At 46.5% G+C, this 72,089-nt stretch overlaps 1 protein-coding gene and 1 long non-coding RNA gene across 2 annotated transcripts; both read left to right on the top strand.

Annotated features, from left to right (window-relative positions):
• The first annotated feature begins 2,905 nt into the window (after window positions 1–2,905).
• LOC124700554 lies at window positions 2,906–4,891 on the top strand. Its single transcript, XM_047232657.1, has 2 exons — window positions 2,906–3,034; window positions 4,574–4,891. The coding sequence occupies exons 1-2, from the start codon at window positions 2,906–2,908 to the stop codon at window positions 4,802–4,804; spliced, it is 360 nt and encodes a 119-aa protein (XP_047088613.1). The 3' UTR covers window positions 4,805–4,891.
• Window positions 4,892–50,452: 45,561 nt separating this feature from the next.
• On the top strand, window positions 50,453–53,449 carry LOC124700553. Its single transcript, XR_007001770.1, has 3 exons — window positions 50,453–50,525; window positions 50,961–51,065; window positions 53,179–53,449. It is a non-coding gene; the product is annotated as an uncharacterized LOC124700553 (long non-coding RNA).
• The last annotated feature ends 18,640 nt before the right edge of the window (window positions 53,450–72,089 follow it).

Genomic DNA, 72,089 nt, shown 5'->3' with positions numbered 1-72,089 from the left:
GAAGCTCAATATGTGCTCCAAGAATGGAGAAGCATAGCTGGTTCCTATGCCCACGCGTCCCTCGTTGTCACCGGCGCTAGTGCAAGCACCATGTGGAGGGTGGTCGAGTTCATGAGACCGCTTTGGTGGTGCTTATGATACCCAGGGTCGGCACACCATACCACATGTACTGCATGCAAGATGGGGGTGGTGACAGAGGTGGTGGTGACCGGTGGTGACAAAGGTGGTGGAGAAGATGGTGGTGGCAACTCATTGTTGAGGAAGAGGTGGTGATGATCATGATGGAGGAGGTTGGCAAGGCAAAATAAATATAATACCCCTATATATACTAAACATGTTTACTTATTTACATAGCACAACTCCTTTGCTCCACTTCCTAACACGAATAGGGCATCCTTCAACTATATAAAACATAGAAGCAAACAAAGACAACATTGGACAATTAAAAGAAACAATGTATGACATCTAGACGAGAAGACATGAGCTCTTAGGTGATTCTCCTTTGTCTTCCCACTCTCTTGCCTTCATGTAATATTTGCAAGAAAGCCATGGAACTTGTTGATCAACAGCTGTATGATGCCTCACCTATGCGATATTACACTCTCGTTACAGTTCATGCCCACGTTTTGTAGTCATCGAAGAGCTTGAGCTTCAACCAATAGATTCCCCACGGAACCAAACAAAGAACAGTTCATTTTGAAATAGTTATGGAGATTAAGCATTTACATGCTATCGACAAACAGTTATTTTCTAATATTTTCTTACTTAGGGCAATCTCATATCATGAACAAAAACACATATATTTTGAGATAGCGAAAGATCAGGACATAAAGGGGAAATACTTTTGTACTTACACGCATAGATGGGGAAGTTTCCGTCACCATATGTTGTGCTTTGAGATGCGGATAAAAAGATGAAAGAGAAAAAAAAAATCTTTCCATCTACCATGATTAACACGAATCTCGAGAAATAAATGGATGGTGACGGAAACACCCACACCCATGTGTGAAGTAAAAAAATCCACTCTCCACATACAGTGCCAATTTCGGAGTTAGTCTAGTTCAGTTTAGTTCTTTTTTATTTTCATACTTTAATCACTCAAACGGATAAGCAAGCAATGTACACAAAACAACATGTCTACTGCAAATGATCAGGAATAATCTCCTTTGCAGTTTCAAAAATTGTATGTGAACTTAACCAAACAGTACACCATCCCATTTGGCAAGAATACATTATACATGTATGTAAAGTAACCCGCGTTTCTCTACAGAATAGTGATAAACTAAACAATCGGGATTAAACATGCTAGACTTTTCCGGAAAGAAACTGTCAAAAGTAAACTCCGCTGAGTATACCTACTTCCCTGTATAATTCTAGTCATGTGTAAACTAGATGCTCATTTGGAGAATTGGTAAAGATTCAGTTTCACTAGACTTTACATAACATGACGTTCTCCAGTTCAATAAGCAAACAAGTATAGATACAGACCAAGCTACACTAGTTCTAATTTCAGTATAGTCCATTTTCATTTTGAAATAGTTATGGAGATTAAGCATTTACATGCTATTGGGCAAAAAATTATTTTCTAATATTTTCTTACTTAGAGCAATCTCATATCATGGACAAAAACACAACTATTTTGAGTTAGTAAAAGATCAGGACATAAAGGAGTTAGTCTAGTTTAGCTTAGTTCTTTTTTATTTTCATACTTCAATCACTCAAACAGATAAGCAAGCAATGTACACAAAACAGGGCACAGGTCTACTGCAAATGATCAGGGATAAGCTCCTTTGCAGTTCAAAAATTGTATGTGAACTTAACCAAACAGTACACTGTCAACTAAACATTTTGGCAAGAATACATGTATGTAAAGTAACCCGCGTTTCTCTACAGAATAGTGATAAACTAAACAATCAGGATTGAACATGCTACAGACTTTTCTGGGAAGTAATTAATTAAAAGTAAACTCAGCTAAGTATGCCTACTTCCCTGTTTAATTCTAGTCATGTGTAAACTAGATGCTCATTTGGAGAATTGGTGAAGATTCAGTTTCACTAGACTTTGCATAACATGACGTTCTCCAGTTCAATAAGCAAACACGTATAGATACAGACCAAGCTACACTAGTTCTAATTTCAGTATAGTCCATTTTCAGAGATGAACAAATACCTTTCTCAGGCGTGAAGCATACTACTGCTCGAACAAGTACCGAATCCATCGGTAGGTCCTACCTGGTCCCAGCTATCACGGAGCAATCGAGAGAACCAGCAGGTGACAAAAAAAATCTACTGCATCCAATGTCGGTAAAAGAAAGAAATGGCCGAAAATGCCTTTGGCACGTGAGCACCAATGTTCCCGATTTAAAAGAAGTGCTATATTTATATGATTCCAAAAAATCCGAGCTTAAACATGCACAACAATAAAAATCTTCTGAAGGTACAATAGAAATTTTGGAGAAAAATTGTTGTACTCCCTCCATCTAAAAGTATGTGTCGCACTTTTGTCTAGATATAGATATGTCTAGATGCATTTTAGTTAGAGATGCATCTGTATATAAATAAAATTGAGACACATATTTTTATACGGAGTGAGTATTATGAACTATATAAAAAAACTATTTTTATACATAGCCAAAATTTTGTTTTTTCCTGTAGCTCAAAATAAAACACAACTTCTACCGAAATTTGAGCACACATATTCAGGACACACGTATATATTCATAGAATAAAGTTATATATTTTTAAAACATCAAACTATATTTTTAAAATATTTTCAGATGGATTTGCCCCTGGTCTTGGCTGGCCGTGTTGGGCAGAGCCCTTTTCTAGGGAAAAATTGCCTGCGCGTAGGACTAGACTAGGGCGATCACAGGCGGCGGCGGCGGAGCAAAATCCTCAGTTGTTCGATGGCAGCGAAACCGGCGAGCACCGAGGAGCAATCCAAGCCGATCTCCCTCCTGGAGAAAGGCGTGGCGACGGAGGAGGTGCAGATCATCAAGAACTACCTCCTGGCGGCACTCATCAAGCATGCCTTCGTAAGACCATTCTCCTCCCCTCGTTTTCGAATTCGTGTCACCCAGATTTGGGATTGTTTTCGCATCACAGTTTTGATTCCGAGAGATGCTCGAACATACCGAACAAACCTCCAGCCTCGTTCGAATTCGAGAAACCCTAAGAATTGATTACAGCCCCGATTTGCCCTAGAAATTGGGGAAACATATGGTGATGATGATTAGTTTCTTTCGGCTTCGTTGTAGTATTCCTTACTCCTCGTTGGTATAGTTCGGCGCTGGTATAGCGCGAGATTGACTGCACTGTATTCAGTTTGATGCTGAAACCACCCATATCTGGTGAAGAAACCCTAAGCTCGAGTTCAAGGAACCCTAATCACCTAAACATTGCCATAAAGAATTTCGGGCTGATGCTTACTCATGCCGTCTAAATCTAGCCTGGTTACCGTCCCAATTTGTCATGAACCTAGAAATTGCCTGGTCAAGTAGTGGTAGTGGCCGGCGTGGTGTGTGTAGGTGAGTGCACAACTAGTGGAATTAGTGGGTGATGGAGCGTGGCTCATGGCCGGCCTATATAAGGCATGTAATCAGTACTATTTCAGTTTGAGCACAAGGAGAATAGAGAGAAAGAAAAGTCAGGCTGCGTGAGGCAGTTGACGCCCAAAAAAAACTTGTGTCTCAATTGTTCTTGTTTTTTTTAGGAACACAGTACAAACGCAGACGCTCACATACACACGCATACAGTCACCCCTATGAGCACCTCCGGAAGACTGAGCCGGCGGATTGGATCTTGAAATTGACGAAGTCACCACAGGCGCCTCGCTGTCGACGGGAACGTCGCCTCCCACTGAATGAATATTCCGCCTTTATGAGACACACAGATGTCAAACCTGGGATTTGAACTCTGGTGGGCTGGGGATACAACCATCCTCCTAACCACCCAACCTCAGGTTGGTTCTCGTCTCCATTGTTCTTGTGTGAGTACAGAGATTGAAGAAAGGGGCTGAGAGATTCAGCCCCAACAGAAACATATGATGATTAGTTTCCTTCTGGTCCTTCTATTCTCCATTCCCTGTTGGTATAATTCGGCTTTTATGCCAGCATACTGACGGACATTGACCACAAGTGTTCCTCATCTTCAGTTATCGGATGGTTCCCACAACAAGGCTTCAGCGGCTGCAATACAAAGATACCATTTCGCTGTTTAATTTCGTTTTTTAGCATTTTACTGTTTACTATCTGGGAAAGTTACTGTTCCAACTCAGCAACAGTTTCTGTACTGATCGGTGTAAGTCCATCTGGGTCTGGCATATTTGCTATCTCCCTCACTTATTGACTGTGAGCAAATACACAATGAATATACTCTAAACCTAAACTCTAATTCAGAGTATCTGAAGGAGGCGATCTCATGCCTAGATCTGAATCCCCTTGTGTTCTTGTGTTCTGTATGATATCTATGATGTTTGTGATGACGGCGAGACATGGCAATATGGCATGTTATATGCCATGAATTGATTACTGTATCAGTTCACATGTTGATTCACCAATTCGTTTCTAATGCAGAACTTCTTCTCCCTGGCGACTGTTGCTGGTTATATCTTCCTCTTTTGGGGGACCCTCAAGTTTTACCCACTATTTTACGCGGTGCTGTTGATCCTTCTCATGACGCCCTATTTCTGGTTGATGCTCAAGGCGCTACCCATTCTCAAGATATTCTACACCGAGAAGTATGCCATGGTATCCGTCGATGCTCATGATATCACCTGCGATGCGCCGCTTGTTGACAAGATGTAAAGCCTTGCATGAATAAGGTTGTTCTGTCTCATGGATGCATTTCCCAAATGTCTTGGAACCAGTCTAGTACCTTTTTTTTCTAGTACCTTGAGCTATTAACAACTTTGTAATTCTACTCTTGGATGCTTTGTTGGACCAGTAAGCTTGTGTATGTATATATATCTCTGCTTCTCCGTTAATTCTCCCTTAGCTCTTTTTCCACGTTGTTTGTTGGCATTCTTTTTGTTTCTTCCTGAATGATGCTTGAGTTTTAAGCAAAGAAACTTCCCATTTTGCTTGGCTTTGCTCTCTGATACTACTGTTTGCTCTTTTCAGTTAGTTTAGTCTATTTTTCTTTGAGTATTAGGCTATGCCTGGTTGAATTTCTAGTATAGCTAAGCTTGTAAGTTAACTGGAATAGTAGCGGAGCCGTCCCTAATGATAGCACACGTTCCATTGATTCTGGGATGCAAGGTAGCTGCAGGTTGATTCTGTTGTGTGTTTGAGGGCCTCTTTGCATAGCTCCTGACAAATCTTCTGATTGTTCTGGTCGAATTCATGGATTGCTGATGTCAAGGCCATGCAGGTAATTATTTGCTCTACATATTAGATGGTTTTGATGTTTTGGTTTGTCAATTTTAATCAGCTGGAGGTTGTGGTGTGTGTTTTCAGGCCAAATATGAGTTTTAATTGAGCGTCTATTTTATCGGAGAAACCATGTTGTAGGAAAAGTCAGGTGCCGGTGCCTCTTTTTGTGGCCTGTTTTGCATAGTGCCCACACCTTTTAGAGTGTGTATTTTGTAATCTACTAAAAGATATACTCTCTCTGTCTAAAAATAGGTGTCTCAACTTTATAAGGATATATCTCAAACTAAATATCTAGATAAAAGGGAGACATCTATTTTTAAATGGAGGGAAAAGGGTGACTGTTTCTCCTTTTTTTTAGTTATTATATATACATGGTGCGGGTGGATGCATGTGGTCGTTTACTGATGTGTCTATGCTATTTTTTTTTGCCAGTGTTTAGTTTAATTTATTTTTTCATAGCAACGGCGGTTGATGAAATGATTTTTATCGGTCAATAACTATGACCATGTAAAGCCCATGTCACGCGCAACCTGATTTCGTCGACAGGCAAACATCTTCACGGTAGATATGGAAAAAAGAAAATCTATCTATTTGTTCTTTATTTTTATTACCATGCTGTTTTTTGTGTGTGTTGGTTCAAATATTTCTTTCTTAGGACCTGAACTATCCAATGAGAATCAAGGCCTTAGAGCAACTCTAACAGAGCCCGTAAATCAAGCCGGAAGCGGATTTACGGGTTCGGGCTGAAACTGGCGCAGATCAGAGCCCGAAAAAGTGGGCCGGCCCGAACTGGAAGTTCAGGGGCCCGAGAAACTCACCGCGCGGCCCCTATTAAAAGGGTTCAAGGAGGGGAGTTCGGTTTGGAAACCCTACTCCCCTCCCGCCGCTCCCCTCCCGCCGTCGTAGCCCGCCTGACATAGGCATCCCCAATGGGCCTGCCAAAGATGGTACCCGGGGTTTATTGAAGGCCCAAGACTCGAAGAATAAGAAGATTCGGAAGCCTATTTAGTGTTAAGGAAAGATAGATTGTATTAGGAAATATAGAGACTTGTAATCTTACGGGTTGGGTACGAAACCCTCCCGAACTCTGTAACTTGTGTATTACGAAACCCTCGGCTCCACCCTCTATATAAGGGGGAGTCGGGGGACGAAGAAAGCATCGAATCTATTGTCAACAGAACCCTAGTTTTCACAATCAGCGAGTACTTTTCGGCTGAAACCTTCGAGATCTACTTGCCCTCTACTTCCAGCAAAACCCTAGTCTACAATCGGTAGGCATTGACAAATTAATCCTTTGTCAATTGGCGTCGTCTGTGGGAATTAGAGGTTGCAAGGAACTGATCTCGATGGCACGTCCAGAATCGTCGACTTCGTCGGTGGCTAGCAATGCGATGGATCGAGGTAAACGGGAAAAAACTGATCTAGTCGATTTTATTCCTCACCCACCCTCCCGTATGGATGCATGTGCCTATCTGGAGGAGCCCATCATCATGACGTTCGGAGAATTCCGATTTGGCGTCAACAAAGAAGGATCCTATCGTCTTGAAGTTCCGATCTCATCGGAATTTTCAGCGATCGATTCTGGCTTTTCATCGAGTGACGAGAAGTTTTCGTCGCCACGCTTCATCGACACCAAGGCAAGCGGAAAGCTCGCCAAGATCTTCAGCGACACATCTTTCGAGTCGTCTGCGGACTCCTTTATAAGCAGCGATTTCGACAGCTTCAACTTCATTGACAAATCTGCTGCCATCGGAAAGGTCTTCACCAATCTCTATATTGGTGTCACCCATCCCGACAAAAATCAATACTCAAAATATCATCAAATCTGTGCAATTTAAGAGGCGGGCCGAGCAGAACCAGAGACGTCAGAGGCTTTCGATGATTTGGGAAATCCATACGTCGATCCCGCTGATCTTAGGAGAGGCTTAGGCACTAAATATGTTGGGTCTTCATCTCGCGTAAGAGTTCAACTCCCGCAAGCAGCATGGGATAGGGCCGCAAGAGCCATGGATGCTTCAGAACCAATGACCACCACTGCTACCGCAGAAGAATTACAAGCCTATCAATATAAACTTGCTCGGGTGAGTAGGGAGCTGGAAAAACAGACAACATCCCTTAATAGAAGAAAAGAGGCAGCCTCCGCATCAAGCAGGCGTCGAGCAGAGCTCAGTCGACAATCAGAAACTTCGGGAGATAGCCATAGAGACGCTCGGAGAAGAGCAAGATCTCGGCTGCAAAATATACCTGAAGAAGAGAGAGGAAACATAATTCAAAATCTCGACATGTCCTTCATATCGATTGATACAAGGGGAAATATCATCCCGAAAACGCCAGAAGCAGGATACATGGCAACGCAAGCTTACATCCTCGCGTCCAGACCACCCCCTGGGGACCCGAGAGAAGCATTGTTTAATATGGCAATGGCTGGAGTTGGAGTTATGGGAACAGCGTTCGCAGCCACGCCTCCCGAAGAAAATCCTAGGCAAAATAGTCCACGACCCACCGCAGCGGTGCAAGATCCACCAAGAACAAGTGGAGCAAGAGACACAGCAGCTCAAGTAAGGGTGGATAGAGCGCGACAAGAAAGAAGAGAACGTCGGCATTCACCAGAAGTTGCCGACGAAGATATGTGTGGGCTCCCGTGCTTTACGAAACGAGTTCGAAAGACTCGCGTCCCGAAAGGGTTTAAGTTGCCCGAAAATTTCAAGAAATTCGGCGGCCTGCAGGATCCCGAGGATTGGCTCGTTGATTATATCGAGATGGTAAAGCTAGTAGGAGGAACCAGAGCAACAGCCATGCAAAGTATCCAAGTTCATTTGAGTGGTGCCGCGAGATCTTGGATAAAGAAACTTCCCCCAGGCTCCATCGACAGCTGGGATAGTTTTGAGGACATCTTCGTAAGGAACTTCCGATCCACCTGCAAGAAACCCGCGTCATTGGAAGAGTTGAGGGCGTGTCGACAGAAACACGACGAGTCGATGAGAAAATATATACAGAGATGGAACATTATTAAAAACTCGGCAGAGGATATATCTGACGAGAGAGCAATAGACGCGTTCGTGGCAGGAATTCGACGGGGAGATTTCGTCGAAGACTTGGGAAGAACTAATCCTAAGACAATATCAGCACTGATGGAGATAGCAAACAAGTGGGCAGATGGAGAAGATGCGATATACAACAAGCGACATAGGTCGCCAAAAGAGGATCGCGGTCGAAATTTTCAAAATAGAAGGCGATTTTCTCGCCAGTTCTACAATAATGATGCTCCTGGCCACATATCGGCTGGTTTCCGTGGAAACCCTGGAGGGAATAGTCGAGATGATTACCAAAGGAGTAATGAGCAACAAGGCGACAATAGAGGTGATTTCCGTGGTAACAGGCAAAATACTGGACCAAGGTTTCAAATACCTTATGTGTCTCCCGAGGAGATGATGAACGGACCGTGTCAGATGCACTTTTATCTCGACAGCAACGGAAAAAGGCAGTCAGGGCATCTCCGGAAAAGACTGCGCGAGTTTTCAAGCAATGTTGCGAGCCGCAGGAATTGCAAATGCCCAAGCAATGAACAGAAACCCCCAGGGGCCAAGGAGTGAGATCCACCTCCCACCTCCTCCCGCAATTACGGATGAAAATTGGCACCAGCTCAGAATAGCGGCAGCACCACACCCACCTCCATATGTTGACCCCAACTCCAACGGTGCGGTCTCGATGATTCAGAAAGCTAGTCCATCTAACAGGGCGCAGAAGGTAATCTCACGGCAAGTGTTCATGGCAGAGAAGATGCCTCCACCAACAGTTGAATACCTAAATTGGTCGGGGCAAGACATTGGCTTCACAATTGCGGATCATCCACAACAAGTTCCTCGACCAGGACAATCGGCACTCATCTTACCCGCAGTAATTGCTGGCTTTGACGTGTCGAGAGTTTTTATAGATGGTGGCAGCAGTTTAAACCTTATGTATGCGAGATACATTGAGGAAGATGAACATATCCCCGGCAAACCTGAAACCAAGCGATACACGTTTCCATGGGATCACACCGGAGAAGCCAAGTTACCCGTTGGGCAAGATCAATCTCGACGTTCGGTTTGGGACCCGAGAAAACTACGGGATAGAGAATGCGGAGTTTGAAGTTGTGGATTTCCCGTCGCAATATCACGCTTTGTTGGGTCGACCAGCATATGCCAGGTTTATGGCGGTACCTCATTATACGTACCTATTGTGGAGCTTGCCTGGACCCAAGGGACCTATCACAATTAAGGGAAGTTTCGCGTTGTCTGATAAGTGCGACAAGGATTTTCATCGACTGTCAGAAACTTTCGGGATGCAAGCAGAATATATGGCGCCAAGGCTCACTGATTATGATGTGCTGCCAGATGCAGGGAGGTCACTCAAGGAACCAACCTTCAATACTTCCAAGGATTCAAAAGAGGTGCAGATCCACCCGACAGACCCAAAGAAAACGGCATCCATTGCAACAAACATGGATCTCGCATAGGAAAGCGCGCTCGTCGAGTTCCTCCGTGAGCACTGGAAAATCTTCGCATGGTGTCCAGCTGACATGCCAGGAGTACCCAGGGAACTTGCCGAGCACCACCTCAACTTGGATCCCCTCGCGAGACCAATCAAACAACCTTTGCGGCGTTTTTCGGAACCAAACCGCAAAGCTATGTTATCAGAAATAGATCGACTCAAAGATGTTGGTTTTATCAAAGAGATATCTACAGAAGCCACGTGGGTAGCTAACCCAGTGATGGTGCCGAAGAAACACACGAAAGTCCTTCGCATGTGTGTCGAGTTTACGTGTCTCAATAAACACTGTCCTAAGGATCACTTTCCCCTCCCAAGGATCGATCAAATTATCGACTCCACGGCAGGATGTGAACGTCTTTCCTTCTTGGACGCATACTCTGGTTATAACCAGATCAGATTAAAAGAAGATGATGAAGCCAAGACAGCGTTCATCACACCTTACGGCGTGTTCTGCTACAAAACAATGCCCTTTGGTTTGAAAAATGCGGGAGCAACATATCAGCGGATGATGCAGAAGTGCCTTGCAACACAGATTGGAAAAAATGTACAAGTCTACATTGACGATGTCGTGATAACATCAAAGAAGGGGACAACTCTGATCGAAGATTTGAAGGAAACCTTCGACAACCTCGACAAGTTCTGCCTTAAGCTAAACCCGACAAAGTGCTCTTTTGGCGTTCCTGCGGGAGAACTTCTCGGGTTCTTAGTATCAGCAAGAGGGATTGAAGCTAATCCCGAAAAAATACAGGCCATCGTAACTATGAGGAAGCCAACAAAGTTGAAAGAAATACAACAGCTGACGGGGCGAGTCGCAGCTTTAAGCAGATTCGTCGCCAGGCTGGGAGAAAAAGCGCTGCCGTTCTATGGATTGATCAAACAAGGGGAGAAATTTCAATGGAACGAGGAAGCAGACAGAGCTTTCGAAAATCTCAAGCGCACAATTTCGACACCACCAATCTTGGTGGCGCCTAAAGAGAAGGAACCTCTCCTCCTATACATTGCAGCCACACCTCAGGTGGTCAGCACGGCTCTAGTAGTTGAAAGAGAGGAAGAAGGAAAGCTCCATGGAGTACAGAGGCCAGTATATTTCATCAGCGAAGTACTGTCGCCCTCAAAACAACGGTACCCCCAATACCAGAAGTTGGCGTACGGAGTGTTCACGACAGCAAGAAAACTGCGACATTATTTTTCGGTGCACCCGATAATAGTGGTCAATGAAGCTCCTCTATCAAATATATTGAATAACCCAGAAGCTACGGGTCGTGTCTCCCTTTGGGGAATAAAGCTCTCCCCTCGGGACGTCATGTATGAAAAAAGAAAATCAATAAAATCACAGGTCTTACCAGATTTCATTGCAGAGTGGATGGAGCTACAAAACACAGGGCCTCCAGATTTATCGAGAACCTGGACTATGAACTTTGACGGGTCCAAGAGGTTAGAAGGCGCCGGAGCAGGCGTGTGATACGTCTCCAACGTATCGATAATTTCTTATGTTCCATGCTACTTTATTGATGATACCTACATGTTTTATGCACATTATATGTCATATTTATGCATTTTCTGGAACTAACCTATTAACAAGATGCCGAAGAGCCGATTCTTGTTTCTCGCTGTTTTTGGTTTCAGAAATCCTAGTAAAGAAATATTCTCGGAATTGGACGAAACTTTCGCCCGGGGTCCTATTTTTGCACGAAGCTTCCGGAAGACCGAAGAGATAACGAAGTGGGGCCACGAGGCAGCCGGGGGGTGGCCGGCGCGGCCCAAGCCACGGCCGCGCCGACCTATCCCCCGGGCCCCTCGTGTGGCCCCCGCGTTGACCCTCCGCCTACTTAAAGCTTCCGTCGCGAAACCCCCGATGCCGAGAGCCACGATACGGAAAACCTTACGGAGACGCCGCCGCCGCGAATCCCATCTCGGGGGATTACGGAGATCGCCTCCGGCACCCTGCCGGAGAGGGGATTCATCTCCCGGAGGACTCTACACCGCCATGGTCGCCTCCGGAGTGATGAGTGAGTAGTCCACCCCTGGACCATGGGTCCATAGCAGTAGCTAGATGGTCGTCTTCTCCTTGTTGTGCTTCATTGTTGGATCTTGTGAGCTGCCTAACATGATCAAGATCATCTATCTGTAATACTATATGTTGTGTTTGTCGGGATCCGATGGATAGAGAGTACTATGATTATGGTGATTATCAATCTATTGTTTATGTGTTGTTTATGATCTTGCATGCTCTCCGTTATTAGTAGAGGCTCGGCCAAGTTTTTGCTCTTAACTCCAAGAGGGGGTATTTATGCTCGATAGTGGGTTCATGCCTTCATTGAATGCGGGATCGTGACGGTAGGTTCTAAGGTTGTGATGTCTTGTTGCCACTAGGGATAAAACATTGATGCTATGTCTAAGGATGTAGTTGTTGATTACATTACGCACCATACTTAATGCAATTGTCCGTTGCTTTGCAACTTAATACCGGAGGGGTTCGGATGATAACTCGAAGGTGGACTTTTTAGGCATAGATGCGGTTGGATGGCGGTCTATGTACTTTGTCGTAATGCCCTGATTAAATCTCACTATATTTATCATATCATGTATATGCATTGTTATGCCTTTCTCTATTTGTCAATTGCCCGACTGTAATTTGTTCACCCAACATGCTTTATCTTATGGGAGAGACACCTCTAGTGAACTGTGGACCCCGGTCCTATTCTTTACATAGTATACAATCTACTGCAATTGTGTTTTACTGTTTTCTTTGCAAACATCTTCCACTCGATATGTTTAATCCTTTGTTACAGCAAGCCAGGTGAGATTGACAACCTCACTTGTTTCGTTGGGGCAAAGTACTTGGGTTGTGTTGTGCGGGTTCCGCGTTGGCGCCGGAATCCCCGGTGTTGCGCCGCATCACATTTCGCGACCATCAACCTTCAACGTGCTTCTTGGCTCCTCCTGGTTCGATTAAACCTTGGTTTCTTTCTGAGGGAAAACTTGCTACTGTGCGCATCATACCTTCCTCTTGGGGTTCCCAACGAACGTGTGAGTTACACGCCATCAGCGTGATACTAGTATCACCTGAAGGCGACAACTTGAAGTACGTCTTACGGATGACGTTCCCAAACGCGTCTAACAATGAAGCAGAATATGAAGCTCTCATACATGGAATGAATATGGCGAAAGCTTGCGGTGCAACCCGACTGAAAATCTTCGGCGACTCCCAGTTGGTGGCACAGCAAGTTATGAATCAATGTGATGCAGTCAACGAGAGTATGATAGCATACAAGGAGATGTATAATTAATGAGCTAGAAAAGTTGTTTGATGGATGCGAGGTAAACCACATCAGCAGGTTGAGCAATGATGAAGCCGATGTTCTTGCAAACATCGGGTCACAATGCCTCGCGATCCCTCGAGGCGTGTTTTGGAAAGAAATAAGCGAGAGATCAACAAAGCCAATGAAACTAAAGAAGAAGGAGAAGGGCGAAAAACCCTCGAGTACTACAAAAGAAGCATTGGAAGAAGAAGAAGAGGAACAGGAGCTAGTCATGATGGTGCAAATTCCATGGATGCAGGCGTACATATCATATATCCTAAGAAAAACAATACCCGACGACCCAGTTGAAGCAAGGCGAATAATTAGACGATCTAAAGCTTTTACTGTGGTGAAAGGGGAATTGTACAAACGAAGTATTTCGGGTGTGCTACAGAGGTGCGTTACACCCGAAGAAGGAAGGATAATCCTGAAAGATGTACACGAAGGAATATGTGGGCATCACGCAAGCAGTCGAGCTATTGCGGCCAAAGTTTTCAGGGCAAGATTCTATTGGTTAACAGCAATTGAGGACGCGAAGGAAATAGTGCACACTTGCGACGCGTGCCAAAGATTCGCCGCAAAACCTCACTCTCCGGCGGCAGAACTGATGCCAATCCCATTATCCTAGCCCTTTGCTCAATGGGGTCTCGATATGGTGGGAAAACTACACAAAGCTTTGCCAGGAGGATACGAGTATATGCTCGTGGCTGTCGACAAATTCACCAAGTGGATAGAAGCAAAGCCGATAAATTCACCGAACGGCGCGTCGGCAATCAAGTTTGTGAAAAGCATCGTCTTCGATTTGGAGTTCCTCACAGCATTGTCACAGACAACGGCAGTAACTTTACGTCCAAGGAGTTCAAAGCATATTGTGCAGAAGTAGGCATCAAATTGTGTTTTGCGTCTGTCGCACATCCACAGACCAACGGTCAAGTCGAGAAAGCCAATGGCATCATCTGCAATGGTATCAAGAAGCGCCTGTTGGGACCATTGAAAAAAGCTTGGCATACTTGGCCAGAGGAGCTGCCAAGCGTGTTGTGGAGTATTCGAGCAACACCAAACACGGCGACACAGGAGACGCCGTTTTTCCTGGTACATGGAGCCGAAGCAGTACTGCCGATAGAAATAGAACATGATTCTCCAGGAGTTATAGAATATGATGAAGAAACTTCGAGAAGAGCTTTGGAGGATGATGTCGATGCACTTGATGAGGCTCGAGATGAAGTCCTATCACGAGTCGCCAAATATCAACAGGACCTGAAAAACTACCACAGTCGACGATTGCGACCAAGATCTTTTCAAGTTGGCGACTTGGTTTTACGACTTAATCAAAAAAGTCATGAAAAACTCGAGTCACCGTGGTTTGGACCTTACATCGTCACAGAAGTAATCGAAGGAGGAGCATACAGAATTAAGGACAAGAAGACGGGGATTGCCGAGTCAAACCCTTGGAACGTGGCGCAGCTCAGACGTTTCTATGCTTAGATGCTGAAATATAGTCTCCTCTGTAAACATACAATGTACTGAAACGTCCGCGAGTTTTCAGACGCACTCTTTTCCTTTTTCGGGGCACCGAGTGGGGCCGGGAAAGGTTTTTAATGAGGCGGGCTCGCGGTGCTGCAATATAATAAAGATAGTGGAATTATATATCTTTTCGACAGGCTCGGGGGCTTCTGCCTAGAAGATACAATATATATATACACAACGTCGACAAATACAATCTGCAAAAAAATTCGCCTTGGTACAAAATACCTCGCCAAACAAAAATACGTCGCCAAATAATGATCAAGGTAAAGCTCGGAGTTTTCATACCCGCAAAAATAGTGCACAAATATAATTTATCTTGCCTTGGGACAACCTCGCATTTTAAATAAAGAAAACATTGCCATCAACACGCCTGGGGGCTTGTCATTGAAAAACAGAAATATAGTGACTTTACAATACAAGTCATACACAAGATACAATCCTTGGAGCAACAAACCTTCAAGGATTACCTAGTATATTATCTATCGTCAGACGTTCATTATTTATTGCGCGAGTGCTATGTTCAGCATAGCTGCCCTTCACGAAGAATTCGGCGTCCATCCGAAGAAGTTCATCCATCATATCTTCGGCAACAGGGGTCACAATGTCGTCATATTTGCCGAAGTTCTTCTTCCTCTTCGCCATCTTGGTCAGGCACTTTGGAACAATCTGACCCACGTCTAACTTCGGGTAGCAGATTTTTATCATGATCATAGCAAACCTCGCGCCAGCAGCTAATTGAGCCCGCACAAAGCCGTGAATTCGAGGAGCATCCTGAAATTTGTCCATTAAGGCAGGAAGAGTCTCTGGCATCTTATTGCGAGGAAACATGGTGCCGTAGACCAGAGACAATGTCCTCGTACAAAAGTCGAGATAATCGCGAACCTGAAGCGCGCGATCCTGAAACCTGACGATCTGGCGAGTCCGTTCAGGCGTGCCCCAAAAATTTGAACCATGATCATGTGCAAGCCGGAGAAGTGCATTGGATCGAGCCTCAACACGCTCATCTTCGGCAGCAGCGTCCAAGAAAGAACCTATTTTGAAAGAGTCAGCAGAAAAGTAGGAGATAGGAAAAAGTATGACTAAGTTAAGGAAGCACACCTGCCATATCCAAGCTAGCATCTGTCAGCAGCTGTAGCATGAAATTTTCTCGAGCAAGAGCTGCAGCACCTTCAGCAACCGCAGTCTCCTTTTCAGCTATGGCATCTCGAGCTTGCCGAAGTGCAATTTTTTCCCTCTTGGAAGATTTACGAGATTGCTCCATTAGTACAAGTGATTGCTTCTTCGTGGATTGGAGTTCTTGGCGAAGTTCCTTTAAATCTGGTGCTGAAACCTTTCTCGGCGAATTTTCAATAACTTCGATAGCAACAGGCATTTTCTTCGAGTGAGAGGAAGTGGGTAAAACATCGGAAGGACGAGGAGTTGCAGAATAGTTGTCAAAAATCAACTGAAAATAAAGATTTTCGACATCAATCATCCAGCAAATATAGATTTCGATTAAACATTAAAGTATGTACATCGCTATTACAAAAGAAAGGTCACTACTGAAGTACTGAAGTAGTTGTCGCCAAAACTACTAAGGCGACAGCATCAAAAGATAGAACTAAGAAAAAAAAAGAGGACACGGTGGTCTACTTGACCTCCGGCTTGGATGCGCTTGGAGCAGGTGCCGGTTTAACACCAAGGAAAGAAAGGACCGGTCTTGCAGAAGGCTTGGCAGCTCTAATTAGAGATTGCCATTTCTTCGTTTCCATCTCCCCTATGGCGCCAACCTTGGCCCTGTCGATGTTTTGCTGACTATTGGCAATCAGCGCGACGGTGCCCTCAACATCAATCTTCAAACCTTCTTGGCGAAGTTTTAGCCCAAGATCTTCAGGCTCGTTGAAGGCTTTGGCGAGTTCAACAAAAGTATTGGGGACCTCTTTCTTCGGAAAGAAGTAGGGGAAAAGCTTCAACAGGCTAGCTTCAGCGTTTTCAAGGCCGTCGCGTGCTTCATCCCCATGAATCTCAACAAGTGTCAGCGCATCAAGAAGCTCGTCGCCTTCAGGACCTTCAATTTCGTACTCTTGATGAGTTCTCCCTACAAATAAACAAAGAGTCGCATGTAAATAAAGAATGCAGGGAAAACGTGAAGTAACTCGAGAAAATGCAAGGATTCAAGAACTTACTAATAAAACGTCGAGTCTTCGACTCCAAGCGAGCAAGGATTTCTGCCTCTCGAGCTGATTGTTGGGATATGTTATTGCTCAAGGAAGTTTCCGCGTCATGAAGCCTCTTTCGAAGATCTTCGATGGCGGCAGCATCCTTTTCAACTTTCTTGCGAGCTTCTTCGCTCTGCTCCAACTTGACAGCAAGAGCGTCAGCATGCTTGTTGGCTTCCGCAAGATCTCATGGCAAAATACATGGCAGTTAAATATTATGATAAAATCATGGTACACATACAACAGAGGAAAAGAAAAGCAGTACCTTCCAGCTTCTTGGAATAATTACGATACCCGACAAATTGGGTACCAAGACGAATAAACACCTTCATTAGAGGCTGGAGAAACGACCAAGGAAGAAAACAAAGTCAATATAGCCAATATAAATTCGACAACACTTAGCAAAAACAAGGAGAAGATAGAAGTATTGAACGGTTCGGAACTTACATCATCCAATGAAGGTGTCGAGGAGCCACCAGGGAATTGGATAGGTTCCTTGGATGACTCGATCCTCGCTCTCTTTGAAGGAGAGGCTCGGGGGCTGATACGTCTCCAACGTATCGATAATTTCTTATGTTCCATGCTACTTTATTGATGATACCTACATGTTTTATGCGCATTATATGTCATATTTATGCATTTTCTGGAACTAACCTATTAACAAGATGCCGAAGAGCCGATTCTTTGTTTTACGCTGTTTTTGGTTTCAGAAATCCTAGTAAAGAAATATTCTCGGAATTGGACGAAACTTTCGCCCGGGGTCCTATTTTTGCACGAGCATCGGTATATGGATAAAAGGCTGCCTTCCTATCCGAAGGCTCGGCTTCTTCGGCTTTGGAAGTGCCGGAATCTTTAACTTCATCTCTCTTCCTCTTCATCCTTGGAGAAGCGTGAGGAAGAGAGTGTGTCGAAGACGATGGCGTCGACTCAGCGGAAGCCGCGGATTTGTGAGAACCCGCGATTTCAGTGGCAGGGCGCGAGGTGCCTTGGTTGTCATCGTCGACAACGGCACGGTCTTCAACTTCTCCACCTTCAGGAAGAGGAGGAAGAGAAGCAAGGACGAGGTGGTCCTGAGAAAAAGAAAGAGTGTCGATAAAAAGGCGTTAACAAAATAGTAGTCGACAAAAATAATAAAACTTGAGGAGGCAATACAGCTATTAAAAGGAAAATTACCTCGGGAAGGGGTTTGGCGCTACTATATGGCGCAACACGGCCAGAAGTTGGAATTGAATCCTTCTTGTTGAGCGATGAGATTTTGCGGATAAGCTTTTCAAAATCCTTCAAAGGAAGATCTTTTGAGAGCATATCGACATCTTTTTCACCAGCATACTTCCAGAAGGGATTTTTGCGAGCCTGGAGAGGCTGCACTCTAGTCCTAAGGAAATAGGCGGTAATCTCAATACCCGAAAGTTCTTTGCCACGGGTGTTCTGTAGCTCGTGAATGCGAGTCATCAGCGCCTCTGTCGCCAACTTCTCAGCCTCGGTAGCTTCAGCATCCCAGGAATGGCGGCGAAGGATTTTAGCTTCTCCGTCAAAAGGGGCGATGTTTTCTTCCACTGGATTGGAGCGTTCCTCGTGGATGTACAGCCAATTCTCCCGCCAACCTTGGACGGAGTCGGGAAATTTGACGTCGAAATAATCAACATCAGAACGAACACAGATAACAACGCCGCCAATGTTGTAGGCGACGTTGTGAGAACCATTACGGCGGATACAAAAGATGCGTTTCCACAGAGCCCAATTGGGTTGGACCTCGAGAAAGCACTCACACAGTGTGATAAAAATCGAGATATGGAGGATGGAATTGGGCGTCAGATGATGCAACTGAAGCCCATAGACAAAAAGGAGACCACGGAGAAATTCGTGGATTGGGGGAGAAAGTCCTCGGATGAGGTGGTCAACGAAACTAACCCGATAGTCGATTGGAGGTTTCGGGTAGCTCTCCTCCTTGGGGAACTGGAGCGAGTCCTCCTGCTTGCTGAATCCCATCTTCTTCAGCATATTGATGTCTTGGCCAGAGATCTTGGATCTCTCCCACTCAGCGCTTCCCAGATCTGTTGTCGTCATCTTCGACTCCGGTGTGCTATGTCTAGTCAAACGGGCGCGAGGCGGCATCAATGGACTTAGCGGAGAAGGGAGAGAGAGTGGTTGAGCGCTTGGAGTAATGGGAGCAAAGGAGCAGTTGCAGAGGAGAAGCAGAGATGCGGCGCGAGCGAAAGTGCTAAAGGAGGAAGACGATGGCTTTATGTAGTGGTGTGGCGAATCGACGCAACCGTTGGATGGAAAAGTTATGATGCAGATGGAAAACACGTGGACAAGGGGTAAAAATGGATTTTTACTGGGAAGTGAACAGACAGGCGATACAGTATAAGTGCCAGAAAAAGCGGAGGACGTGTGTCCCCCACTTGCACGACGTGTCAATTGGATAGGAAAATTGGACCCACAAGGCAGAGAGAGAAGCGGTTCTCGCAGGTTCCCGATACAGTAATCATGGATGTCGTAAGCAATGATGTCATCTTGACAAGAGAAAATTTCGACAAAGACGGTTGACAAGAATTTCGACAGCAAAAGATTATTGATTATTTCGGGAGCCTTTGATCAAATACAAGTTTTTGCCCAAACGCTCGGGGGCTACTTTGGAAAAATAGAAAACTTCGAATATGACAAGATAGAAATGGCGAGAACCTATGACCAAATGCAAGCATTTGTTCATAGCCTCGGGGTCTACTCCCATCGGGAGCACTGGTCGCGCACCCGATAGATATAAAAATTTCGAGAAGGATCAACAATATAGTGGCAGAGGATATTAATCTGTGGAGCCTACACCCAAGCACAAGTTCTTGGTTGTAGCCTCGGGGGCTACTCCCATCGGGAACGCTGTTCGCGTGCCCGATGAATTTCGATCAAAAGAAAGAAATAGAAGTGAGTATATTTCGAGTTATACAGATAACTCTACATATACTCCCATCGGGAAGACAAAATAAGTCATCAAATATGACTCGATAAAATGTGCTATTTCAACAGCCAAAAAACACTCGACAATATATTCTCAGAGCTCTAGAAGTCGCGAATAATTCTCTGAATGCCGCAAAGCTTTGCGAAGGTAAGACCCCAGATCCGTTCTGAGCGGCGTGGCACCGTCTCTGACGGCGGATTGCTACTTTTTCCGTATCAACAGATACGAAGAAAAATCCTAACGGACGCGTTAGGTACCGGATAAAAATATGGACTGGGACTCGACGAGAATGGTAAGACCTTAAGCGGCACTGTCGAAGTTTACACCGATATCCCGAGATCATCTACAGGGACGTGATCTTGAAGTAGGTTTTTGCGGATTGCCACTAGAGCGGTTAACTAGTACACGATCCGTCGGATGAACTAGCCCCAACTACCGTTATCCACTGTACAAAATAATATTTACATATCGAAAGATTATGTAATGAGTAAAGTTGGAGATTTTCCCTGATTCTTCGATTCAAGAAAAATCTCGGGAGCTGCTGACATAGGCATCCCCAATGGGCACTGCCAAAGATGGTACCCGGGTTTCTGCGAAGGCCCAAGACTCGAAGAATAAGAAGATTCGGAAGCCTATTTAGTGTTAAGGGAAGATAGATCGTATTAGGAAATATAGAGACTTGTAATCTTACGGGTTGGGTACGAAACCCTCCAGAACTCTGTAACTTGTGTATTACGAAACCCTCGACTCCACCCTCTATATAAGGGGGAGTCGAGGGACGAAGAAAGGATCGAATCTATTGTCAACAGAACCCTAGTTTTCATAATCAGCGAGTACTTTTCAGCTGAAACCTTCGAGATCTACTTGCCCTCTACTTCCAGCAAAACCCTAGTCTACAATCTGTAGGCATTGACAAATTAATCCTTTGTCAGTTATCCACAACACGTTCAATAATTTTCATAGGTATTTTATATGGTATTACTTCCTCACCTGGCGCCTCATCCACTACCGTTGCAGTAGTAGTAGATTTCCCAAATAGAAATTCAAGGGAGGATCTCTCCATAATGACTTATAGCAGCAAGCAGAAAGAAAATCAGCACGTACAGTAAAAGTTTCCTTACCAATTCCACTTACCAATAGCGCTTTAATCCCCAGCAACGGCGCCAGAAAATAGTCTTGAGGACCCACAAGTATAGGGGGTGTATCGTAGTACTTTCGATAAATAAGAGTGTCGAACCCAACGAGGAGCAGAAGGTGTTGACAAGCAGTTTCGATGAAGGATTCACTGTAAATGCTCACAGACAAGTATTCGGGGGGTTTTGATATAGCGAGATAAATAAAGTACGAGTAAATAAAATGCGAGAGAAATAATTGCAGCGAGTGGCCCAATCCTTTTTAGCACAAAGGACAAGCCGGTTTGTTTACTTATAATGACCAAACGTTCTCGAGGACACACGGGGATTTTAGTCTAGTGCTTTCGCTTCATACAGCTGATTAATCTTTATTGTTTTGATAAGTGTTGTGTGGGTGAACCTATGCTAATGCACTTCCCTTCCTAGGACTAATACATACTTGTGATTATACCCCTTGCAAGCATCCGCAAATACAAGAAAGTAATTAAGATAAATCTAACCACAGCCTTAAACTCTGAGATCCTGCTATCCCTCCTGCACCGATATACTAACGGGGGTTTAGGTTTCTGTCGCTCCGGCAACCCCACAATTAGCAAACGAATACAAGATGTACTCCCCTAGGCCCATAAAGGTGAAGTATCATGTAGTCGACGTTCACATGATACCACTAGAAGAGTAACACCACAACTTAAGTATCATAACATTGTATATTACTCAACCATAATTCACTACTAACATTTAGACTTCACCCATGTCCTCAACAACTAAACGAACTACTCACGAGACATCATATGGAACATGATCAGAGGTGATATGATGATGAATAACAATCTGAACATAAACCTTGGTTCAATGGTTTCACTCAATAGCATCAATAACAAGTAGAAATCAATACGGGAGAGTTTCCCCTATCAAACAATCAAGATCCAACCCTAATTGTTACAGCGGTGACGAGATGCAGCGGTGGAGATGGCGGTGATGATGATGGAGATGATTGTGATGATGATGGAGATGATGTCCAGCTCGATGATGATGGCGATGGCGTCGATTTCCCCCTCCGGGAGGGAATTTCCCTAGCGGATTCCTGCCCGCCGGAGAGCTCTTTTCTCTTTGGTGTTTCTCCGCCCCGCAGAGGCGGCTCTGTCTATTCTCCGTAACTCTCTGTGGCTTAGGTTTTCTGGGTGAAGAAGTACGCGAAGGAGAGGCGGCCAGAGGGGGCTGTGGGCCCCCTCCCCACATGGCGGCGCGGCCAGGGCAGGGCCTTCGCCGGCCTATGGGGGGGTCCATGGCGGCCCCTCTCGGCCCCTCCTTTTGGCTCCCTTCGTCTTCTGGAAAAATAGGATTTTTAGTATAATTTCCGTCAATTGCTGATCTTCCGAAATATGGTGTCCTGACGGTGCTTTTTCCAGCAGAATCCTGACTCCGGTGAATGTCGTGGTATCGTCACGGCATATGCCATAGGGTGGCTAATCGAAGTGGTTCCTAAGTGGTCTCACGGCGGTATCCGGATGCGGGTATGGGCACGAGCGACACGGTGACGTACCCAGGTTCGAGGCCCTCCGATGGAGGTAACACCTCTACTCCTGCTATGAGTGTATATGGTGAGAACACAGTACAATGGTGCTCCTTGAGCTGTATCCGGCTGCTCCTGGGAGGATAAGGTAGACGAAGGTCTCTCTCTCAGGGCAGCGCTAAGACTAGAGTGAATGGGAAGTGATCGATCGTCCCCCGCACGAGGGGGGTAGCCCGGCTTATATAGGCACCGGCACTTTACATATAAGTCCCTATAGTCTAGTGGCCGGCTTGCCGGCTCCGGCTCCGCTCCTTCGGAGGGCGTTGACGTCGAGGGAGCCGTTGAGCGTAGTGGCACGTCCCATCCGCTCTGCTCGGGTCGGCGGTATGGCGAGGTGGTGTCGGCGCCGCCATCATGCTGCGTGGCCGGTACGGACCGACATACGCCATGATGGTACGTACGGCGCGTGGCTTGCTGCTTGCTCTACGAGTGCCCCGTGCTTTACGGGGAGATGAGGTCAGCGTGGACCTTTGAACCTGGACCACCTACCCAGTTCCTTCCAGTGCAAGACTCACCAGCCTCGAGTCGGTCTGAGACCCAAACCCCAGTCGGATATGGCTTGTAGAAGCCGGCCCAGCTACAGCGTCGAAGGCCGCAGTCAGGCCGACCAGGACTTAGAGCCAGCCGGCTCCCGAGGCAGCCGGCCACGGCTCCAGCCGGCTGCTCCTCAGCCGGCCTTTGCCGCGAGCCGGCCGACCTCAAGCCGGCCGCTCCGCGTCCATTGCCCTACCCGGGGTCTTCCCCCCGACATTAGCCCCCAAGGCGGCAGGTCCTGCGTTAAGAAGGACCTAGGCAGGTTTTCCTGGCTTCTAGAAATCTTTCGGTTGTAACTGGCGGCTCCCGGAGGGGCCGACTGAGAATTTTCGTTCAGCCGGCTGCGCCCTCATCCGGCTCGCTTCGTCCGGCTTCCTTCAGCCGGACATCTTTTTCGCTTCTGTTGCTTTCGCTTTTTTCTCAAGTGCTGATGACGTTTCCGGCTTGCTGCAAGAATTTGGGGCCGGATTAATTTTATCGTCCGGCTCCGGCTTGGGCGCACCGGAGTTTCCGCCGCCTCGAGCTTTGCGCCCGACTCGACCGTTCTGACGGCTGGTCGGCGTGGTCGTTTCGTCTGGTCACATCACTGTCCCCTTGCGGATTCTTTGCGGTTGTGGGCGATGTGGTGCGGCCGTTTCTGGTAACTGCCGCCATCGTGGGGAGGAGTTACTGCGCAGTTAATCCGATCGTGGCTCACGGTCGCCACGTGGCCGCGCAACGGGCGCGCCGGGCGGCTATAAATGCCCCTGGAGCGGTACCGAGGCACTCTTCTTCTTCCTCGCTCCTTCACTCCATTTCTCTCTGCTCGAGCGCTCTCGCACGCCACCACTTCTTGCTTAGCGACCCCCTGGCAAACTCCGGCGACCAGACGCGGCCGGACTCCTCCGCCGCCCGGCAGCCGTCCGCACGCCAAGCCGGCGCCACGGGGCCTCGCGTTTCGACGTTGCGCTCATCGCCGCCGCACTCTCCCCCGGTGAGGAGCGGTTCTTCCTCGCCGTTTGATCTCTCTTGGTCTTCTTCTTCTTCGTCTTCGTCCATGGCCCAGCCGAGCGGCTCGTGGAGGGGGTCGTACATGCGCGAGGATGACATCGCGCGGCTGGTGCGCCTTCGCCGGATTCCCCCGGAGGTGATCACGACGGTGCCCGGCGAGGAGAACGAGCCCGCACCGGAACCCGGCGAACGTGTGGTCTTCGGAGCGCACTTTGATCGAGGGCTGGGCCTGCCGGCTTCGCGCTTCTTCCGCTAGTTCCTCGATTTCTTCGGCCTGCAGCCTCACCACCTGCCGGCCAACGCCTGCGTCCTCCTCAGCTGCTACGTGGCCTTCATGGAGGGCTACGGCGGCTTGTGGCCTCGACGTGGAGTTACGGAGCCGGCTCTTCTACCTCCAAGTCGCGAGATGGTCGAGGGCCGCCTGAGGACCTGCGGCGCCGCCTCGATATACCCCCGCGCAGGTTCGCCCTTCCCGAAGATCCCAACGGTCGACTCGGTGAAGAACTGGCAGATGTCATTCTTCTACGTGAGGAACGCCAACCCGGCCTTCGACTGGATCAACCTGTCGGAGTTCAACCCGGCTCCTCCGACCAGCCGGCCCAACTGGGGCCACAACGCCAAGTCGGCAGACCAGAACGCGGAGGTGAACCTCCTGTGGGACTTCCTGGGGGAGTGTGTCGCTGGGGGCCGGCTGAGCGCGGAGGACCTCCTCTGCACTTACGTCGAGCGCCGGGTGCTGCCGCTCCAGGGCCGTATCCACAAGATCGGGCACATGTCCGGCCGGCTGGATCCGACCCGGACGTCGAAGCTGGTGCTCTCCAAATCCCAGGTGGCCTATCGGGTGAACAGCATCACCAAGGATAATCTGCCGGAGGATTGGAATTGGGGGCTGCCGCCTTACGACCGGTCTTCGCCGCCTGAGCTGGTAAGTTGGTGTTTCGGCTGGCGATTTCCGACTTGCGGCTGCGTGGCCGACTTGTTTATTTATCTGTCTTGCTTTTCAGCTTTTCAGCCGCCAGGGTATTGAGGACGGCGACCTGGCGCAGAAGATCTGGACGCCGGATCATGTTGATCCGGCTGACCAAGCCGGCGACCAAGCTGGCGACGACGATCTGCCGGAGGTGCCGGACCAAGGCGGCCAAGGGGAGCACAACCCGCCACCCTCGCCGGAGCAGCGGGAGGAGGAGGAGCCGGCGACGTCCACCACGGGGCCCATCCCGGCAGTGCCTCTGCGCACGAGGCCGCCTGCCGCCTCGGCGACTTCTGCGCCCCAGAAGAAGAAGCGAGCCGCCGGCGGGTCCACGGCCAAGCTGGAGAGCCGGGCCAAGAAGCAGCGCCAGCTGGGGCCCAAGAAGGTCCCGGAGACGGCCGGGTGAGTCCTTTTTCCTCCGTTGTTTGATTCCTTTTCTTTCCTTTCTTTGCACTTATCTTCTTTTGTTTGTTCGACTAGGGCCGCCATAAAGTTTGCCCAGGGCGGCGGCTCTGGGCCAGCTGCTCGCGCTGCACCGCCGTTCCGGCGGCAGAGGGAGCCGACGCCGCCGCCTTCGATACTTGCGCGCGCGCTGCCGGTTGTCATTGTGCCGCCTGCGACCACGCCGCCTTCCGCGGGGGCATCTTCTTCGGCTGCGCCTCCTTCAGCGCCGGGCCGGGGCGCCCAGGGTGAGTCGGCCCAGGGGCCCACCTTGGATGATCTGTTTCCGCGCCGCGCACCACCGCTGGGGCCGGCAGCTGGAGCCGGCCGGGGTGCGCCACCAGCGGCCGGAGCTGGAGCCGGCGGGGCTGTGCCGCCGCAGACTGGAGCCGGCGGAGCTGTGCCGCCTGAGAGGGCACCGACGCCGGAGAAGGCGACTCCCACCGGGCCAACCGCGCCGCCTCCGGCTTCTGAGCCGCAAAGGGAGGAGCCGGCCGGGGAGGAGCCGTTGAGGGAGGAGCCGGCGCGCTCGAAGGACGCCGACTCCCGGGCGTTGGTGAGGGCGAAGGGCCCGTCGGTGTCGCCCATAGGCCTCCATGTGGCCAAGGGTGCCCGGCTGGTGGCTGTGCCGTCCGCCTCCGACCCCAGTCTTGGCTCGGCTGGCACCATGGAGAAGGCATGGCACCAGGCGGACTCTTGCGAGGTGATCAGCCGGGAGGGGCATCCTGGCACGGCGCCCATGAAGATGCTCTTCTCCGGCTACCGCGCCAGCCTCAAGGCCAAGGCCGCCGAGACTATTGCCCAGCTGGCGACGCTGGAGGATGCTGACAAGGTATGTGTCTTCTCACCTGATTTTTTGCAATTTTATTGTTATCCTGGTAGCCCTCCGAGGCATGGGCCGGCTGCTTGGAGCCGGCCCAGGTTTCGCCTAACAACTGACTTTTTCAGACGGTTGAGGAGCGACGCACCTGCTTGTACAACCAGGTGGTGACCAGCTACCACCGGGCCAAGATTGAGCGGGCCGCCTTGGCTCGCGAGCTGGAGGTCGTCAAGGGTAAGACTTTCTTTCTTTTGCCTTTACTCTTTTTCTCTGATTTCATCCGGCTGATGGTTTTTCTTGCCGTTTTACAGCCGAAGCTGCCCGGGTTCCGCAGGCCGGAGAAGGATCTTCGGATCGCCGCGCCCGGTGCCCGAGAGCGAGGAGGCGAGGCCGTGCTTGCTTGCTGCTAAGCTGAAGGTGGCCGACGGCGGTGACGCCGGCTGCGCAGGCTGGAGGCCAACCACCTCAAGGGCTGGCCGCCCTCGGGAAGGCTGAGGAGGAGAAGGTGGACGACCTGTCCAAGCTGCTGGAGAGGGTGGAGCGGCGGCGGCTCGAGCTTCGAGCGAGAGGTGACCTCCAAATGCGAGGAGTTGTCGGCCACCGCCAAGCGGTGGGTGCGGGGAGATGAGCCGGCTCCCGACCACGGCTTGGCGGGTGAGTCTTTGTACCTTTCCTTCCCCTTTGCCGGCTTTCGGTGTCGGCTGCCAGCTCGGGTTGGCAGCCGGCGGCGGTCGATTTTCCGTTGTCTCCATCTTCGGGTGGGGGCGATTGGTTCTTCGCAGTGCCGCCGGATTTCTTTTAACTTCGAAATCTCCATCTTTAGGTGCAGGGCGGTCGGTTCTTGTCGGCTGCCGCCCGGTCTTCTTTAGAACTTCGGAATCTCCATCTTCGGGCTGGGCGAGTCGGTTCTTGCCGGCTGCGCCGATCTTACTAGGACTTCGAAATCTCCATCTTCGGTGGGGGCGGTCGGTTCTTGCCGGCTGCCGCGGTCTTATCTAGGACTTCAAAATCTCCATCTTCAGGCTGGGGGCAGTCGGTTCTTGCTGGCTGCCGCCAGTTTCTTGCTTTGAAAATTTGCATTTTTCTGTCTTCGACAAGCTTCTAACTTGCTTTTTTCTTGCAGAACGCTTCACTGAGCGCGAGGATGCGGCGCTAGCGGCAGCCGGCAGGGCGCGGGATGCGTGCCGGCGGCTACGGGAGGAGAGCTCCCGCTCGCTTCTCCATGGATGACTATCTGGCGTCCATGGCCGCCCGTGTCGAGCCCATCACGAAACTCGGGCGGGAGCTCCGGAAGGCGGCGGAGGAGCTGATCCGGCTTGTCGTGGCCGGCGGGAGACCGCTGCCGCAGGGACCTCGCCAACCTCATCAAGCGGTTGGAGACGGCGCCGGATCGCTTTGCCGGGCGGAGGGAGTCGGCCGCTCGTCCGCGGCGCAGGACATCGGCCCTCTCCTTCGTGCTCGCCTGGTACGACGAGGTCAACCTGGATCAGCTGGAGAGCCGACGAGCCGGCGTGGAGGAAAATCTTCCGGCGGAGAACAAGACCGCCCGGCTTGCCCGCGCTTGCGCCATCGCCGACTTTGTTGACAAGCGCCTCTTCATCGAGGACCCGAACCCACCGTCTGACGACGAGGAGGAGCTTGAAGACGAAGAGATCCAGATGGAGTCTCCGCCGCCTGCTGTTGATCCGACTGGTCCTCCTCCAGCCGGCGCTTAGGCTTTCCTGTTTATGTAATCTTGCTTTTGCAAAGACAAATTATTAAATCCCCGGGATGCCGGGTGCGCATGTAATGACAATATTATCGTCTTTTTATTATGGTACACTTTAGTGTGTTTGTTATCAATTGTGTGCCGGCTTGCTTTCTTCCGGCTTGCTCGCTTTTTCCCATCTGCCCCACTCTTTGGCGTTGCCCTTGCCGATCGTACGTCCGACTTGCGGTCCGTCGCCGGATCAAGAGCGTGCCGGCCGCAGGTGAGGCCGATAGTGTTTCGATCGAACAAGCCGAGTTCGGACAACTCGAAGCACTTTTATGAAGAGTTGTGTAAATCAATTCGCTTTCACTCTTTCTCTTAGTCGTTTTTCGCGTGCCGGCTCCCTAGGCTCTTACCCCCGCGAGCCGGACAGCCGGGTTGCGGTCTGTAGCTGGTCGGAAGTCGGCTGTCGGAAACCGGATCACGTTACTGAGCCGGCCGCGTGAGAGGGTGTCAGCCAATTGGCAAAAACAAGAGTATGCGAAAAATTTGTCGAAATCGGCGCTCTCAGCACTTGCCTTTTCATAGCTTACAAAAGGAGTACAAGGGATACATACATTCCTGCTCTCAAGTGTAAAATGGTCGAAGCAACTCGACATTCCGGGGACGTTTTGTCTCCTCGTCGGTTTGCTCGCCTTGTTCTTTTGGCCTCTTGGGCATCTATGAGGATAGTAGGAATCATTGCCCTACTTGCCTTGCTCACGATGAAGGGACCCTCCCATGGGGATGCTGGTTTATGATGTCCGGCTGTCCGTTGGATCCGGCAGGAGCACTAGGTCTCCTTCTCGGAATGCTAAGGGCTGCCACCTTCCGGCTGTGATAGCGTCGGAGGCTTTGCCGAGTATATGGCCGATCTGGGCCGAGCCGGCCGGCCAGGCCTCTTCGACCGAGGTCGACTCCATCTTCACGAGCTTCTTTGGCTTCGGCTTCCGTGCTAGAGCTTGATCCTTGGCGCGTCGTGCTCGATGTCAGTCCGGCGGGCGGCTTCGGCCCCGTATACGAGGAAGAATGGCGTGAAGCCGATGGAGGGTTTGGTGTGGTGCGCAGACTCCAAAGCACGAAGGGCAGCTCTTCTATCCAGCAGCCGGCTGAGCGCTCGAGCGGCTCTACCAGCCGGGGACGGATGCCGGCTAGGATCAAGTCGTTTGCCTTCTCCACTTGGCCGTTGGTTTCTGGGTGCGCCACTGATGATAGGTCCATTCGGATCCCCATCTCCCCACAGTAGCGCTTGAATATGCCTTCGGCGAGAGTTGCTGCCGTTGTCGGTGATGATGCTGTGGGGGTAGCCGTATCTCACAATTATCTCCTTGAGGAATGTAACAGCTGTGGAGCCGTCCAGCTTCTTGATTGGCTTGGCTTCAATCCACTTGGTGAATTTTTCAATCATCACCAAGAGGTGGGTCATGCCGCCTCGGGCTGTCTTGAACGGGCCTACCATATCCAGGCCCCACACGGCAAATGGCCAAGTGATGGGGATGGTTTTCAGGGCGGAAGCCGGCGTCTGCCTTTGCTTAGCGAAGTGCTGGCAGCCGTTGCACTTCTTCACCAGATCTTCTGCGTCTCTTAGCGCAGTCGGCCAATAAAAGCCGTGCCGGAAGGCTTTGCCCACTATGGCTCTTGAGGAGGCGTGATGGCCGCACTCTCCCTGATGGATTTCCGGAGGAGTTCAATCCCTTCCAGTCGGTTCGACGCCACTGGCGGAACACCCCACTTACGCTGCGTTTGTACGGCTGGTGGTTGATGATTGTGTAGGCCTTGGCCCTTCTCTCAATCTGCCTTGCTTGAACCCTATCATTGGGCGGCCACACCATCGGTGAGGTAGGAGAGGAATTCTTGTGCCCATGATGGTACGCATTTTATCCGGAATACGCTAACCATCAAGGCCTCCATCTTCGGAGCTTCGGGTTCGGCTGCATGGTCGCCGGGTTCGGTGTTGGCCGGCGCGGATTGGCCGATAAGCACCGACTTGGGCTGATGAGCCCCCGGGTTTTGCTGAAAGCCCCGGGTTCGGCTGAAGACAGGCGGGTTCGGCGAGAAGCCCCGACTTTGGTCGTGCGAAGCCCCGGGTTTGGTGAGAAGCCCCGGGTTTTGGGCTGAGAAGCCCCCGAGTATCAGCGTGACACGAATATGGAATCCGACTCCGGGGAGGGTGTGATGGATGGCTTGCAGCAGGTGCTGCGGAGCCACACCGGGCGGAATTGCACCGCCGGGTTGAGCCTATCTTGGACGAGGGCGTCGGCCGCCTCGTTGTTGGCCCTTGGCACGTGGTAGAGTCGCAGCCCTCGAAGACGGCTCGGCTGGCTGCCGAACATGGAAGCGGTATGATGCCATGCTGGCATCCTTCGCGTCCCGGTCGCCGGACGCCTTTCGTTGTATGACCAAGTCGGAGTCGCCGAAGCCGAGAGGATGCAACGGACGCCTATCTCCTTGGCCGGCTTAGAGCCCATGGATGAGCGCTTCGTACTCCGCCACATTGTTGGATGGCGGCGAAGTGGATCGCGAGGATGTAGTCCGGCTTTGTCCCCCTTAGGAGAGGTGATGACGACTCGGCTCCCAAGCCGGTCCGCATCTTCGAGCCGTCGGAGTGCAGCTTCCGGTGCGTGGTGTCCGGGCACAGAGCGGCGGATATTGCATCTCGGCCCGGTCGACAAAGAAGTCGGCTAGGATATCGCGACTTGATGGCTGTTCTTGGCTCGTACTGGATGGCATGGGCCGCCAGTTCCAGCGCCCACTTGGCGACCCGGCCGTTGGCGTCCTTGCTGCCAGTGATTTCCGCCAAGGGTGCTGTGGCCACCACTTTGATGGGGTGCTCTTGGAAGTAGTGTTTGAGCTTCTTGGCCGCCATGTACACGCCATAGGTGACCTTTTGGTAGTGGGGGTAGTTTTGCTTCGACTGGGAAAGCACTTCACTCAGGTAATAGGCCGGGCGGCTGGACCGGGTGCTCCTTGCGGCCTCTTTGCGCTCCACCACCGGGACAGCGCTAACCACCCGATTGGTGGATGTGATGTGCAACGGCATCGGCTCTCGCGGCCGGCGATGCCAAGACGGGCGCCGATCGAGCATGCGCTTCAAGTCGCGGAAGGCTTCATCCGCCCTGCGGCGTCCACGGCGAAGGAGTTTGTCTTTTTGAGCAAGCGGCACGGGGCGATTGCCTTCTCCCCAGTCGGCCGACGAAGCGGCTCCAAGGAGGCCGTGAGCATCCGGTGAACTTACGGAGCGTCCTTGAGGCCTTCGCGGCAGTTCCATCTTCTCAATGGCAACGATCTTCTCAGGGTTGGCTTCGATTCCCCGTCGAGAGACGAGGTAGCCCGAGAGTGGCCGGACGGCACGCCGAAAGTGCACTTGGCCTGGTTCAACTTCGTCCGGAATCTTCGCAGTTGGTGAAGGTTTCTCTCGAGGTCATCAAGGAGGGTAGGCATCTCCTTGGTTTTACAACGACATCATCCACGTATGCGTGAACGATTTACGCCGATTTGATCCTGCAAACACTTTTGCATGCACCTTTGGTAGGTGGCGCTTCGCATTTTCAAGCCGAATGGCATAGTCGTGTAGCAATAAGTCCCATACGGGGTAATGAACGAAGTCTTTATTTGATCGGCCGGATTCAAAGGAATGCGGTGGTAGCCTCGAGTAAGCATCTAAAAAAGACAACGGTTCCACAGCGCCAGAGCGATCGAGTCTATGACTTGATCTATGCGCGGCAGGGGGAAGAGGTCCTTCGGGCACGCCTTGTTGAGGCTGGTGTAGTCGATACACATGCGCCGGGGAGCCGTTCTTCTTCCAAGACCAGGACCGGGGTTCGCCAACCGGTCCGGGTGCGGTACTTCCATGATGAAGCCGAGCAGCTAGGAGCCGGGCGATTTCTTCACGATGGCCTTCCTTCTTTCTTCGGCAAAGCGCCCGAGGGGCTGCTTCACCGGCTTGGCCTCCGGCACTCGACGTGGAGGTGGTGCTCGGCCAACTCCCTCGGTACACCCGGCATGTCCCTTGGAGACCATGCGAAGATGTCCCGATTCTCACCGGAGGAAGGCCCGGGTGAGCTCGCTTTCCTATTTGCTGCTCAAGCCGGCACCGATGGTGACGAACTTGTCCGGCTGCGCCGGGTCGAGCAGGATCTTCTTGGTGTCGTTGGCCGGCTGGAAGTGAGTCGTCCCAGCCGGGTTGCCCACAGCCGGAATGCCCGACTGCGCGGCCTTGGCCATGGCAACGGCGTCTCTGATGAGCTGCTTCTCGGCAGCTATGACCAGCGTCTGGGCCATCTTCGAGCTCTGGGTGGCACACTCCATAGAGCGACGGTAATCACCAGCTACGGTAATGACCCCCTTTGGGCCCGGCAGCTTCATCTTCGGTGTACCCGTAGTGGGGCACCGCCATAAACTTGGTCGGGGCCGGCCCGCCGAGAGCGCGTGGTAGGGACGACGAGGTCCACCACCTCGAACTCAACGTTCTCCGTGCAGAAGTGGTCCGGCTTGCCGAACATGACCGCCAGCATGATCCGACCGATCGGCTGGCACGAGTGGCCTGGCACGATGCCGTGGAAGACGGTGGGGGTGGGGCGCAGCTCGGCCTCCTGAATGCCTGATACGTCTCCAACGTATCGATAATTTCTTATGTTCCATGCTACTTTATTGATGATACCTACATTTTTTATGCACATTATATGTCATATTTATGCATTTTCTGGAACTAACCTATTAACAAGATGCCGAAGAGCCGATTCTTGTTTTACTGTTGTTTTTGGTTTCAGAAATCCTAGTAAGGAAATATTCTCGGAATTGGACGAAACTTTCGCCCGGGGTCCTATTTTTGCACGAAGCTTCCGGAAGACCGAAGAGATAACGAAGTGGGGCCACGAGGCAGCCGGGAGCTAGGGCGGCGCGGCCCAAGCCCCGGCCGCGCCGACCTACCCCCTGGGCCCCTCGTGTGGCCCCCGCGTTGACCTTCCGCCTACTTAAAGCCTCCGTCGCGAAACCCCCGGTACCGAGAGCCACGATACGGAAAACCTTCCGGAGACGCCGCCGCCGCGAATCCCATCTCGGGGGATTCGGGAGATCGCCTCCGGCACCTGCCGGAGAGGGGATTCATCTCCCGGAGGACTCTACACCGCCATGGTCGCCTCCGGAGTGATGAGTGAGTAGTTCACCCCTGGACCATGGGTCCATAGCGGTAGCTAGATGGTCGTCTTCTCCTTGTTGTGCTTCATTGTTGGATCTTGTGAGCTGCCTAACATGATCAAGATCATCTATCTGTAATACTATATGTTGTGTTTGTCGGGATCCGATGGATAGAGAATACTATGATTATGGTGATTATCAATCTATTGTTTATGTGTTGTTTATGATCTTGCATGCTCTCCGTTATTAGTAGAGGCTGTGGCCAAGTTTTTACTCTTAACTCCAAGAGGGAGTATTTATGCTCGATAGTGGGTTCATGCCTCCATTGACATGCTGGGACGGTGACGAGAAAGTTCTAAGGTTGTGGATGTGCTTGTTGCCACTAGGGATAAAACATTGATTCTATGTCTAAGGATGTAGTTGTTGATTACATTACGCACCATACTTAATGCAATTGTACATGTTGCTTAGCAACTTAATGCTGAATGGGGTTCGGATGATAACTCTGAAGGTGGACTTTTTAGGCATAGATGCGGTTGGATGGCGGTCTATGTACTTTGTCGTAATGCCCAATTAAATCTCACTATATTTATCATATCATGTATATGCATTGTTATGCCTTTCTCTATTTGTCAATTGCCCGATTGTAATTTGTTCACCCAACATGCTTTTATCTTATGGGAGAGACACCTCTAGTGAGCTGTGGACCCCGGTCCTATTCTTTACATAGCATACAATCTACTGCAATTGTGTTTTACTATTTTCTTTGCAAACATCTTCCACTCGATACGCTTAATCCTTTGTTACGGCAAGCCGGTGAGATTGACAACCTCACTTTGTTTCGTTGGGACAAAGTACTTGGGTTGTGTTGTGCGAGGTTCCACGTTGGCGCCGGAATCCCTGGTGTTGCGCCGCATCACATTTCGCGACCATCAACCTTCAACGTGCTTCTTGGCTCCCTACTGGTTCGATTAAACCTTGGTTTCTTTACGAGGGAAAACTTGCTACTGTGCGCATCATACCTTCCTCTTGGGGTTCCCAACGAACGTGTGAGTTACACGCCATCAAGCTCTTTTTACGGCGCCGTTGCAGTGGAGATCAAGACACGCTGCAAGGGGAGTCTCCACTTCTCAATCTCTTTACTTTGTTTTTGTCTTGCTTTATTTTATTTACTACTTTGTTTGCTGCACTAAATCAAAACACAAAAAAATTAGTTGCTAGTTTTACTTTATTGCTCTCTATATCAAAAACACAAAAAAAATTAGTTACTTGCATTTACTTTATCTAGTTTGTTTTATTTACTGTTGCTAAAATGAATACCCCTGAAAATACTAAGTTGTGTGACTTCACAAATGCAAATAATAATGATTTCCTATGCACACCTATTGCTCCACCTGCTACTACGGCGAGAATTCTTTGAAATTAAACACTGCTTTACTAAATCTTGTCATGAGAGATCAATTTTACGGTGTTAGTTCGATGATGCTGCTGCCCATCTCAATAATTTTGTTGAACTTTGTGAAATGCAAAAGTATAAAGATGTAGATGGTGATATTATTAAATTGAAAGTGTTTCCTTTCTCATTAAGAGGAAGAGCTAAAGATTGGTTGCTATCTTTGCCTAAGAATAGTATTGATTCATGGACTAAATGCAAGGATGCTTTTATTGGTAGATATTATCCTCCCGCTAAAATTATATCTTTGAGAAGTAGCATAATGAATTTTAAGCAATTAGATACTGAACATGTTGCTCAAGCATGGGAGAGAATGAAAACTTTGGTAAAGAATTGCCCAACCCATGGAGTCGACTACTTGGATGATCATCCAAACCTTCTATGCGAGGACTAAATTTTTCTTCGCGGAATTTATTGGATTCAGCTGCTTGGAGGTACCTTTATGTCCATCACATTGGGGGCGGCTACAAAACTTCTTGATGATATGATGATAAATTACTACGAATGGCACACGGAAAGAGCTCCACAAGGTAAGAAGGTAAATTCATGTTGAAGAAACCTCTTCCTTGAATGATAAGATTGATGTGATTATGTCTATGCTTGTGAATGGTAGATCTAATGTTGATCCTAATAATGTTCCTTTAGCTTCATTGGTTGCTCAAGAAGAAAATGTTGATGTGAATTTCATTAAAAATAATAATTTCAACAACAATGCTTATAGGAACAACTCTGGTAATAACTATAGGCCATATCCTTATGCTAATGGTAATGGTTATGGTAATTCTTATGGGAATTCTTACAATAATAATAGGAATGTACCCTCTGGTCTTGAAGCTATGCTTAAAGAATTTATTAGTAAACAAACTGCTTTTAACAAATACTGTTGAGGAAAAGCTTGATAAAATTGATACTATTGCTTCTAGAGTTGATAGACTTGCCTCTGATGTTAATCTTTTAAAATTGAAAGTTATGCCTAATAATGATATTGATAATAAGATTACTACTACAGCAAATGCCATCCAAGTTAGAATTAATGAGAATATAAGATTAATGGCTGAGCTGCGTGCTAGGTGGGATAGAGAAGAAAATGAAAAACTAGCTAAAGAGAATAATGTAGCTAAAGTTTGGACTATTACCACCACTAGTAATGCTAATTCTTCACATGTTGCTGCACCTCCTACTATCAATGGTAAAATAATTGGTGTTGGCAATGTTTCTACTCCTAGTGCAAAGCGAACAAAAGCTGCCTGAAATTGCTAAAAGCTACTGAAGCGCTTGTGATAAAGCTGCTGAAATTTTTTCCAACCTTGGGAACAATGATCCCATTGCTGTAGCTCATAATGATTTAGATTTTGATGATTGCCACATCTCTGAAGTTATAAAGTTCTTACAAAAACTTGCTAAAAGTCCTAATGCTAGTGCTATAAATTTAGCCTTTACAAAACATATTACAAATGCTCTCATAAAAGCTAGAGAAGAGAAACTAAAACTTGAAACTTCTATTCCTAGAAAGTTAGAAGATGGTTGGGAGCCCATCATTAAAATGAAATTCAATGACTTTGAATGTAATGCTTTATGTGATCTTGGTGCAAGTATTTACGTTATGCCTAAAAAGATTTATGATATGCTTGACTTGCCACCATTGAAGAATTGTTATTTGGATGTTAATCTTGCCGATAATGTTAAAAAGAAACCTTTGGGGAGGATTGATAATGTGCATATTACGGTTAACAATAACCTTGTCCCCGTTGATTTTGTTGTCTTGGATATCGAATGCAATGCATCTTGTCCTATTGTGTTGGGAAGACCTTTTCTTTGAACCGTTGGTGCTTGTTATTGATATGAAGGAAGGTAATATTAAATATCAATTTCCTCTCAAGAAAGGTATGGAACACTTCCCTAGAAAGAGAATGAAGTTGCCTTCTGATTCTATTATTAGAACAAGCTATGATGTTGATGCTTCTTCTCTTGATGTTACTTGATTTGCACTTTACGCGCCTAGGCTGAAAGGCGTTAAAGAAAAGCGCTTATGGGAGACAACCCATGTTTTTACCTACAGCAATTTTTTGTTTTGTTGAGTCTTGGAAGTTGTTTACTACTGTAGCAACCTCTCCTTATCATGTTTTTGTGCCAAGTAAAGTTTCTATGTCAAAGTTGATGTTATATTTGGGATTGCTGCGCAGAAACAGCATTGCTGTCTGTCACGAATCTGGGCACAGTTCTCTGTAGAAAATTCGAAAAAATCTGCCAATTTACGAGCGTGATCCTCAGATATGTACGCAACTTTCATTAGTTTTGAGTTTTTCCATTTGAGCAAGTCTGGTGCCAGCTTTAAATTCGTCTTTACGGACTGTTCTGTTTTTGACAGATTCTGCCTTTTATTTCGCATTGCCTCTTTTGCTATGTTGGATTTATTTCTTTGATCCATTAATGTCCAGTAGCATTATGCAATGTCCAGAAGTGAAAATAATGATTGTGTCACCTCTGAATGTGTGAATTATTAATTGTGCACTAACCCTCTAATGAGTTTGCTTGAAGTTTGGTGTGAAGGAAGTTTTCAAGGGTCAAGAGAGGAGAATGATATACTATGATCAAGAGGAGTGAAAGCTCTAAGCTTGGGGATGCCCCCGTGGTTCATCCCTGCATATTTTAAGAAGACTCAAGCGTCTAAGCTTGGGGATGCCCAAGGCATCCCCTTCTTCATCGACAACATCATCGGGTTCCTCCCCGAAACTATATTTTTATTCAATCACATCTTGTGTTCTTTACTTGGAGCGTCGGTTTGTTTTTGTTTTTGTTTTTGTTTGAATAAAATGGATCCTAGCATTCACTTTGTGGGAGAGAGACACGCTCCGCTGTTGCATATGGACACATGTGTCCTTAGGCTTTACTCATAATGTTCAAGGCGAAGTTTCTTCTTCGTTAAATTGTTATATGGTTGGAATTGGAAAATGCTACATGTAGTAATTCTAAAATGTCTTGGATAATGTGATACTTGGCAATTGTTGTGCTCATGTTTAAGCTCTTGCATCATATACTTTGCACCCATTAATGAAGAAATACATAGAGCTTGCTAAAATTTGATTTGCATATTTGGTCTCTCTAAGGTCTAGATAATATCTAGTATTGAGTTTTGAACAACAAGGAAGACGGTGTAGAGTCTTATAATGTTTACAATGTGTCTTTTATGTGAGTTTTGCTGCACTTGTCTATCCTTGAGTTTGCTTCAAATAACCTTGCTAGCCTAAACCTTGTATCGAGAGGGAATACTTCTCATGCATCCAGAATCCTTGAGCCAACTACTATGCCATTTGTGTCCACCATACCTACCTACTACATGGTATTTCTCCGCCATTCCAAAGTAAATTGCTTGAGTGCTACCTTTAAAATTCCATCATTCACCTTTGCAATATATAGCTCATGGGACAAAATAGCCTTAAAAACTATCGTAGTATTGAATATGTACTTATGCACTTTATATTTTATTAAGTTGCTTGTTGTGCGATAACCATGCTTCGGGGAACGCCATCAACTATTGTTGAATATCATGTGAGTTGCTATGCACGTCCGTCTTGTACGAAGGATCTATCATTTTAGTGGTTGGAGCATGCAAAATTGTTAGAGAAGAACATTGGGCCGCTAACTAAAGCCATGAATCATGGTTGAAGTTTCAGTTTTGGACATATATCCTCAATCTCATATGAGAATAATAATCATTGCTACATGCTTATGCATTTAAGAGGAGTCCATTATCATGTTGTCCATGTTGTCCCGGTATGGATGTCTAAGTTGAGAATAATCAAAAGCGAGAAATCCAAAATGCGAGCTTTCTCCTTAGACCTTTGTACGGGCGGCATGGAGGTACCCCTTTGTGACACTTGGTTGAAACATGGCATGCAAAGATCCGGTAGTCCAAGCTAAGTAGGACGAGGTGCGGACACTATTAGTATACTATGCATGAGGCTTGCAACTTGTAAGATATAATTTACATAACTCATATGCTTTATTACTACCGTTGACAAAATTGTTTCATGTTTTCAAAATAAAAGCTCTAGCACAAATACAGCAATCGATGCTTTCCTCTTTGAAGGACCATTCTTTTACTTTTATTGTTGAGTCAGTTTACCTATCTCCTTCCACCTTAAGAAGCAAACACTTGTGTGAAGCTGTGCATTGATTCCTACATACTTGCATATTGCACTTGTTATATTACTTTATGTTGACAATATCCATGAGATATACATGTTATAAGTTGAAAGCAACCGCTGAAACTTAATCTTCCTTTGTGTTGCTTCAACACCTTTACTTTGATTTATTGCTTTATGAGTTAACTCTTATGCAAGACTTATTGATGCTTGTCTTGAAGTACTATTCGTGAAAAGTCTTTGTCATATGATTCACTTGTTTACTCATGTCATTACCTTTGTTTTGATCGCTGCATTCATTACATATGTTTACAAATAGTATGATCAAGATTATGATGGCATGTCACTTCGAAATTATCTTTGTTATCGTTTTACCTGCTCGGGACGAGCGAAACTAAGCTTGGGGATGCTGATACGTCTCCAACGTATCGATAATTTCTTATGTTCCATGCTACTTTATTGATGATACCTACATGTTTTATGCACATTATATGTCATATTTATGCATTTTACGGAACTAACCTACTAACGAGATGCCGAAGAGCCGATTCTTTGTTTCTGCTGTTTTTGGTTTCAGAAATCCTAGTAAGGAAATATTCTCGGAATTGGACGAAACTTTCGCCCAGGGTCCTATTTTTGCACGAAGCTTCCAGAAGACCGAAGAGATAACGAAGTGGGGCCACGAGGCAGCCAGGAGCTAGGGCGGCGCGGCCCAAGCCCTGGCCGCGCCGACCTACCCCCTGGGCCCCTCGTGTGGCCCCCCGCGTTGACCTTCCTCCTACTTAAAGTCTCCGTCGCGAAACCCCCAGTACCGAGAGCCACGATACGGAAAACCTTCCAGAGACGCCGCCGCCGCGAATCCCATCTCGGGGGATTCGGGAGATCGCCTCCGGCACTCTGCCGGAGAGGGGATTCATCTCCCGGAGGACTCTACACCGCCATGGTCGCCTCCGGAGTGATGAGTGAGTAGTTCACCCCTGGACCATGGGTCCATAGCAGTAGCTAGATGGTCGTCTTCTCCTTGTTGTGCTTCATTGTTGGATCTTGTGAGCTGCCTAACATGATCAAGATCATCTATCTGTAATACTATATGTTGTGTTTGTCGGGATCCGATGGATAGAGAGTACTATGATTATGGTGATTATCAATCTATTGTTTATGTGTTGTTTATGATCTTGCATACTCTCCGTTATTAGTAGAGGCTGCGGCCAAGTTTTTACTCTTAACTCCAAGAGGGAGTATTTATGCTCGATAGTGGGTTCATGCCTCCATTGAATGCTGGGACGGTGACGGAAAGTTCTAAGGTTGTGGATGTGCTTGTTGCCACTAGGGATAAAACATTGATTCTATGTCTAAGGATGTAGTTGTTGATTACATTACGCACCATACTTAATGCAATTGTCCGTTGCTTAGCAACTTAATACTGAATGGGGTTCGGATGATAACCTGAAGGTGGACTTTTTAGGCATAGATGCGGTTGGATGGCGGTCTATGTACTTTGTCGTAATGCCCAATTAAATCTCACTATATTTATCATATCATGTATATGCATTGTTATGCCTTTCTCTATTTGTCAATTGCCCGACCGTAATTTGTTCACCCAACATGCTTTTATCTTATGGGAGAGACACCTCTAGTGAGCTGTGGACCCCGGTCCTATTCTTTACATAGCATACAATCTACTGCAATTGTGTTTTACTATTTTCTTGCAAACATCTTCCACTCGATACGCTTAATCCTTTGTTACAGCAAGCCGGTGAGATTGACAACCTCATTGTTTCGTTGGGACAAAGTACTTGGGTTGTGTTGTGCAGGTTCCACGTTAGCGCCGGAATCCCTGGTGTTGCGCCGCATCACATTTCGCGACCATCAACCTTCAACGTGCTTCTTGGCTCCTACTGGGTCGATTAAACCTTGGTTTCTTTCTGAGGGAAAACTTGCTACTGTGCGCATCATACCTTCCTCTTGGGGTTCCCAACGAACGTGTGAGTTACACGCCATCAATGCCCAGCTTGCGGGCGGTGTCGCGGTAGAGGATGTTGATGCTGCTGCCGCCGTCAATGAGGACGCGCGAAAAACGCACGCTGCGCTGGCTTGTGCCGATGGTGGGGTTGAGGACCACGGCGTAGCTGCCCGGCTTTGGCAGGACAGCCGGTGTGTCGCGTCGATCAAAAGTGATGGCCTGCTCTGACCAGTTTAGGTACTGGGGGACCGGCGGCATGACCGCGTTGACTTCGAGGAACGGCGCCGTTGGCTCGTTCCGTCCTCCGGCTCGGTGGTGAAGATGATGTAGGTGGCATCCTCAGCCAGGTACCGGCCGCCATGGTGCACTTGGTTAGCCTCGTGGTGCTCGAGGTTGTTGGCTTCGGCGCCGGCTTGGCCACCCGGCCCGCCGGCTGGTGGAGGCGGGGGTGGAGGCGGAAGTGGCTCGCCGCTCGTCAGCCGCTTCATGAAGTGGCAGTCGCGGGTGGTGTGGTTGGAGGGGTTTTTGCCGCTGTGGTACTTGCACGGCGAGTCGAGCATCTGCTCGAAGGTGTACTTCGGCTTCCAGGGCCGGTCTGTTTGCTTCTGGCGCCGGCTTCCGCCAGCCGCCGCGTGGTCTGGCACGGCTGCCACATGGGCGGAGCCGTACCGGCGGTCCGGCTGGTCGCTGTGCCGCTTGCCGCGGTAATTGTCCCGCCGGCTGCCATGGTGGCCGCCCTCGGCCGGCTTGTGCTCGGCCGGCTTGTTGTTGTCCCGCCTGGACGGAGCCGGCGAAATCTCAGCCGGGGTGCTGCTGGCTCCCTCGGCCGGCCGCGTACTTGTCCGCGATGGCCATCAAGGCAGCCATCGTCTTGGGTTCACTGCGGCGCAGCTTGTGCCACAGCATGGTGTTGGGCCGGCAGCCGGCCATGAAGAAGCCGACCGCCTGGATCTCGTGCACGCCCTCGCAGGAGTTGCGCATTTCGCACCAGCGCGTCGGGGTATGCACGGTCCGTCTCGTCCGGGCCCTGCTTGCACATCTCAAGCTGTTGGGGGCGACCCGGCCGGCGGTAGGTGCCGGTGAAGTTGCTGATGAAGGCCTCCTTGAAGTCGAGCCAGCCGTTGATGCTGCCGGCTGGCAAGTTGTTGAGCCATGTGCGGGCGGAGCCGAGCAGCATGAGGGGGGAGTAGCGCACGGCCCAGCGCTTGTTGCCTTTGGCGATGCCGACCGCGATAGAGTAATCCTCACGGCCGGTCCTCCGGCTTGGCCGTGCCGTCGTACTTGGGCGTGTCGCGGGGGAGTTGGAAGCCGTCGATCATGGGCTCGTTGAGGATCCGCGGCCCGAAGCACTTGGGGCCGACTGGCCCTTCTTCCTCCGCGATGCGGGATTCGACCAGCCGGTCGAGGCGATCTCTGGCGTCGGCCGGCTCGATGCGTGGGCCCAGCCGGGAATGGGCCGGCTGGCGTTGACCACTGGCCTCCGGGGCCGCGCGGTGCTGGCGTCTTGGCGCCGGTCTCTCGGAGTCTCCTTCTTCATGCTGGCTTGATGGTGGCCGGCTGCGGCCGATGTTGCCACTAGGCGGCCGGCTTGTGCGGCTGGAACTGGTGTGGGTGTTCCGGGAGTCCCGGTGCCGGCTTGGTGCGGGGGAGGCGGACTCGGCCGTGTCCCTCGGACCGTCCCTGTCGTTGCCTGCGGCGCCGCGAGCATGAGAAGCTCTGGGGGCAGTGGCGTACCTGGGGTCGGCCGACTGCCTGGTGGCCGCGTTGATCAGCTCAGTCACCCGCTTCGTCTGTCGGCGTAACTCTTCGCCTTGGAGGCGGTTCAGCTCTTCTGCGGCGGCTTCCGCCGCGCGCATGTTCTTGTCGGGGGTGTTGTAGACGGGTCTCTCCATGGATGGAGCCGGCGATTCTGCGCCGTCCCGGACGATCTCTGCGCCCAGGCCGCCTCCCCTCCGGCGGATCTGGCCGGCTCGGCTTGGGTTGTCGCCGGCTGGCGTGAAGCCGTGAGCGCGGTTGTACTCGCGCTGGGTGATCTCCATCTGCCGCTTTGCAGCGGACAGTTCTTCCGCCTGCTTGAGGAGCAGCTGGCGGTGCGCCTCCAAGTCCTTCTCGATGGAGGAGGGATCCGCTCCGGCTGTGAGCGGGGAGCTCAGCTTTGCCCGGACTTCGTCTAAGCGGGACGGTGGTGCTGGGGCCTTTGGGCCCGAGCCGGATGCGCCGGCGTCCCAGTTGGTGCGCTCCAACTCGGGGCCGCGGACGCGCATGGACTTGTCGCCGGCGTCGTCGTCGGTGGCCATGACCTCTTGAATGATGCAGGGGCCGGCGGTGGTGAGGCTGGCGCCGGCTCCAGGAGGAGGGCTTGCACAGCGCACGATCTCGCGCGGGTAGCGCGGTGGTGCGACGGTGGCGACGTAGACGTCGAAGCCGCCGAAGCTGATGACGTTGCCGCCGGCTGGGAATGGCCGGTCGGCGAAGCAGCCAGCGTTGTCGCTGACGCAGTCGAGGGATCCGAATCTCCAGATCAAGCCTGAAGCGACCCGCTCGCCGGTGGTGGTGGTGAGGCCCGTCCGGATGAAGACACCGGCCGCGGACGCTGAAGGCCCCACGGTGGGCGCCAAATGTCGTGGTATCGTCACGGCATATGCCATAGGGTGGCTAATCGAAGTGGTTCCTATGTGGTCTCACGGCGGTATCCTGATGCGGGTATGGGCACGAGCGACACGGCGACGTACCCAGGTTCGAGGCCCTCCGATGGAGGTAACACCTCTACTCCTGCTATGAGTGTATATGGTGAGAACACAGTACAATGGTGCTCCTTGAGCTGTATCCGGTTGCTCTTGGGAGGCTAAGGTAGACGAAGGTCTCTCTCTCAGGGCAGCGCTAAGACTAGAGTGAATGGGAAGTGATCGATCGTCCCCCGCACGAGGGGGGTAGCCCGGCTTATATAGGCACCGGCACTTTACATATAAGTCCCTATAGTCTAGTGGCCGGCTTGCCGGCTCCGGCTCCCGCTCCTTCCCGAGGCGTTGACGTCAGGGAGCCGTTGAGCGTAGTGGCACGTCCCATCCGCCTGCTCAGGTCAGCGGTATGGCGAGGTGGTGTCGCTGTCGCCATCATGCTCTGTGGCCGGTACGGACCGACGTACGCCATGATGGTCTGTCCGGCGTGTGGCACTGCTGCTCTACAGTGCCCCGTGCTTTACGGGAGATGAGGTCAGTGTGGACCTTTGAACTCGGACCACCTACCCAGTTCCTTCCAGTGCAAGACTCGCCAGCCTCGAGTCGGTCTGAGACCCAAACCCCAGTCGGATATGGCTTGTAGAAGCCGGCCCAGCTACAGCGTCGAAGGCCGCAGCCAGGCCGACCAGGACTTAGAGCCAGCCGGCTCCCGAGGCAGCCGGCCACGGCTCCAGCCGGCTGCTCCTCAGCCGGCCTTTGCCGCGAGCCGGCCGACCTCAAGCCGGCCGCTCCGCGTCCATTGCCCTACCCGGGGTCTTCCCCCCGACAGTGAATAATTCTCCAATGATCATGAAACATGCAAAATAGATGAAATAACATAAGTATCATCTCTAAATATGAAATATATCAATGAATAACAGCAAATTATGATATAAAATAGTGATGCAAAATGGACGTATCAGCCATGCAGGAAACTAATTGAAGCAATCCATCACCTTCCTGACCAGGTATAGGTCAGGTGGCATGCCCTCGCAATATCCAGGACGTGTGCCGGATTTTTGCGGGCCGTCGCCTGAGGGACCAGGGCCCACCAGCAGTTCTGGGAGCCTCCCGGCTCTTCGTGTTGCTCGTCGCTGCTCGCCGGTGAGTTTTGGCAGGCAACAAAACCTGCATTGGAATTAGACTTTCTAGTCTAATACCGTAGCTAGTGCATTAAACACCTCTTTTCTATAATGAACTTGTCGAGTACGCTCGTACTCATCCCACCCTTAAATCCCCTGCTTAGATATGGAGGCATCGAAGGAGGATCTGCAGTGCAACTAGAAGACCAAGGAGTCAACAACTATTTCAAGGGACAGGAACCTGCCATAAGAGTCGTATACCACACCCACCATGGAGAAAACCTAGATTAGAAGTAGAAGGGACTAGATCCCTAAAACTAGCTCCTATTTAGCTAACATCTAGTCATAGCCTCTGTAGCTAATCAAATCCTCTATAAATAGAGTTCGTGATAAGATTAGATTACGAGATGTTCTTCTGGAGTTTATTTGCAGTCTTACCTCAATGTAAAGTAGGACGCTATGTGATCTTCTGTAAAGAGTTTGTATGTAATTCTATAGACATGCCTTGGACCCGCATATTTTTTTGTTGTACCACTCTGAGCGATATAACACTAGTGTAATGGTGTTTCATTGGTGTTATATTAGACTTGCATACTACACCATGGAGTGGTATGCCGGGTCACCACATGTATCGAGATTTTAGGTGTTCGTCTTGAAGATATTTATGTATGAGTGTTGGTACACCTTTGCTATGTTTAATGCTTGTTAGTAGGGCTCGAGTGACATGATTTTAGTATTGAACCTATATTGCTTTATCATATATATGAGGTTGGTATTTATCTGCAAAGTGTATTACTTGTTATTATGTTGACCATGCGAATCCCTAAGGTGACATATAGGGAAAAACATTGGGAAGATGTGATAGTTCGAGGATTATGTGTGTTCATGAATCTTAATGCTTTGTTCCGGTCTATTCAAAAGGGTAAACCTTAATTGCTTGTAGTTCCAAGTTGACCCCGGTAAAATAGGCAAGCAGGACAAAAGATGTTATGCAAATTCTCTTAGTTAGTACGCATAACTATATTTGGATCCCACACCTACACACAATTGAATTAGAGATGAATGCTATGTTAGTTAAATTACATTACATGATCAATATCATCCATACATTACCCCATTGATGCCTCATGCCTACGCTTTTCGCGACTGCAAGTTTCACATACTTATTCCGGTGAAAAACCGGAAATCGGCTGCTTTTATTTACCATTTTCTCTTACTTCTTTGAATCAACTTTTATAAAATTATCACTTGCTTTCTGAGTTTATTGATATACACGTGTGATTGAGAGTGACGTCTCAATTGCTAAGATCTTGTTGATATTCTTTGTTCCACTTGAGTTGAACTATAAATTTGGGTAATACTTTCCATCAAATATTCCGGCGATCCCCTATGCTTGTGGGTATCGAGACATTTTCTGGCGTCATTGCCTGGGAGCCTAGACTTATTGGTAAGACAACTTGTTATCATTTACTTGCTGCACTTATTTTTGTATCATCATAGGAAAGAATAAGGAGCCTGCTAAGAAGGTTATCATGCCCTCCACTACAAGAAAAGGTACGGATTTGTCTTCTAGACCATATTTTTCGCCTCAAGCAGCTATTACTCCTGCTACTAAAAAGAAAGTTAGTTTTCATACTAGTTCTCCATTATCCATTATGTCAACTAGTAATGGGCGGAGCTAGCACTATTCATGGGTATGCAATGAATACCTAATATTTTCGGCAAAATAAATTTAGTATGTAAGATCTTATATGATGTATCTAAAGGTATAATAGAGGCACCCCCATGGAGCACATAGAGGCTATCCACGACATGCCACCAGTCGCGCTTGGGCTGGGCGATGCTCGCTTCGTTGTAGCGATTCGGTACACGCGTCTTAATGCGATTGGGACGACCCAAAAATATCTCCCGAGCCAACCCTATCTCCACCCTGTCCACTCAATTGATGCCCAACCCCAAGCATCCAATCCTCTCCCCTTCGTGTCCTCCCAGCCCCAAGCATCCAATCCCCTCCCCTTCGTGTCCTCCCCAGGCCCATCCTCGCTCGGCCACCGCCGCCCTCGCTCCCAGCTCGCTGATCTTCTCCATGGCTTGAACAAGGAGAGGCTACGATCAGCAGGGCGATTTGACCGGAGGAGATGGGGCTCGACGTGTGGAAGCTAGCAGGAAAGATGAAGACCGATGCGAGGGCTCAGCCTCCACCGCCGCCCTCCTCCCCCTCGCCGTCGAGATCGTGCCGCCGCAGCAGATCGTGGGTGAGACGTAACTCAGCGGGTGCTTGGCTTCGATTTGGCCGGAAAGACGCCGGCCAACAGAAAAACGGCCGGCCCTCGTCCGCCTCTTCATTTTTTCAAAGACCTACAGGTTATTTCTCTCCTCTCCCCCGTCTCTCTCTCCTCGAGGCTGAGATAAGAGACAGAGCCCCTAGAACATCTCATCTTGATTTGTCCAGATCTATATTTACCTGCGCATGCAAAGTGTTTGATGAAAATCCTAGCTAAGACTAATATAGGTAATACCTTGGCTGCATCTAGCTGGTTGCAGTTTTGCAGTTAAGGTACCATGACGTTAAGGACAGAGATTTATATGCGCTTAAGTTGGATAGGTATAATAGAGGCACCCCCATGGAGCACATAGAGGCTATCCACGACATGCCACCAGTCGCGCTTGGGCTGGGCGATGCTCGCTTCGTTGTAGCGATTCGGTACACGCGTCTTAATGCGATTGGGACGACCCAAAAATATCTCCCGCAGCCAACCCTATCTCCACCCTGTCCACTCAATTGATGCCCAACCCCAAGCATCCAATCCTCTCCCCTTCGTGTCCTCCCAGCCCCAAGCATCCAATCCCCTCCCCTTCGTGTCCTCCCCAGGCCCATCCTGCTCGGCCACCGCCGCCCCTCGCTCCCAGCTGCTGATCTTCTCCATGGCTTGAACAAGGAGAGGCTACGATCAGCAGGGCGATTTGACCGGAGGAGATGGGGCTCGACGTGTGGAAGCTAGCAGGAAAGATGAAGACCGATGCGAGGGCTCAGCCTCCACCGCCGCCCTCCTCCCCCTCGCCGTCGAGTTCGTGCCGCCGCAGCAGATCGTGGGTGAGACGTAACTCAGCGGGTGCTTGGCTTCGATTTGGCCGGAAAGACGCCGGCCAACAGAAAAACGGCCGGCCCTCGTCCGCCTCTTCATTTTTTCAAAGACCTACAGGTTATTTCTCTCCTCTCCCCCGTCTCTCTCTCTCCTCGAGGCTGAGATAAGAGACAGAGCCCCTAGAACATCTCATCTTGATTTGTCCAGATCTATATTTACCTGCGCATGCAAAGTGTTTGATGAAAATCCTAGCTAAGACTAATATAGGTAATACCTTGGCTGCATCTAGCTGGTTGCAGTTTTGCAGTTAAGGTACCATGACGTTAAGGACAGAGATTTATATGCGCTTAAGTTGGATACTTCTATCCGATTTCACTGACGATCAGCATATTGTTCTTTTTTGTTTGGTTCTGCTAGGCATGGAGCACAAGAATGATTGAGCAAACAAACATGTCCATTTAACTGACCAAAGGTGAGAAATTATCTGATTTTTTGTGTAAAGATGGTCTGACAAAGCAATTATGACGTCTCTTTAATTCGAATTATTTTCTTTGATGTGCAGTTTCTGTTTTCTAGAGATTCCCCCCTTCGACTATTGTGGAAACGTTTTGTGCACTCAAGGTATCCATCTTCTTTCTTATATTCTCTAAATTTCTACAATGTTTTCAGAACTTACAGACCATAACATGGTGGAGATTCATAACATGAATATTTATTTACAGATCTTCAATAATAGTTCAAAGCTCGGATGAAGTTTTATGTATATTCTGATGGGAAGGTGCTTCAGCAGACTATTAGGTCTCCATTGTTGTCGAACTCATCTTACTTCTGCTCCATTAATTTAACTACTTCCTTTGATTTTCTTGTGTGCACATAATTGGTACTCCACTCTTTCCTGAGATTGGTTGTCTGTCTTTTTTTTGTGAAGGTTGTTCGTATGCTTCTTTCAACCAATAGTTGGTATATAGCCTCCCTTTCTTTACGACATCATTTTTGTGCTTTTGCTTGGTTATGGGGCTTTATATGTGATTATAGTCAATTTTATTATGGTGGCAGCAGATACTCCCAATACCTTTTGTGCTGGTTAAGAGCAGGGCCAGCTGTGTATTTAGAACATCTGCGCACAAGTTATCCTCGGGTAAGAATATGATGCATCTGGTTATTTTCAACTATGGCGAACACAACAAATAATTGAAATTGAGCATTTTCTTGAGTTTCTGGATCTGAGGCATTTGTCTCTTATGAATCTGATTGGCTCATTTTTTTTGTATGACCTGCTCAATTATTTGTTTCAGTTCATATCGGGTTATTCTGCAGTACCGGGTTTCTTGTAACTACTCTTGGCTTGGTGCTAAAGTACTATGTAATTCTAAGTATAAGAATTATTTTACGAAGTCTATGTAATGCATAATATATATCTCCATTTATATAAGATTGTTCAACGGGTGGTGTTCACTTCAATCTGCTATGTTACTTGAATAGGATTTATACATTTTATTTGTGCATTTCATAAAATCACACATTGCTGGAGTTCATATAAGTATGCTTATTTATTATACAACATAAAGATGAGTTAACCTATCATTGTTCTGGTAACTTGATAGGTTGAACTACAGGCCTAGCCGTGTCCTCAGTATATCCAACAAATAGCTCTACTACCCTGAGTTGTATGCAGGTAAAATATTATGGATTCACAACTTTGGTTCATTGTGGTGTCAAAAGTTGGTTCAGTAGTATATGGAGCATGAAATATATACATGTTCTGGAGCATTACTATTTAAAAACTATTTGATATATTGTTTTGCGCCTTAATTTGGTTGCCTTATTTTGGATACATGTACAACCAAAGGGGTTAGTAGGTACATGCAGGAAAGGCCAACATTTTGCGTAGTATTCTATTTATCAAATAAAGATAAAAAAATACATTTGTTATGTTATTGGACATGCTATTTGACTGCATGATCCTTCTAGCGCAGCCCCCTTTCCTAGACCCTTGATCAGTGTATGTGCTAGATTTGATTTCTTAGTGCCATACTGCTATATGCACAATTCCTTTTGGCAACAATGGCATAAAAGTAAGGTATCAAACTGCCACTATAGAACCTTCTACTTTGTTTCTTCATTTGGTGCTATCTAAGTGTATTTTTCAGATCATTGCTAATTATTTTTCTCTCAATAATTGGTTTTTTGTCCTATGAAAATAGATACAGCCTGTATGATCTTTATCTATGTAGACATGATGGTTCTCAAATTTGACTTTTGTGCAATTAGTCTTCATCTACATCCATGAGTTGAATTTCGAGCTTTTTTGGGCAGTTACAGGTTTTTAATCAGTAGAGAAATTTGTGGTGAATATATAACTGATAATGTACATTGCTTGTACTTGTACCAATACAAGACGTTTGTGTACTGTTACAATGTATATTCATGTTGTCAGCACATGACACCAGAGTTCCTGTGAGCGGCTAGGCCTTATTAGAGTTTAATCATGTTAGTATACATGCAAGCATGATAAATGAGATATAATGGAGTTCTAAAATTAATTTTATTTGAAAATCTGCTCCATAGTTCAAGGTTCATCACTTAAAATCAATATTTAATGTCCTACAATGTTTCTGTCTGACCTATGGTTTGGGTATACATGGTAGAGACTCTCGATGTGGTGGTTTAGTTTGGCTGATTTTGCAGCACAACATGACACTTCCCATGAACCAATTTGGCCTCTGCTGCTAACTTATTACCTTAAATCTCATGGCAATATGCTCATATCTATAAATTTTATGCCAGGAGCATACAGGCGAGACAAGATGGCTTAATGCCCTCCAACAACTAATGCGGAACATGCCTTGGATTTGGAAACGACAAGGTATTCATACAGTGCTTACTATCAGTGTGCATATCATCAATGTAATATTACCGTGTATATTGATGTTTTGAGGAAATGAAGACCGGGGTTCCTACATGTTGTCAGGTCGAGTTTAGATCTGCTAATGCACATGCTGACATGAAAATTGAAATATACATGGAGATTTATTAATATTAATTTAAGATATTAATATTCTGCATAGTTAGAGGTTCAGCACATACTGTCAATAGTTGGCCTGACGAGTGTAACCTTTGGAAATTGTTACTTTGTGAGGCCCTGCATTCAAGATGTGTGATGGTTGGCTTGCCTGGCAACGCTTTGAATTCTCTACAACATGCATGATAACAGATATAAGTTGGTGTAGGACCTCTCTTTTTATTGACATGCCATGTAACTCCTTTTGTTGATGCAATATTCTGAAAGACTATTTACCAGGTTTTGTTTCCTGGTGGAGTGCACTCAATTATCAGATCTGGATATCATAGAGGTTTATTGTTCGATCCATGGATACAGTCCAACATCCATGATTGGAAGAGAATGGTAAGGTTTCGACTTTAATTACAGAAATCTCACTTGCATTTCTGTGGTAAGTTTGTTGGTGATGGACACCGCTCTTTCTCCTACTTATGCTGGCTACAGCTTGCAGCAAAATTGTTCTGCAGGCTGTCAACGTGTGTGATATTGCAGTTGTTCCTTTACAGTTTGCGAGAGGCGCTGTAGTCTATCAGGTAGTATCGTCCCCGTAAAAGGAAACATGTAGCTATTTGATCTATGAAAGAAAGCACATTATGACCTCCCAATTTTTTTAGAGAAGTTTCTTAGTGGAAAGAGTTCAGGAAATTGGTTATAATCATAGTTCCTTGGCTGAACCGATCAAGAGGATATATTTGTTAGAACATTGTCCACGCTGATATAGGACCTGGGTTGCTAATTCAGTATACTATGGCATAGATGAATCATCTTCCATTAATCATGATACAATGATACAATTAGTAGAGCTGTGCAGTTTAGCTTATTACTTCTATTGCTGAGTGATGTTGAATTGATACAATGATGTATATAATGTTTCATGAGGTATGCATGGTCCTTTTCCATTCATTCATCTACTTTGATTTTTGTATCTTATTATTCACTGTTACATGAAGTCACCAGCGGTGATTTCATTACTATTTGTGTAGGTTGTCAACTCAGGTTACTAGGGCTCTAATCAGCTTTCTTTCTTAATTATGAATAGCAGTTAAAGGAAGCCCACTCAGGTTATTGATAGGAGAGAAAAAATACGCAAACATCTATCTTTTCAGTTTAAATTGAGACGCATAAACACTGCACATCAGATGATTGTCCAGTTACGACTACAGATGGTCTGAATTTCTTTAAATCAAGGAAGTTCTAGATGGCTTCTAAAATTTAAGATGCAGGTGTTAGATTTCTGTAAACAATGGTTAGTGATGTCATGGCTTTAGTTTCAGCTCTGGTATATATTTCAGTGTCATGATGCCTAAGCGATTGTAGCATTCTCATATATTTTTATTGAGGGAAATCACAAATGGATACATGAGTACGTGCCAAAACACCTACAGTTCACTCATCTGAGGAAGCTTGATTGCCTTTGTTCTGTTCTAATGAGCCGCTTTATGGTTTCTCAGTTTTGAACACAATAATTCCGTAGAGAGGTAATGCGTGGTTTTACTAAACCAGTTGCATTATACCTCTCACATTAAGAATAAAATATTGCATGAATTTGTTATTAATTGTTCAATGGCTAACCCTGTTTTTTTGAATTTAAAATTGAGTTATAACGTACTCATGTTTTTGACTTTATTAAAGTGAAATAGTAGAGGTGCTAGATCATTTGCTTTGAGCCTTGCATGGTTTGTTGAAGAACAGTTTCTTTGTACTCTTTGCTGTCTCAGAATTTGAAAGTCATATAAGTACTGAGGTGAAGTTTGCTGCTTGCAGAGCTTATATAGTGGTAGACACATTTCACTTGAATTGATATTGATGCATACAAATATAGCTGGCCCGGTTCACTATTTTTTTGTTGTATTTTAGGATGTAACCTTATTTTGACATATAGAATCGTTAGTTTCAAACGAGAGCAAGGTACATAAAGGAGCTCGGGATGTTCTTATTCACATGAAGGAGCTCGGGATGCTCAGGATTCTTCCTTTTTACCTGTTTTTGAGCATGGACCAGCTCTTATTTGACAATGAGTTAATCTTGAAATCCATGTTTTCCTATTGGATAGTCTATTGCCATTTTTAACATTCCTTAAATTAGGCTGCATGAATGCGAGGCAGGGACAACAAACAGTTGATTCACGCGGACACTTCTTTTTCGATACACCCTTGCCCTGCTCTCTGTCTGATGTAGTGATGGTTTCTGGATAGATGTATCACTTACCGCCATGTGACAGCCATAAATCTCCTTGCCATCTAACTGTTGCTTAGGCTGCTTATTGTAGTGTTGATTTTGTACTCAGTTTTTCAAATGCCACTTCTCATGTACCACTACATGTGCTATTGATGTTCTCTTCATGCCACTTCTTAGATTTAATTTTCTTTTCTATATATTCAGAATATTGTTGTTATCATAAACTTCATACATCACTGCTTGCATGTTATCACTAACTGATTTGGTTTGCATACTGCAGGAGATTTCCATATGTTGTATAAAATCGCAGATATTCCATTCTTGGAACCTTACAAGACCGGCATTATGGTAGTAGTAATATTGGAGTAACACACCAAACCGACTACCAAGTGCCAACTTCCACTTCTGTGGGTATCTCTGGTGTATTTGTTTCCTGTGAGATCACCATGTCAAAATATTTATGTTTGGTCTTTTCTCGGATTAAGTTTTGCGTGACCCGACCTATAAAAGAAAAGTAAGTCAACTATGATGTACCTGTGTACATAGGCTGATGAAGGGACGATGCTTTTCTGATCGTACGATACATTGGTGAATTTGAGAATGTTGATGATCACTCCAAATTTCATTCTATAAACTGTTTTCTGATATCTAAGAAACATATTATTATTTCCAACCTACTATTTTTATAGTACTTATACAGATTGTTCATCGGCACGAGTTCCACTATTTTTTTACTGTTTGCAATTTACTGTCGTTCGCAGCGATTTGTAAAAGCTAAAAAATATTACCTTATTCACGTCTATACATGAGTTTCACGGGATCGTGCGCCAAGGCGCACCATAAATCTAGTATACATATTAGAGCGCCCCTCTGTACGTGTAAAACACGTAAAAACTGAAACAACGAGCTGTCCCGAGCGCTCCCCAGCTCAGCCTGTCCAACCTGGGCCAAATGGGCTTTTACGGGGCAGTTCCGCTTTAATTGGGTGCTATCTGGAACCCTTATTACCTCAGAAGAATCTTACGACCTCACCTGATGTCTTAAAAGCTAAGGTGCTAATTCATCCTTTCAGCTCGGCTGTATCATGTATGTTGTTTGATTGAGTACGCCAATTAATTGTTGACATGATTGTTTTGATCAATCTTTATTGTGTTTCTTACAAGGAGACGGAGAAACGTACTGCCATCAACACCGAGAGGGTCGATAAGTAGATGCCTCTAGATGGAACCATGATCCAGCCTCCTGGCCTGCCAGCTGCCAGTTGTAGCAGCTCATCTCTGCCGCATGAAGGATATACGTATCTTGAACCCTTAGCTCACGAGAAGCATCAGACCTTCACCGATGTCTTAAAAACTAAGGTGCTAGTTTATCCATTCTGTCCTACATATCATATATGTTGCTTGATTGCAAATGCAAATTAATTTTGTAATGCTTGCTTGACCAATCCCTATTTTGTTTCTTACAAAGGGATAGAGAATCCTACTGCGAGCAACAATGAGAGGGATAAACGGAAGCCTTCAGATGGAACCATGATCCAGCCAAGAATGGACAGATCATCTCCTGGCCTACCAGCTGCCAGTTGTACCAGCCCATCTCTGCCGCACGAAGAATATACTTATCTTGAACCCTTAGCTCACAAGAAGCATCAGTCCTTCACCGCTATCTTAAAAACTATGGTGCTAGTTCGTCCATTCTGTCCTACCTATCATATATGTTGCTTGATTGCAAATGCAAATTAATATTTGTAATGCTTGCTTGACCAATCCCTATTGTGTTTCTTACAAGGGGACGGCGAATCCTACTGCCAGCAACAATGAGAGGGATAAACGAATGCCTTCAGATGGAACCATGATCCAACCAAGAATGGACAGATCATCTCCTGGGCTGCCAGCTTCCAGTTGTACTAGACCGTCTCTGCCGCACGAAGAATATACTTATCTTGAACCCTTAGCTCACGAGAAGTATCAGACCTTCACCGCTATCTTAAAAACTAAGGTGCTAGTTTGTCCATCCTGTCCTACCTATCATGTATGTTGCTTGATTCCAAATGCAAATTAATTTTTGTAATGTTTGCTTGACCAATCCCTATTGGGTTTCTTACAAGGGGACGGAGAATCCTACTGCCAGCAACAATGAGAGGGATAAATGGATGCCTTCAGATGCAACCATGATCCAGCCAAGAATGAACAGATCTTCTGGTCTGCCAGCTTTCAGTTCTACCAGCCTGTCTACGCCCCACGAAAGAGATACATATTTTGAACCCTTAGTTCATGAGAAGCTTAAGACCTTACCTGCTACCTTGAAAGCTAAGGTTCTCGTTCGTCCATTATGTCTTTCCTTATCATATATGTTGTTATACTTGGTTGATCAATCCATATCGTGTTTCTTACAAGCGTATGAAGAATACTACTGCCAGGAAGAATCAGAGGGCTGACCAAATGCCTTCAGATGCAACTGTAATCCAGCCAGGAACGGAAAGATTATGTCCTGGCCTGCCAGCTTCCACTTGTCCCAGCACGAGTTCCAGCAGAGAATTATCAATGGGAACACATGTTGAATGTGAAACAAGTAGTTCCGGAAGTGCCTCGCCAGAATATAAATGGCAAAAAATGGATCTTAGCTCAACGCTATGCAGATCCTTGCATCCAAACACTCTTTTGCTCCAGGTAAGTTCTAATACCAATTTCTTACTTGCATTTTGGTTAGATGCACAATGGCCTTTTTGTTGACTTCTTCTTTCTAGACTATAGCACATTTAATGATCCTACTGCACATATCCTTATGGATATTGAAGTCTCGGGTAGTTCAACTCAGGTTGAAAATGTGGTTGAAGGCATGTTTCATGTATTTATTTGTTTGTTTCCTCCAGGAGTAACACCTTTATACTGTGATATACTAAATAGTGGTATTTTATATGTTGATCCAGATGTCGAAGGAGATGATGTTCTGAAAATTGTAGAAAATGTGGGAAAAGGACCCAGCAGGTTGTCAGGATCTCCAGATGCCACACTTCTTGCCGTCATTCCAAAAGGGAAGACCAGGCCCGTATCAGCTCAAATTGCTGCAAACATTGCGACTGAATGCAACAAGGCAGTCAGGAAATTCGTGCTTGTTCGTTTGCATTGGAGTAAGTACAAGGGGGCGCTAGGCTTCTCCGTAACTATTACGATAAAGTTGCGGTAAGTACGGCCTCTGCACCACCTGTAATTTTTATTTGAAGCTGCTAATTTTGGGAGTCTATCATTCGTTTATCCATGCTCTTTCATGTCACTAGGAAAGTGGTAAGATGGACATAAAATTCTCACCAGTGAAAAAGCATTGTACAAACCTTCTTTAAAAAGGCCATCGGCAATGTTGGTACCTCCTTAAAAAGTACTTTGACATAGATCCAAATGACGTGCCAAAAGAAAGTCCAGTTTCAACGATGAATAACGATGAGTGGAAGGCGCTAGTAGACAACTGGAGGCATCCCAAAATGGTAGTCAGTTCCTTTCTGAACTCAAAGTTTTTGCCTTGTACATTGTAATGTACACGTTACTAATTCTACAATTCCTGCAGAAGATATGTGCTACCAAAAAAAATCATTCTAAGGTTCAATACCATCAATCAACTAGGTCACGGAGCTACGAAGTGCACTTGCAAAATTTGGTAAGAAGTGATGGATGTTTATAGTTTTGGTGGCCATTTTTATTTTCATTTCGCTTAGTGCATGTGCTCATTTATATGACCGTTCTTTGTTACTGTATCAAGTTCTTGGTTTAATACTATGATGTACATGTTTTCATTAAACTAAACTCCTGTTTAATCGGTACCTATTTGTGTGAACTTCCGTTCACATCATTGCTTCCTTGCAAATATGTACGTTATCTCTACAGGCTTGATGCTTTGCAGTGTAGTACTGTTGATAGTTATCCACATGAGAAGCAAAAATTATATGAAACTTTGTGACCAGATCCCCATAGAACCTGTAAATTAGCTTTATGTATGTGTTTGATTTCAGGGAGACAAGTACAAAGGTAAAGAACCCACTCCTCTGGATATATTCAAGGAATGTCACTTCGGCCGGAAAATTGGCTTCTCCTCCGCTGTAAAAGATGCAATCATAAGTTAGCTTTCATAGGGTAACTTTTTTACGTTGTTGTATCTTGGTATATGTGGTAACCTGTTTGCTTCATTGCAAATGAAGGCTGAGATGGAAAAGCAGCTAACTATACCTACGGCAGATGGAGGACGCAAGACTGAGATCCAGGTTTTATTCGAGGTCCTCTCAAAAAACACAGACAAAACCTCGGCTTTCTTCGAAATGTGGAACTTATTATTCCTTATGGATCGAAAATAAGGAATCTGGCTGCAGAACTAGAGAGAGAAGAGGGGTAGTGCAAAGCTACAAGATGTTGTTAAGAACTATCATGATCAAATGGTTGAGCTGACCAGCCAGGTACAAGAAGCAGAAAAAAAGAAGCAGAAAAAAAGCGAGCAGACATGGAAAGAAGAATTGATACGTTGAGTAAATTTATACAGCAGCAAAGCTAGCGATTTGAACTCAGAAACATGTTGATCGTAGTGCCATGGTCAAGAATTGAACTGTTATATTTTCGCTGGTGTCAGATAACTGTTATTTCGATGTGCGGACTGGCGCTACCATGGTCCATCACAATAGGCAGTTTTAGATAGGGCCAATGGTGCTTTATGATTAAATTATGTGCATGTAATTATACTTGTAATTATGTCATATGTTTCGTTTTGACAGCTAGGCCGTAACGGTGTCAAGTAAAGCCCACTGAGCCATTGTCGGATGCATTGAAACAAATTTAGCCCAGTACTTTTTTATCTGGGCCTTAACAGGTGCTATATGTCTGGCAGGCCACTAGCCTGTACAAGCTCATACTTGGACCCGTAAACCCTGGAATCCTTGCTTGGGCCTCATTGTAAGTGGACGCATGATGTTATAACGGGCCCAACAAAAAGAATAAAAGACCTTTCTTGGCGGCCTATAGATAGCCCAATAATGATCGACAACATCATGGGCTGCCTGTTATGGGCTGGCTTAACCTATAGCAGTAAGGCCATAACATGGGCCTTGGAAATCATAGCCAAGAATAACGATAGGCCTTTCTTGGTGGCATGTAGACGACCCAATAACAATCGACAACATCATGGCCCGCCTTTTATGGGCTGGCTTAACCTATAGCAGTTAAGGCAGTAACATGATCCTTGGAAATCATAGCCAAGTTGGGCCAATGGGCCATAGATGGCCCATTTGAGGTGTGCCACGTGGCACCTTCCACATGTGCCATGTGTCGTGTTGCGATACGTCCACGTCGGTGCACGTGTCAAAAGCTGGATGGACATCATGTACGGTGGCAGGTTGCAGCTATGCAAATTTTTATTGGTCCACGTGGATGCTCTTTCATTGGGCCACATGTCTGCACTTTATTAGTGCACGCGCAGGAAGCTGGGTCATGGGATCCTCGCGAGACGACAAAAACGACGGTCACCCGACTAGACTGACATGTTAATCATTGACCTGACAGCCTGACACAATGGTCGCGGGCAGAGGGGATCGGTGCTATGACGAATATGTCCGTCACGACGGACCGGGCCGGGTGGGCTTCGGGTTTGGGCACTGCCGTCATGGATCTGTGACGCGCCTCCCTAACCGTCATCCAGTCCATCTGTGACGCGAGGTTCGCCACGGTTTGCCAAACCATATGTACGAGGTCTCCGTGACGAATTTTGCACATTCGCCGACGAACTAAAATCGTTATGGAATAACGAATTGTTTATAGTGAATGTCGATTCCGCCGGTTTTCTTTCCGCAGCGAGCGAGGGACGTTGATAGCCGTCATTTATAGTGAATGTCGATTCCGCCGGTTTTCTTTCCGCAGCGAGCGAGGGACGTTGATAGCCGTCACCGTCATACAGTTCAACTCGAGCCAATTCGTGGTTCGGGCCCTGCAACTGATGCCGTGCTGCTGTCTAAATGAACTGCAAATAGAAGGAATTTACACAAATAGAAGGAATTTAGAACATATGACAGTTTGAGGACTTACTTCCTACGAGCAGTTTCACATGATGACATAATGGCAATGGTGATTTAATGAACTGCAAATTGCTATTGTGGAAAGCTCCCCATGGTGAACTGCAAATAGAGGATACCAAGCCTACTTTTATTTCAATTATATACAGGCGTAGGTGTAGCTGCTTGAGTTAAATGGAATTTAGCATGTTGATATTTATTATTACATTGGGTGATCTATTTGTCATTTACATGGTACTTGTGCTATTTGAGTTTTTCCCTGCTGCAATAAGTGACAAAGCACCAAACCCTGGAACTTTATTATTTACATGGCATTGCATGACAACTTTGAAATGTCAATTACTTTTTAAACATGGCAACTCATCCCTGTACTAGCAAAGCCAATTCTAATCGAACAAGAATATGTAGGAAGAAGAGAGTGTAATATCATGGCTTTGAGGGGGCATTAGTGATGGTAGTATGGCACAGATAGAAGTGATGTATTGTTACGGCATGTACCCTGTATTATTGTACTGAAAAGACAAAGATTGGTACGGAAACTGGTTGCTGGTTAGTGTTTACAACATTTTGTGTCATATAAACCTCGGTAAGATCTCTGATAGCATTAGGTAGCATTTAGATGGAGAATAGAGTAGATACGTTCCCCACATGAATTTGTCATTAATGGCCTTCAAGATTTGATACTCGAGGGTAAAAGTGATAACCTGTAAAAGAAGAGTCATGAGCTTGGGAGATAAAACAGTGAGATGGACCACAAACATCAGTTTTAGTTCCTATAAGTGAAACCAGATGGTTTGCAAAAATGGCAGACAAACAAGAGGTGCATTTGATGGTAGTGTAGCAGAGGAGCGACGCACATACGCCGAGAAGGCCGACAGAGATAGACTTGTGCCTTGTTGGCGAGGCGAAGCGTGAGCCTAGATATGGGGAGGGGTGCGTTGTAGACGGTATGGCCGATGAACTTGGAGCCGAAAAAGCGGGATATCACGCGTTCGTCAGCGGTAAGCCCGACCAGCATGATGCTGGCATGGTCGGCGCTCGGCGACGTGGAAGAACTTACGTGATGAGGAAAGCTCATTCGCGGACTTTTTGGCGGCGGGGAGGACAACATGGACGGCGGATCAAAGGCCGATGCAAGCCATCGAATGCATGGTGGAGTGGTCGTGGTCGTGGATCCGATGGATACGAGATCATCCCGACCCCTTCGCCTGCGTTAGCGCATAGAGCTTAGTCTAGGTGCCTGCCTCCAGCCTCCTCCTCTCCGGTGACTTATCCCTGGTCTTAGGAGCCTCCTCATGCTCTTCGCTAAACGGAATCGACGGCGAGCTTCGGAGAAGAGCAGGGCATGCCGCCAGTGTGAGGTAACGGAGGAAGCTCCAGGAGGAGCCAGTAATTGAGGCTAGCGCTCGGGGAGGAAGTGAGCTGGTGGACCATTCATCGACGGTGGTAGGAAAGGGGGAGCGACACTTAACTTTTTTTCGAAATGGGGGACAACACCCCAGCCTCTGCATCAAACTAATGCACACGACTTTATTTATTAAAAAGTTTTTCAAATATTGAGAGTATTACAAATTCAAGTATCCCATAATGTGGCTACATGAATAAGCCAATGAAAAAGAGAATACATGAGTGCGCGTGCATTTTGTATCCACAGTTTTTTTTGAATTGTTACAAATATTTTCTTTGGATTAGAACGCAAGAACATACGGTATACTTTAAATAACCCAAAATATAAATAGAAACATTTTCTTTCTTAAAAAATCATAAATAAATATTTTAGAAAGTTTAATAAACAGTAGTACTAATAGAATAGTGAAGACTAAGTTAATTAACATCGGTAAGTCTGTTTTCAAATATATTTCTGCATTTAACATTTTAACTGCTTGCCTTAGGAATTCATACTTTGACGCAACTGTACATGCTAATTCTCAGTCCATATACATACTGAAGATCTTATATTTACTAATTGGAGACTCCCTAGGAGCCACCATGGTAATCCTAGAAATTATCAAAAAGTAACCTCACGATTTAATTTATACGGTCAAGATTAAATAATTATGGATCGGAAGTTTTCCTATGGGACTCTTACGAGCAGTTACGAACCGTACATGTTGTGGGTCTTTATACATGGCGTATCTAGAACAAACTCTTCAAGTTTATTGGATCTAGAAAAAATCAAGGAGACAAGTAGATACTAGGATCTAGGAAACGATTAGTTACACAAGGCCATTTGTAGATATTTGCTTCTGACGGATAATCCAGAGCAGATGGGGTTCCAATTGTGATTTTTGATAGATACTGGAGCGTCGTCCACCATAAGCGTTGTGGCTAACTAGCGGCTGCCGATCAGATTGAACTTTTTTTTCTCAAAATTGCTAACGCCATGGAATGCTATTTGGCAGGCCGTCAAAGGCATGAACGCCTCGGCCATGGTGTGGAGAAATTCCTAGGCCTCACAAGACCATAGGTAGGTATTTGTTTCCAACTTCTCATGGATAATCTAGCGTCACCAGGATGCCATTGTTGCAGAGACAAGCAGCTGCAGATCAGATTGTGTTTTTTTCTTAAAATTGCTAACGCCATGGGATGGTATTTCGCCAGACGGCAAAGCCACGAACAACTAGGCCATGGTGAGGAGAAATTCCGAAGCCTCACTAGCTCTAGCTTACTCGACGTCATTGCCAAGTTTGAGGCGACGTAAATGGGCACCTCAGCTCGGCAAGCTGCGTCGCGACGGTAGTAAGATGGGAATCTACGTAGTACATGCATATTATGATATCTACCAAACGGGATGATTAATGGTGCTGCCTTAGCTGTAGCATGCATCTATTTGCATTAGCTGAAGTATACGTCGCACTACAGGTACATGTCCATACCATAAGTTTTGAAGAGAGGACACAAATACATGTTGAGCCTTCTCATTATGCCCACCCTGCTAGATGTCGAACGATCGTTAGCTCTGGATCACCATCTCTAGAAGAAAAAAGCTTTAAATAAACACATGGTATGTAGTCATTAAGATTCTCCTTCTCTCCACTGTAGAAGGAAAACACAATACTTGGTCCATAGTTAGATGAACTAGGGTAATATTACATACTGGACTCTATGCATCCCAATAATTGACGAGGTTTTCAATTTTTTTAACAATACATTCGTATCAGCCTGCAAAAAAAGATAGAAAAGTTAAATTCTAAATATATTTTTTATGCAATGCCTAATACATCTTCTTCAGTTCAGATCCACACGTCAAAACAGCGGAGTTGGTGACGTGTAATTCATCCTATCTCGCCACAACATAGGGCGATTTTTTAGCTTTCGTAGATGGGGAATTTGTGTTTGGAAAGGAAGTATCATACTATATATGGTATTTTTCTGAAGTTTTACAAGCCTCTTGAATTTTATAACTTTCTTATTGCTGTCTTCCAAGCACCATTTGAAAGCTATACTAGGTAGAGTTCACTCATGTCAAAAAAGAGAGGAAGAGTTCACTCAACGTACCAAGTGCGGCAAGCACCTCTTCTACCACACATTTCATTGTATATTTGTAAAAACTACGGTATTGACATGCGTATATCTACCAATAAAGGAGTCGGATATGGAAATGCGTTATCATTCGCAAAGCCAACACCTTCTTGGTGTCATGATCATGAGAAATCTAAAGGTATAATTGCTACACCCTCATGGGGCATGGAGAGGCTATCCACGCAAGCCACCAGGCACGGAAGGGTTGGTCGCGCGCTCGCTTCCTCTTCTCCAGGACTGGGCCACGTGTTAGATGAGAATTGGCTCGAGGGAGGAAAAGAAAAGGAAAAAAAGCTAGCCACCAGTCTAACCTATCCTCGCAGTCGCCCCTGTCCCTTCTCCTCCCCTTCCCTCATCCTCGCCTCCTCCACTTGGCTGCCGCCGCCGTGCTCACTGCACGCGACAATGAGGCGCGCGAGGAGGGTGCTGCCAGGCGGTTGACGTCCACGCAGCAAAACCCTAGCCGCCTCTACCTGCCCCACGCGCACGGCCTCTCTTCCAAATCCCCTCGTTCTCCTCGTCCTCGTCTCTCCCCCAATCCCCTAAGATTTCGGCCCCTTCTCCTGCTCCCCCTATTTGCTGGTCCCCTCCATGGATAGTACAGGGAGAGCGAAGGGAGGGCACCAAACTAGGAGAGGCGAAGGGAAGGGAGCCATGGCTGAGGAGGTGCCGGCCAGGCTCCACCTCCTCCATCCCTACATTTCAGCTGCACATGGGAGAAGAAGGGGGCGACAGGAGGATGGCAGTAGGACGCGAGATTGATGTCGTCCTCAACCTCCAGCCTCTCCAGGTCGGTCCTCTTTCTCTTACCCCCCTCTCTCTCTCTCTTTAATCCCTGAAATTGTTTTTGTTTCTGTAGATTCTATTTAGATATGCCAACAAGGTATTCGACAAAAGTCCAGGCAGGTTTTCCCTCTATTGATCTTTTCACTGAGGAAAGATGAAGACGTTATTGGATTCAGTACAGGTTCAACAATCTCTTTGCCTACATTTATTAGGAACCTAAATTAGTTATTATACTATTTCTGATACCCACTAATGGTTTGATCTACAAGTTAATTGAGCTCAAACTTTTGGTGGTGACTACCTTAATTGTTGCATACCAGATCCTTTTGTTAATGCCTACACGTTGACTTTAATAGTTTGCTAAAATATGGAGATTAATTATTGTAGCTAATAAGATTGTTGTTTCATTTTTCAACATTCGATGGGCCATTGCGCGTCGTCACCTAGACCGCAGAGATGGATGAGAAAGAGGAGTAGCTGCTGGCGCTGCCGTGGCATTCATGTTGTGACGCCTACGCCCTGGAGACTGACAATGAGGAGTAGATGTTGTCCGTTGTCACTCCGCTTGTGTTGGGGGCTTGGGGCCAACTGCTGAGGATCATTTGACCAATACCAAGGTATCATGGCTTTCCTCCCATTTGCTTCAGCCATCGTCCCTTGATCACTTCATTATTTGTAGGATGTTCCCAACTCCACCTTACCTGGGCGTTTCTCTCTGTCCTATAAATTGGTGTATGCAGGGAAGATATTGTAGAAGAGGTGGTTTAGTTTTTGTTGGTTTGCAATACAACATGCATTTCTCTCTGCCCTATAAATTGGTGTATGCAGGTAAGGTGTTTCTTATTTTGTCTCCTGTTACTGTAACATGCCAATGACACTTATTTGACGTATCTTTGTTGTTCTATTCAAGTGCGGACAAAGACCAAGGAAAAAATGTATGTGCTTGTTCTTACCATCTATAAGAATCATCTACTTCATGTTATTTCACTAGGATTATTGCTTACCATTTTACTGCAGTTTTACATCACTCTCTGCTATGTTGTCTGTTGAGTTGGTATTATTGGTTTGTTAGCTATGCCTTGAGAAAATCTCATTTCCATGATTATGTCGATTTGTTTTTGTGCTAGGTGTGCTTAACCATTACAATATTAGCGCTTTGAAGTGCCGCCGTCGCTGGAGGAGCGGCTGGTGGCCGGCAGGCGCAGCGCAGTGCCGCGCATCGTGCCATCCCCGGAGGACAGCTGGTGATTCTCAGCCCGTTCTGCACCTCCGATGTGTTTTGCTGGACTGCCTAGCCTCCTCCACCTCTTCATTGTGACCAAGGATGCCAGCCAGCAACAGAACAATGGCCCTCCTCCCAGGTTCTCTCTCCCTGGATCCCATCTTGCTGGAGAAACTCGGGATGGAGAATTGCAACAATGGCTTGCCGCGTAACAGATAGGAGCAAAGACATAGATTAGGCCCTAACATTTTTGTGCAGGGTTGTCATTTCTCACTATTCTTTTGGTTTAGGTGTGTTGTCAAAGAAGAAGAAGATGATGATGAAATTCTACAGAAGATTAGGCCCTAATCTTGATGGTCTACAGGTAATAATCTGAATTTAGTTGAGGTTTCTCACGAGGTTGCAGCACAAATAGTCTGAACTTTTTTTAGTCATGTCCTTGTGAAGCTTGAACTATATGTGTATTTTTTCTTGTTGGATGTTTCAGGGCTAGGGTTCTGTACTAAGGAGGAAATAAGATGAGGTACATGTTTTAGTTTTGAAGAAAAGAGCAAAAGTGAACTGCAACGCATTTATCAGACGAGCCAAGTTTCTTTGGCCAATTCATTTTTATCTATTTGAATTTATTTTCAGATATATGTAATGCATTTTGTTTATACAGGAAAGTATGATTATGTGAGTAAACAATGAATGCAATAGGCCTTGATGTTTTAAATTATCAGAACATTTAATCTAACTTGCAACTAAGAAGTTTATGCCGTTATTACTATGCTTGTGTCATATAATATGGTATCAGGCGTATGCCGGTTTTTTCATTGCCATATTTTTGAACAATGACAAGGCACAATTGACTGATATTTCCTATCTGATTTAGATACAACCAGTGAATTAAAACCCATGATATTTCCTCTCAGGCGGACCATGCTTTCTATCAATGAAATATCCAGATATTGATTCCTTCTATTTATCATGTCCCCGGGAAAATGCTAAAGTGATGCAAGCTTTCAAGTATATGAATAGTTCGTGTAGAAGATACTTAAATATCATAGCTAAGACGAGCTTAGTAAGAAGAAATTTGGCTGCCAATACTACACGATAAAACATCAGCCTATGCTTTGTCTTTCAGATTTACTCTAAACTCTGAAAACAAAGGCCAGATATTATGGTAATATCACAGCAACTTTGTTTTGTGTTGTTTTATGCTTGCTCCTTATCTTTTCGGTTCCCTTGACTTTCGATAAAAGAATTGTGTGCTGCAACTGATTTGGGTCATCTTATTGTTCACTTCAAATCCTGCTGATTGCTCTAAGCTAGAAATGTAAGTCTTTTGTTACTTCTGTTATTGGATGGTAAGTAGTATGCAAAGCATAGGCATATGTTGTGGTTATGACTTATGAGCAGCTAGCTACCTCTGTTTTTTTTGTTGCATGTGTCCTTTGTTTAATGGCAATATTTATGTTTTGATTCGAAATTAGAGATGCAAACATTGTTACCAGCTCATGCACACTTAACACAATTTTTAATTTTCCTGCATTCTTCTTTGTAATTGAGTAAATCCCTTTGAGCCTTTTCTTAGTTACAACATTCAGACCATAGGATTAATTTTAAAGTTCTCATCTATGAACGAAATAATACTATTTCAAAGACCAAGATTACAATTACAAAGTTGTCCTGTTATTGTTGTATCTCCTCCCAGGCCCTGTCTCCCCTCCTCCTGCCCTGAGTACCATATTTCGCCAGGTACTAATCCTTTGTTTCACCACATATTTTGCATCATCCCTATATCTCCAAAGAGTGGCCATAATTTATCTTAGTTGCACGCCACCATCGTGCAACTAAGATAAATTATGGCCACTCTTTGGAGATATAGGAAGTTCTATGTTTCTCTTTGCAGGGTAGGATGGTGGCAAGAGGATGGGCCTTTCGTGCTGCACATGGTGGGCACAAAATTAGAAGGAAATGCAGTGGTTATAGTTACCATTGGCCTACAATTCTTAATCTGAATATTTGGTTGCACTGTCAGATCCATGCCTCCTAACACTTGCTTCGCCATATCTGATGTCTTCTATGTTCTTTTCCATTTAAGTGCTTTTGGTTCCGAGTATTCTATACTAGAAAGCATGATCCCAGTTTAGTGTAGGTTTCTACTTTTTCGAAGTAATTTAATCCCATTGATTTCAGTACCATCTATTTTTTGCTTGCGTTACCACATAATTACCAATCCATTTCTTGATTTTGGTTCCGAGTGTTGCTTCTCCATTTTGTTTGAGGATGTAACCCCTAGCTAAGTAGAACCATCAGTGACCAGCTGATTTATGGACTACTAAAAAATGAGAATTCTTTGCTAATGCCTGTAATAATTTGGTAGAGCTATACATCTCTCACTAATAGTATGATTCTAGAATGTCGCAGCCGGAAACCACAGTGCTTACACCTGCATGTAAGCTGTAATAACGGACGGCTATCTTAGTCCCATGCTGCTGGTTTCGAGTTCTCGAGTGTGGCGCTGCTCGTGGCACATATTATTCTTAGTGAGAGAGAGTTATTTTGAAAATTAGCCACTTAATTATATATATTGTTTTATTCAGATATTGTATTCTAATTAGTAGTAGCCAATAAAAGCTGGAACGGCTGACAGGGTTCAAGTATTGTCAGATATGCAAAGTTACCTTTTTATTAACAGTGAGATACATATATCACGGTCTTGATTGCTTGCCTCCTTAGTTATAATCGATGATTATTTGCCTCTGCTTGTGTCTATTTTGTTAGTTCATGCTGGTACAAAGAGTACATTTACCTTGTGTTGCTTTACAGCCTAGGAAAAATAGTGCTCTGGTTAGTCTGGTAATAAAAATAATTCTAATTGCTTGAATTAGACATCTTCAAAACGAGGCCATGGCATGAATGCTTGCCTTAAATCCGTAGTATATGGTACAATTTTGATATCATGGTTTTGAGAAAATTTGCATCTCCAGAGGGCGTTTCTTAATATTTGTGTATCCTTGAAATTTTCTCATTATTTTCATGTGATGACATGTACTTGGCGTAACACTTTTGATATGGAAAAGCGACTAACCTTCTTGATTGCACATAGCGGTGACACCAAAGATACAGTCTGTACACCTATAATTAATTGACAGAGAACAGTGATGACCGTTGGAGGTTGGTCTCTATATATCAAAACATCTTGGACAAAAAATAGTGAACCAATATGACGCCGTGTGCTATTTTCTGGGATTCCTTTATCATGTTTCTTTTGGTTATGTACTTTCCAGTTTGTACAGTCTTTATCACGAGTTCACGACACTACTTTTGCTTCTACACTGATATATAAACACCGTATCAATGATGTTATGATTGTCTAATTATGCAATGGTGATTGTTATAGATTCAGATGCTTTACCTTCATACTTATCTTTTACCACAAAATAGCATCACCTTTTCAAACAGTATTTTGTTCCCTTTCAAAAAACAGGTAACCGTATCATATATTTGATCTGTACCTGCAGTCTAGAACAAGTATCAAACATGACACGCTACGGTTTTGCTTTACTTTCCACTCTCTCCTTTTCTGAATGTTTTCCTTCGTTTATTCTGAATAATTCCTTCACACTTTTGGTTTTATAGTCTCCTATTACAGAAATTAATCGAGTATGCAGGAAATCCATAAGTAAAATCCCCATCTCAGATTTTATACCTGAAGCTTTAACAAATTGCCAACAGTGCAAGAGTTTAATAAAGTACTCCGTAAATCATGAAATTGCCAACAGTGAAGACATTACCAGCAGTGCAAGAGTATAACAAATTCCCTAGATGAGCCAATTTATTATTACATCTATATTCATGATAATATCTAGGTATTGGAGCACCAGGTGTTTAACATGCCCATGCTGCTTGCATACATAAGCTATTCAAGGAAGTACATCCAGCCACAGTTGAAGAATTGGTCGGTGTCTATGTTGAGATTAGAAAGAGGAAACAACCCTGGGAGCAAAAACAAGGCATGGTAGTTATATGTTGTATAACCATGCTCATATGCTTGGAATGGTAGTAAGGCGCCGATGATTTTGTAACTGGTAGATAGGTCATTGCTAGGAAATTTGATGGCCTGGTTTGTCTTGATGAAGCGCCCGCGAATGCATTTCTCAGAAGTGGTAATGCTTACTTCTGATTTTTTGCTTACACTTATCATTTATTAGCTTCATCCCATTTTAATTTTGTTATGTTGTTTCGAGACTGATAACTTTAATCTGCGGTATCAACCTATTGGAGTGGAAGATGTTGTGGAAACCTTTGATCTTCTTGGAGTGGCCAAGCTGTTGTGTGGAACCGATCATGCAACACGTAAGTTAAACCTACTTTACCCTCCATACTTACTTTTTTTTCTTCCGACACTAACTTATAGTCCAAATATTTTTCTTTTGACCTGGGTGGGCTGATATTACTGCTTTTTCAATCGGAACTCCTCAGTGCTACTTGAGATGGTTGGAGCTTAAGAAGATTCACGCCCCATGTTGCAAATCTGGCTCTTGGTATAAGTTGTCGACATCAGAGTTGCAAAAAGAATCTTAAGTTTATTACTATTTTCTGTAGAAGATGGAATTGTCTTATCCATATACATGTTAAATTGGATCTGGATTACTGAGAAATCATGTCCATTAAATTAGCAATTACAACAATGTAACCAAACAGTTGGTGGTTGAAGCTTGATAAGGGCAAATACATGTTAAATTGGATCTGGATTACTAAGAAATCATGTCCATTAAATTAGCAATTACAACAATGTAACCAAACAGTTGGTGGTTGAAGCTTGATAAGGGCAATGTTTGGTTTCTGGATATATATAAATTGATCTCCAAGGACTATGATTTCTCACAGGTACCTATTAGGTCTACAATTTCTGTGGCCTCTAAAGATCATGTTGTAAAAATGCACATATACAGCTTACGTAGATGTTGCTTTTGATGTACCTTCACTTATTTTTATCATCGTCATACACAATGTAAATTGGAGCGAGTCCCACGGGATCGTGCGCCAAGGCGCACTTCTAAATCTAGTAAAAATTCATTTGCAAGTGACTCTACATTGTCATGTAATTCTAGCCCGTTCGGATGCCGAACGGGTTGAGAACTAGTGTGGTCTAACCCAGTTACGCACAAGCCGTGAGCCTGTGACACCTGACACGAATATGGATGCAGCAAGTGCGTGCCGCTACGGCGACCGTCTCCGTCTGTGCTCTAAGCTGTCATTGCATCCTTAGGGCATCTCCAACCGGGCGACCCATCCCGCGTCCGCGTGTCCGGATGGGTCCAGCCGAACAAAATCGCGACCCAACGCGGGGACGCACCGCAAAAGCGGATGGCCGCAGCGTCCGGAACGACGCATACTCGGCCCAAATCTGGGCCGGGTTTGCGTGGCCGTGGATGGCACGCGGCGTCCTCGCGTGTCCGCCTGGTCCGCGTGGCTGGCCCACCTGTCGGTGCCCCAGTCCTATTAAATGTGGACTGGGGAGAGGTACTGTCCCTATCCAGTCCCCACTCTCCACTCCGGCCGCACGCACGAGCTCGAAGCTTCTGTGCCGCCATGGCCCCGAAGCGGGAGTTCGAGCCGTCCGCCAACGACCACGAGGCCGGCAGCAGCCGGCCAGTCGCGCCGGCGGCGTTCGCCATGGGGCCGCCGGCGACGCCAAGACGCGACCGGATCTACGTCACCGTAGCAGTGGCACAGATGTTCTGGGACGCCGGCGTCCCAATGCCGTGGGGGGACGTGCACCTCCCCCACGGCTGGTGATACGTCTCCAACGTATCTATAATTTCTTATGTTCCATGCTAGTTTTATGACAATACCTACATGTTTTACTCACACTTTATAATATTTTTATGCATTTTCTGGGACTAACCTATTAACAAGATGCCACAGTGCCAGTTCCTGTTTTCTGCTATTTTTGATTTCAGAAAATCTAGTTTACAAATATTCTCAGAATTGGATGAAACAAAAGCCCACGGCCCTATTTTCCATGGAGTGTTCCAGAAGACCGAAAAAGAGTCGAGGAAGGCCGGCAGGGGGCCCACACCATAGGGCGGCGCGGCAGTGGGGCCCCCCGCGCCGACATGTGGGGAGGGAGCCCCCTGGCTCCCCCGACTCTGACCCTTCGCCTATTTATTCCTTCGTCCCCGAAAACCCTAGCACCGAGAGCCAAAATACCAGAACAGTTCCATAGACGCTGCCGCCGTCAACCCTAACTCGGGGGGTTCAGAAGATCTCCTCCGGCACCCTGCCGGAAAGGGGAATCATCACCGGAGGGCTCTACATCACCATGCCCGCCTCCGGACTGATGCGTGAGTAGTTCATCCTTGGACTACAGGTCCATAGCAGTAGCTAGATGGTTGTCTTCTCCTCTTGTGCTATCATGCTTAGATCTTGTGAGCTGCCTATCATGATCAAGATCATCTATTTGTAATGCTACATGTTGTGTTTGTTGGGATCCGATGAATACGTAATACTATGTCAAGTTGATTATTTCTCTATCATATATGTGTTATTTATGATCTTGCATGCTCTCCGTTGCTAGTAGAGGCTCTGGCCAAGTTGATACTTGTAACTCCAAGAGGGGATATTTATGCTAGATATTGGGTTCATGTCTCCATTGAATCTGGGGGAGTGACAGCAACCCCTAAGGTTGTGGCTGTGATGTTGCCACTAGGGATAAAACATCAATGCTTTGTCTAAGGATATTTGTATTGTTTACATTACGCAACGTACTTAATGCAATTGTCTGTTGCTTGCAACTTAATACTGGAAGGGGTGCGGATGCTAACCCGAAGGTGTACTTTTTAGGCATAGACGCATGCTGGATGGCGGTCTATGTTCTTTGTCGTAATGCCCTAAGTAAATCTCATAGTAGTCATCATGATATGTATGTGCATTGTTATGCCCTCTCTATTTGTCAATTGCCCAACTGTAATTTGTTTACCCAACATGTTATTTATCTTACTGGAGAGACACCACTAGTGAACTGTGGACCCCGGTCCATTCTTTTACATCTGAAATACAACCTATTGCAATCATTGTTCTCTTTTGTTTTCTGCAAAGAAACATCATTTTCCACACCATACGTTTAATCCTTTATTTTCAGCAAGCCGGTGAGATTGACAACCTCACTGTTAAGTTGGGGCAAAGTAGTTTGATTGTGTTGTGCAGGTTCCACGTTGGCACCGGAATCCCTGGTGTAGCGCCGCACTACACTCCTTCACCAACAACCTTCACGTGGTCTTCATCTCCTACTGGTTCGATAACCTTGGTTTCTTACTGAGGGAAAACTCGCTGTTGTACTCATCGTACCTTCCTCTTGGGGTTCCCAACGGACGTGTGCTTTACCGTCACAAGAAGCTACTTTTCTGGCGCCGTTGCCTGGGAATTAAATAAAAGTTACACCAGAGAGATTGCTTACTCCCACGGCAACAAGCTACTTTTCTGGCGCCGTTGCCGGGGAGATCAAGACACGCTGCAAGGGGAGTCTCTCACACCCAATCTCTTTACTTTGTTTATTGTCTTGCTTTATTTTTTTTTATTTTCTGTCTTGTTTTCTTTCTTTATATCAAAAATACAAAAAAATAGTTAC

The sequence above is a fragment of the Lolium rigidum genome, chromosome 3, assembly GCF_022539505.1.
Source record: "Lolium rigidum isolate FL_2022 chromosome 3, APGP_CSIRO_Lrig_0.1, whole genome shotgun sequence".
Classification (NCBI taxonomy): domain Eukaryota; kingdom Viridiplantae; phylum Streptophyta; class Magnoliopsida; order Poales; family Poaceae; genus Lolium; species Lolium rigidum.
The sequence above is the reverse complement of the archived record's forward strand: the minus strand, read 5'-3'. Positions and strand labels throughout refer to the sequence as shown.

Excerpts from the sequence above, each read along its gene's own strand:
- LOC124700554 (XM_047232657.1), top strand. The coding sequence starts at position 2,906 with ATGGCAGCGAAACCGGCGAGCACCGAGGAGCAATCCAAGCCGATCTCC. Across the intron at positions 3,035-4,573 it reads CACTCATCAAGCATGCCTTC|AACTTCTTCTCCCTGGCGAC; the intron begins GTAAGACCATTC and ends TTTCTAATGCAG.